At 45.1% G+C, this 53,505-nt stretch overlaps 1 protein-coding gene across 3 annotated transcripts; it reads left to right on the top strand.

The window, feature by feature from the left end:
- Positions 1–201: 201 nt before the first annotated feature.
- On the top strand, positions 202–52,378 carry LOC120944037 (protein SpAN-like). Of its 3 annotated transcripts, none has more exons than XM_040357795.1 (8): positions 203–306; positions 3,363–3,377; positions 6,332–6,485; positions 24,610–24,812; positions 27,888–27,989; positions 35,034–35,093; positions 41,503–41,557; positions 52,012–52,378. In XM_040357795.1, the coding sequence occupies exons 1-7, from the start codon at positions 243–245 to the stop codon at positions 41,532–41,534; spliced, it is 630 nt and encodes a 209-aa protein (XP_040213729.1). In that variant the 5' UTR covers positions 203–242; the 3' UTR covers positions 41,535–41,557; positions 52,012–52,378. The 3 variants fall into 3 exon arrangements, with proteins under 3 accessions (XP_040213731.1, XP_040213729.1, XP_040213730.1); XM_040357796.1 differs by having other exon boundaries at positions 52,006–52,378; XM_040357797.1 differs by lacking the exon at positions 3,363–3,377 and having other exon boundaries at positions 202–306.
- The last annotated feature ends 1,127 nt before the right edge of the window (positions 52,379–53,505 follow it).

Genomic DNA, 53,505 nt, shown 5'->3' with positions numbered 1-53,505 from the left:
GATATGTTGTTTTTGCTGGCTGATATTTTTTTTGTTTAGCCAGAATCATTTAATCTCAATTACATTTACTTCATCAACTAATTGAAGAACAGCCTGCGTAACCATAGACAAACCTTTATTATCTACCTCGGTACTGTTTCTGTGCCAGTTTCCTGGAACAATCTGCCAGGAAGCAGCATTGTGTATATATAAGATAATACATCAGACGAATATGCATTGTGCTCATATAGCCACCAGCCATTATGGAAACTCCAGCACTTGTACTCTGTTTGGTGCTCCTTACACTCAACCTTTCTACTGGCACAGGTGAGATTGTACATGGCATGTCTAGTTTTCTGTTTCTGATACTATTTGTATAGTAAATTATAATTGTGGACATTTCCTGATAATTTTGCATAATGTCTTATTCTGAAAATGCTACCAGATTATTGACTCTGGTACAAAGCATTTTTATTATTTGGTGCTATAAACATAAATAAAAGCAAACAGTTTTTTTGGTGATTCTTTTTTTAAGTAAGGCCCCTTCCACATGGGGACGGATCCTCTTGCAGCGGTCTGCCAGCTTAGCGGGAGATTTCTGAGCGGGGAGGGGCTTGTCCAGCGCGGCTGTCTCCTTTGGAGAGATTGGACGAAAACACACAGCATGTCCGTTTTCATCAAATCTCACCCAATCTGATATGCCATGGACGGATGGCGACGTATCGGCATCCGTCTGATTTTAGCAGATCGGATCAGGTCAGATGTTAGCAGACATGTCACCGCTGACGTCCGACACTCTATAGAGAAGAATGGAGCGGCCAATCAGGTCCGCCGAAAAACTGACAGGCGGACCTGAACGGGTCGACCGTGTGAAAGGGGCCTAGAAGGGAACGATATAGTTAGTAAAAACCTATTAGGGTTTGCTTAAAGGGTCACTAAAGGAAAAAAATGTTGCCTAAAATTAATGTCTGCAAGGTAGACAGACAGAATAGTGTAATGATTCTGTTAAAAAACGAGTAAATACCTATTAAATTCCTTCATCTATATCACCTCAGGCATTCTAGTTTATGTTCTCTCATTCACTTCCTGGTTTTGCGTTGTTCGTTCATGTAAGAACTACATTTCCCAGTATGAATTGCGGCACGCCCAGTAATTTACACCTCCTTGAAGTCTCTAACATGTAGAGAGCGTCCTGCCGCACAGATGTAGTTCCCAGGAGGGGGTGAGCACGTTACTGACCACCGCAGTAAAGCCTCCCATCACGGTGGTCCGTAAAATCAGACAAGCAGGAAATGAACAGAATAGAGAAGAAATAGAGCAACTTCTGAGCAAAAACGAACAATGGGGAAGTGAAAAGAGGAATGTCTGCAGGTAAAGGATGCTTATTATGAAAAAAAAAAATTTCCTTTACAACCCCTTTAAGGTTTATAAGGGGCTAAAATGTTATTAACTTTTTTTTTCCACACATAACATTAATTCATGGATGCAAGCTTACTTAAAGGCGAAGTACAGCCAACGCTCGTCTGACTGTACTTCTCCTGTGGATTACAGGAATGCAGTTCATTCTGTACTCCTGTGACTAATTTTCAGCCAATAGCGGGGTGCGGGCTAAAGCTCCCCCTGCTATCAATCAAATTCTATGAGGGGGAAGAGAGGGTCGAGCTAGGGTTGCTTGGCAATTTTTTTTTGTGGTATACACTATAGAATTGTGAAAGACCTGGGGCACCTTAGCGTGCCCCAAGGACAAGAACAGGAGCTATGACCAAATTATGTTAACAGTAGGAGGGGCTTAAAGGGGCATGGTTAAATAAAAGCAAAAGCATTCTTTTGCTCATAAAATATGCTCAGATTAATTAAAGAAATGTCCCTGTAAAAATATGAACTTAGCCTACCTTAGAAGTTGACGGTGTCAGTCAGTAGACCAGTGGACAGCGTCAATAGGGCAGTGGACAGTGTGTAGATAGAGTCAGTTGGGCAGTAGATGGTGTCAGTAGAGCAGTGGATGGTGTCAGTGAGGAAGTCAGGGCAGCCACCAGAAATTTTGGGGCCCCTTACACATCTTTATGCATAGGCCCCCTGGAGCAGAGAACTGTGGGGGGGGGGGGGTGTTTGCTGCCGAAAATTTGATAGTGTCATCACCCCTAATGTTCAGTACCCCAGATGAAAGGGCCATCAATGAGCAGGATCAAACATTCCTACACTACAGGGGGGCTGATGCACACAGAATTGTTATCTTATGCATAGAATGCATTATGATAAAAAAAAATTATGACTTTACAACCATTTTAATCTCACCACCACTCCACCGTTATCCACTCCCCGAATAACCAGGTCCCTTGATTTTTTGAGGTGGACCCATTTTGGGTAATTACAGGAGGTGTGTTGAGCAGTCGATCTGCTATAGATCAGTGTTGTCAGTGTAGATATAACCAGGCTAAGGTCTTTTTATTAACTGAAACACATTAGCGTGGATCGTGCTATGGAGGATTTACTATAACTGATCAGCTGTATTTTCCTCCTGCAGCTGCTGAATGCTGGCAGGAAGGAGAGGAGGAGAAGCAGGCTGTCAGCAGCTGCAGGAAAAAAATACAGTGGATTGGTTCTAGTAAATGCTGCCCCTACCAACCCCCCTGTCCAGGTGTCACAGGGAGGCCACACGGACCCCCTGGAGCATGGTCTGGTCTGAATAATGTGTACACATCTCAGACAGGCTGAAAACTGGACAAATTATTCAAAACCCAAACGGTCTGGGTAATCCCGGAGATGTAGCAACGCTACCTATGATATAATGCTAGTTGGGAGTGGAGAATGAAGATCCTGCAGGAGGATGCTACAATCATTAGAGATAGTCCCAAGGAACGAAGCCAAAAGTTGCTTTAGAATAAGTTACAAGATATGCTAGGGAGAAAAGACAGTTAAAAATAACACTTTTGATACTTAGTATCAGATAAACACTTTAAATTTAATAAAAATTGTGTATTCAGGATCCAGGAATGCAGAAATGCGCAAGGGCTTAGGCAGTTTAAACCAAGTCTTGTTTCAGTGTAGTTCTGATGATTTGAGAATGCTGATATTGGCCTTGAGAGAAGTTCTGAGAGTACAATGATCTTTGCCCAATAAGGAAAGGTATTGTACACACGATCATTTTTCGACATGAAAAAAAACAAAGTTTTTAAAAACATCATTTAAAATGATCGTGTGTGGGCTACACATCATTTTTCGGCTTCTCAAAAAAAATACATTTTTTTCCCTCCTTTGACATGATATTTTGCTAAGTAATTTTTACCACATTCACATTCTGTATGTCTTTTATGTTACTGTATGCATTTTATTGTAACCCTCTTTCACTATATCTCTTCTCTTTTCTTTGCCCTAACTTCTAGTATGGACCAGCAAGGGTAGGTGCAATATTCCATACTCCTTGTTATATTGTATTGGGAAGTAGGGTGCAACTGCACCTAGTATTTTTAAAGGGATTGGCCCAGATTCACAAAGCACTTACGCCGACGTATAACAAGTTACGCCGCCGTAAGTGCAAATGTGCGCCGTCGTATCTGTGCGCCAGACCCACAAACAGATATGCGCCTAAAACCAGGCTACACCCCGCCGACGTCTTGCTTACGCCGGCGTAGGGTGGGCGCACATTTAGGCTGGGTGCATGGTGCCGCTCCCATTGATTAGCCATTCAAACATACAAATGAGGGAAATACGGCGATTCACGAACCTGCGTGCGCTCGACGCAGGCTACGCGAGGTGTACGTAAGTTGTACGTCCGGCGTAAAGTTATTCCCCATAAAGGAGGTGCAACCCAGCAGCAGACATGCAAAGGTCTGCACCAGGGAACACAAGCCGGCGTATTTTACGTTGGACGTGTATCTGGCTGGGCGTAGGTTACGTTCACGCCGTACGCAGTGATCCGGCGTAGTTTAGGCATTTGTCCTGACTTGGTTGTGAGCAGGCGCAGGGGGATGCGTCCACGTCACGGCGCATGCGCAGTTCGTGATACGTATCTGTCTGGCGCTCGGCCCATCATTTGCATGGGGTCACGCCTCATTTGCATGGGTCACGCCCATTTCCACCTACGCTGGCGTACACCTTTGAATCCCACGCCACGCTGGCACAGCGTTGGGAGCACTGGCTTGCTGAATGCATTGCTTGCCTCTCTGCGCTGCGTTGGCGTAGCGTACATTGGTTACTCTACGGCGGCGTAATGTGCGCCTTGCTCTCTGTGAATCTGGGCCTAAGTGTTTTAAAAATACATATGAAAAATATGTTTAATTAAATCACTAATGGTTAACAGCATGGCCAGAGACTAGTGTTTTGCTCTTTAGACCCTGCTTGTAATAGGGAACACATTTGCATTCCAGTCAATCATAAAAACAGGTCAGTAGCAGTGCAGGAGAGCAGGCACTTGACGCAGGACCTGGAAGCCTGTGGAGATCACAGAAGTAGCATATGTCTACTACAGTGATTCCTAGCTTTCAGTGACCCCGGACTGGTATGTCATATACATTGAATACGTTGGTACAAGCTGGACCAATGGAATTATGTATAACATGCTGATGCCTGGAATAATTCTTTAACTGCTTGCCGACCAGCGCACGACTATATACGTCAACAGCATGGCACGGACAGGCAGAAGGATGTATATATACGTTCCCTTTAAGATTGCGGCATTGTAGACGCAAGCATCGTGAGCCCGCCTGCGGGTCCCGCGGACTCGATCGCCGCGGGGATACCCGCAATCGTCTCACGGTGAGGAAGAATGGGGAGATGCTGATGTAAACAAGCATCTCCCCGCTCCACCTAGTGACAATGATAGTGATCACCGCTTCCTGTAATCAGAAGCGGTGATCACTGTCTTGTCACACACAGCAATCCCCCTACAGTAAGAATCACTCACTAGGGCACACTTAACACCTACAGCGCCACCTAGTGGTTAACCCCTTCCCTGCCAGTGGCATTTTCATAGCACTGATCTCTGTAAAAATTACAATGGTCCCAAAAATGTGTCAAAAGTGGCCGATATGTCCGCCATAATGTCACGATAAAAATCGCTGATCGCCACCATTACTAGTAAAAAGAAATTATTAATAAAAATGCCATAAAACTATACCCTATTTTGCAGACGCTATAACTTTTTTTTTTTACCAAAAATATGTAGAAGAATACGTATCGGCCTAAACTGAGGAATTTTGTTTTATATATTTTTGGGGGATATTTATTTTAGCAAAAAGTAAAAAATATTTATTTATTTTTTTAATTTCGCTCTATTTTGTTTATAGTGCAAAAAATTCAAACCGCAGAGGTGATCAAATACCACCAAAAGAAAGCTCTATTTGTGGGGAAAAAAGGACGTCAATTTTGTTTGGGAGCCACGATGCACGACCACGCAATTGTCAGTTAAAACAACGCAGTGCCAAAACACAAAAAGTGGCCCGGTCTTTAACCAGACAAATGGTCCGGGGCTTAAAGGAGTTCTCTAAGCTAAAACTTTTAACCCCCGCTGTGCCCGGGCTGTAAAACTATACAAAATAAACTTTCACTTACCTGCCTAAGATCCCCCGTTGTTCCAATATCGCCGTCCCGTTCTCCGGTCCCGGTCTCTTCCACTTCCTGCGGGTCGGTGACTCACAGTGCGCTCAGCCTATCAGCGGCCGCGACGGGACATTGCTGCGGCCGCTGATAGGCTGAGCGCACTGTGAGTCACCGACCCGCAGGAAGTGGAACAGACCGGGACCGGAGAACGGGACGGCGATATCGGAACGGGATCGTAGGCAGGTAAGTGAAAGTTTATTTTGTATAGTTTTACAGCCCGGGCACAGCGGGGGTTAAAAGTTTTAGCTTGGAGAACTCCTTTAAGTGGTTAAACAGTCTGCCTAAATCATATCAGCATTTTACATAAAAGACTCTATGGGTTTGAAATGTGCTGTACACTTGGCAAATACATTTTCACTTTGTAAGGGAACATTCCTTTAGCTACCCCCTTCTAGCTTCCATGGTCCTATTCTTTCCTCTTCCCCCCCCCCCTGTGATTGGGAATTGTTTGCAAAATTGTCACCACATTGACTAAGCTAAGGAAAAATCCACTTTGGTTTGATGTAATTGGAATGTATAGTATATCGTTTATTTAAACTGAAAGTACAATTGTGCTTTGAACATAAAGAAAACAAACTCCTTTAATAAAAATATAAAATTGTACATCCTAAATAACTTATTTGAACTGAGAAATTATATATGTTTAGCTTGGAATAAAGCAGTCACACCTAAGAAAGCTGTACACAGATATTCTGTCCGCATTATCTACTTGAAGAATGTATCTCTGATTTTATTTAAATTAATCTGATTTCAGTGCCAAGCCGGGAATGCGGGGGTCAACTAACCAAGGCCACGGGCTGTATAACAAGTCCCTTCTACCCAAGCGAGTATGCTTCAAACACTTTGTGCATTTGGGAGATTGTGACACAGCAATATACCTACATACAGATCACCATTGAGATTAAAAGGTGGGCATTTTATATTTCTCTTTGCTTTTATAGGAACAAGTGGTGCAATAACTTTACAGAAATTATCATCTTCAACTGAAAGAACAATGCTTACACACAGGGCCGTTTGAAGATATTAGGGGGCCCCAAGCAAAAAAAAATAAAAAATTACTTTTCTAGTTGAGAAGCGGGGGGTGTTGTTTTTGTCGGCTTACTTCTATCCTGGTGTCCGCACAGGGGCCCCAGCAGGGAGGGCCCTTGCCGTATCGCTGCGTCCCTCTATCCTGGTGTCCGCACAGGGGTCCCAGCAGGGAGGGCCCTTGCCGCATCGCTGCGTCCTCCTGCAGTCCGGTCGGCCGTGTACCATAACCGCGCGGTACAGGGCATTCAGTTTGCTGTTCCTGGGGCCAGACTGAAAGGAAGTGAACACACAGTGTGCACTTCCTGTCAGTCTGGCCGGGAACAGGAACCTGATTCTCCTGTACCGTGCGGTTATGGTACACGGCCGACCGGACTGCAGGAGGAAGCAGCGGTGCGGCAAGGGCTCTCCCTGCTGGGGCCCCTTGGCTAGCTCGGGGCCCCTGACCAGCTCGGGGGCCCCAGGCAATTGCTTGGTTTGCCTGTCGGGTTCCGACGGGCCTGCTTACACACAGCTCTATAGAGACTCAGGAGTTGTCTCAAGTGTGCGAAAATGGCTGTAACTCCCAGAAGAGCACTGAGGCTGAGAGCGGGAGTGGTTTGCAGAATTAGGCTGGCCATACATGGATCAAAACTTAGCCGGTTCAGCAGGGCCCAGCCAAATTTCAATACATGTATGGGCAGGCTGGTTGCACACAAGTTGATCTAGTGATTGAATTGTGTACATCCAGCTTGTTGGAAAAATTTTGCTCAATCAGCATTGCCAGTTATGGCCAGTGGAGCTGATCAGTGTATTCTGATGGCAGTAAGTCTCTCCACTGTCAGAACCAGTGGTGGCCACTCATGCAGGGCACAGGGGCACCCCCCCTAATCCATTGACCTGGCCGTAAACATTTTTGCAGGGTGCCAGATGCAGGGATTTCAATTTTTTTATTTATTTTTTAAGCACATGATCAGAGCCTGAGGCTCTAATTGGCTTAAAAAAGGATAGGCTCAGGGCGCAGAGCGCTGGCTGCGAAGGGGGGGGGGCATGGGGGCTGGCTGTCTGGCTGGGGAGGCCGCAGTCACCCCCTCTCCAAGGAAAATTGAGGACCAGCCGCCACTGATCAGAACACAATATCTCAGCAGGAGGAATTCCTGCATCAACATCAAATATATGGATGGGGGAATTGAGTCATTTTCTTTCATTAACCCCCCTGGCGGAATTCCCGAGTCTGGCTCGGGGTGGAATTTCAGCACCAAAAGCGGTAACCCCGAGCCAGACTTGGGATCGCCTCGCAGCATCCACAGGCAGAGAGTTACTTACCTTGTCCCTGGATCCTGCGATGCCTCCCCGCTGTGTGATGGAGCTGTGACCTCGCTCGATTCACACAGTGCCTGTGTGCCGCCAAACTCCGTTCAATGCGACGTTACGACGCACGGGGGCGGAGATCAGCGCCAAATTCAAAACAGTAAATAAACACAATACATACAGTATACTGTAATGTAATAGATTACAGTACTGTATGAAAAAAATACACACCCCCCTTGTCCCTAGTGGTCTGTCCAGTGTCCTACATGTACTTTTAAACTGTAGATTGTCCATAGCAACCAAAAAGTGTCCCTTTATGTCAAAAGTGGTTTTAGACCAGCTAGAAAACAGCGATAATAAATTATAATCACTTGCAGAATTGAGCGATAGTGATTTGTGGGGAAATTCGTCATAAAAAAAATAAAAGTAATGACAGCGACAATTCTGCAACTGAGCAAATTTCAGTGTTTTTGATTTGATTACATTATTGAATAATTTTTATTATAAATATATTATTATTTGTTATAATTATTTATAGTTATTTATTATATTATAATTTATGATTTTGTTTTTCAAACTTTATCATACCCGAGATGTCTACTAGACTCTTGTTTGGACAGATTTAAGTGAGTTATTCCTAATGCCGCGTACTCACGATCATTTTTCGGGCTTTTCAACAACGTTTTTTTCAACTTGATCATTAAAACGGTCTTGCCTACACACGCTCTAGCAAAGCGTGGTGACGTACAACACGTAGGACGGCACTATGAAGGGGAAGTTCCATTCGGATGACGCCACCCTTTGGGCTGCTTTAGCTGATTTTGTGTTAGTAAAAGACGATTTGCGCTTTTCTGTCTGTTACAACATGATGAATGTGCTTACTCCATTACGAACGGTAGCTTTACCAGAACGAGCGCTCCAGTCTCATAACTTGCTTCTGAGCGTGCGCGGATTTTTCACGTCGTTAAAGCCCACACTCGACCATTTTTTACAACCCTAAAAACGAAAACGTTAAAAACGTTGTGAAAAAATAGAGCATGTTCGAGAAAAAAAATTGCCCGTTTTTTCAGAACCCGAAAAATGCTCTGAAGCCCACACACGGTCGTTTTTAATTACAACCCGACATATGCGGCATAAGAATTACAGGCCTACAATGTAAAACGCCAAATTTCCATGCAAAATAATGGTACCGCTTTCAGCACCTAAAATCTGAAAGAATCACACCGCCAGGGAGGTTAAACCCACTGGTTGAACAAAAAAAAAGACTCATGTATGGCCAGCCTTTGCCATAAAGATTTGTTTTCGTGCAGTCCTGTCAGCTCTGGAGAGAGTCTCTTTGGAGCTGTCATGGCCACATTGTGACAGTACTTAGATTACATCTAGGTGTCTGCAAGCACCTCCCATTGTCAATACCAGCAGAAGGCATTGCAGAGAGCTGTGAATAAAAGGCGGGGTGCAGATTGTAGGGTCCAACACTCCCAAAAGTATCAGATTTGTTTGTTGTAATCCCTGCCACCTGTGTTCTATGTACCTATTATCGACACACTTGTACCTGCATTTTATTCATGATCACCGGACATGTACTGTACCTGAATGCTGCATGTATGCCCTGTATGTTATTGTTTTGCTCGAATAAAAGCTCTTTGATTTAAAAAAAAAAAGTATCAGATTTGTACTAACTTTTGCAAGAATTGTAATTAAAATTGGAGGAAGCTAATTAAAAAAAATTATTTTTGATCTATTGAAAAAAAAAAGCATTTAATCACTTCCATACTGGGCCAATTCTGGCATTCCTGTCCTACATGTAAAAATCATAATTATTTTGCTCAAAAAAATTCTCAGAACTCCCAAATATTATAAAGGAAAATTTATTATCATACTTACCGTAATTTTCCTTTCCTGATGGACTCCATGGCAGCCTACGTGTGGGTTAATCCCGCCTCCTCTCCAATCTGATAGGACCCCATACCCATAAAAGTTAACTCACCAATAGCATCAGTGTTCCGTAACTATCCCGACTCCATAAATTTCAGGGTGGGAACTCCGTCTGCCATGGAGTCCATCAGGAAAGGAAAATTACGGTAAGTATGATAATAAATTTTCCTTTTTCCTGACTGACTCCATGGCAGCCTACGTGTGGGAAATAACTAGCCAGACCACACGGGTGGGTATGCTGAACAAGCTGAACTGACAAAACTGATAAACCAAAATTCACAGAAGACAGTGCTGCAGGTTCAACACAATAATGGGACATAAAGGTATTTATAGAAGACCAAGAGGCCGCTCTGCAAATGACGTCTGGAGCCACATGACGGGCTGCTGCCCAGGAAGCTGCCATCCCTCTGGTGGAGTGAGCTGTTACCGCCTGTGGAGGAGCCAAGCCCTTTGCACTATAAGCCTGTTGTATCGTCTGGACAATCCAAGTTGCGATTGTTCTCGAGGAAGCCTTTTTCCCTTTGTTCTTGCCTGAGTGTAGGACAAATGATCAGAGCGTCTAAAGGTAGATGTAATTTGAAGGTATTCAGTGAGTATCTTGCCCATGTCCAGAGGATGAGTCTCGTCAGAATCTGGGGACCTAAAAGTAGGGAGGACCACTTCCTGATTCTCATGGAAGACCGACGAGACTTTCGGGTTAGAGCCCAGCATAGGTATCAGAACCACTCGATCTGGGAAGAAAGTGAGAAACGGCTCTTTGTGACCAAGAGATCCGATCTCAGACACTCTCTTGGCCGAGGTGATAGCGACCAAGAAGGCAACTTTGGCTGAAAAGTCCTTTAACGAGGACGGGGAGGGCCCCGACATACTAAGTCCGTTCAAGAAATCGAGTACTAACGGAAGATCCCATTTGGGGAATCTTGGCTTCCTTTGAGGTCTCAGCCTTGAGGCTCCTCGAAAAAATTGCCTAACTAGCGGGTGAGCTGCCCAAGAAATTCCGGAGAAGGCTGACAGTGCCGAAACCTGAACTCTTAGTGAGCTTACAGACAGGGGAAGATCTAACCCCGATTGAAGAAAGCTTAGGATGTCTTGAATTTCCAGGTTCCTGAAGGATCTGGCCGAAGTTAAAGAAAATTCCACAAACTTGGCCCAAATTCTTCCGTACACTTTGTTTGTGCTTACCCTCCTTGAGCTCATAAGTGTAGAGATCACCTTAGAGGCGCAGCCAAGGGATTCCTGCCTTTCCCTTTCAAGAACCAGACCATTAGTTTCATCTGAGCCGGACAGGGATGTAGGAGTGACCCCTGGGAGAGAAGGTCTGGTCTGACCGGTATTGGAATTGGGTCCCGGAAACTCAGCTGGACCAGGAGAGGGAACCAGGGCCTGTTCGGCCAGTATGGAGCTATCATCGTAACTTCTACCTCTTCCGCTTGAAGCCTCTTCAAGAATTTCAAGAATTTCAAGATTACTGGGATCGGGGGAAAGGCATATGCCCTCTGGAATCTCCAGCGATCCGTCAGGGCATCCGTCCCGATTGCCTGACTGCAGTAACCCCTCGTGTAGAATTTCTTCATCTTGGTATTGTTCGGGGAAGCAAAGAGATCCACTTGGGGATTGATTCTCAGAGACAGGATCCAACAAAACGACTGACCGTGGAGAGACCACTCGTTGATATCCACTTGAGTGTGCAACAGAAAATCCGCCTGGGAGTTCTGAATTCCGGGGATAAAGACTGCTGTCAGGTTGACCAGATTTTCCTGGGCCCACTTCATAATGGGTTCGACTTCCCGTAGGAGAGGTGAACTCCGAGTCCCCCCTTGTCTCTTGACATAGGATACTGCCGTGGTGTTGTCCATCCTCAGCATCACTGATTCTCCCTTCAGGAGTTGGGAGAAGGACTGCAGGGCACACCAAGCCGCTCGAAGCTCTAGGATGTTTGAGCCTGGTTTGTGGAGGCGAGCATCCCACCTGCCTTGTGCCATGCTCGTGCCGCACAGGGCCCCCCAGCCGGAGCCACTGGCATCGGTCGTCACTGTGACCCAAGAGACTGGAGCGATAGAATGGCAATTCCGCAGATTTTTCGGTTGAAGCCACCAGAAGAGGCTGCCCCTCATAGTTGTCGAAACGTGAATCCGTTGATTCTTGCTCCCTGACTTCCACTGCCTGAGAAAGCCGGATTGGAAAGGACGTAGTCTCCATAATGCCCATTTCACCATTGGTGTTGTGGAGACCAACGTTCCAATGATCTTCAGACATTGGTGTGCTTTTAGATGGTGAGTATCTAGGGCCCGAGAAATCCTCTCCTGAATCACAGGAATCTTCTCTAATGGCAGAGAGATGGTCTTTTTTACCGTGTTGAATTGAGCCCCTAGATATACTAGACACTGAGTTAGTTCCAGGTGGCTTTTTGCTAGATTCAGGAGCCATCCGAACTCGGACAGGATCGAGATAACCTGATCTCTCTGTGCCAAGAGATGAGTTCTGTCTTGGGACAAGACAAGGAGGTCGTCTAGATAATGATAAAGGCGAATCTTCTTCAGTCTGATGAGAGCTACCACTGCCAGAAGGGTTTTGGTGAAGACCCGTGGGGAAGTTGTTAGGCCGAAGGGTAGGCAAACAAATTGAAGGTGTTCCTGGTTGATGTGAAACCTGAGATACTTGTGCAGCTCTGCCGCTACCGGGACATGAAAATAGGCGTCTTTTAGGTCCACGGAAATCATCCAGTCGCCCGGCTGTATGGCTTGTTGGATTGTTGATAGAGTTTCCATTTTGAACTTTCTGCGTGTTATAAATTTGTTCAAGTATGTCAGATCTATGACTGGACGCCAGGTACCGTTTTTCTTCTGTACCAAGAAGAGAGGGGCGTATACCCCAAGAAACTGTTCGTCTTTTGGGACGTGTACTACTGCTCCTTGGTTCTTCAGGAGGTCTATGTAGTCTAGGAGAACTTGTCTCTGTTCCGCTGACCCTGGAAGAAGGGTGGAAATGAACTTGGGACGAGGAAGACTGGAAAAGGTCCATGCGTGTCCTGAAGTCACAGTCTTGATAACCCAAAAGTCCTTGATTGAGGCCGCCCAGACGTGCCGATAGAGGAGTAGACGTGCTCCCACACGATCCGCTTGGGCGGGCGTAGTTTCAAAAAGACTTCCCCTGATCGCGTCCGCTTGACGCCTGGGTAGTTGATGTAGGTTTGCGATAGGAGACTCTACCCCTGCTCCAGTTCCTTCTGAAGTTCCCGCCAGGTCTGTAAGCGCGAGCTTCCCTAGCGCGGTCTGGGCTGTGTCTCCGAAATTGAGGCTTCTTTTTCCCGGTCTGGCACCTGTCCTGGGGGAGAAAACCTGACTTGCCACCAGTAACTTTTGAGATGGCGTCGTCTAGCTTGTTGCCGAACAGGGTTGACCCTTCGAAGGGGATTTTACACCAGTTCTGTTTTGACGATGGGTCAGCAACCCATGGGCGTAGCCAGAGAGCCCGTTTTGCCGTGACAGATGATAGCATGATCCTTGCCAATAGGCGGATTAAGTCAACGGAAGCTTCTCCTAGAAATGCAACTGCCAGCTTCAGTTCTGCAGTAGCTGAGCTCTTGGCCAGGTCTTCAGAGACGCCTTTGAGGAAGGAGTCCACATTTTCCATCCAGGCCTCCATAGCTTTAGATAATGCCGCTAGAGCTAGAGCCGGTTTGCATGCTGTGCCTGCTAGGCCATAGATTCTTCTAAGGTCTTGGTCCATTCTCCTATCAAGACCGTCTTTGAAAGAGACAGAGTCAGCAAGTGGTAGTGTGACGTGTTTAGCCAGTCTCGTTACTGCAGCATCTACCAGGGGAACATTCTCCAGATGCTTGACATCCTCCGGTTTGAAGGGATATAGTCTTGAGGCTTTGTTAGCCATGGATGACTTTTTGTCTACCTTGCTCCATTCCTCTTCAAAGATACCCTTTAGTTCAGTCAGGAACGGAAACGTAGGGCGTTCTTTCCCCAAGCGTTTAAAGTATTTTCTTTGCTTGGCTGGGGAAGTGGATTGTTCTTCCCACAAGAGAGCCTCTTTAACTGCTTTGATGAGTGGTGTTACTTGAGCAAAATCAAACTCCAAACCTTCCTCGTCACTTTCTAGATCACCCTCGAGGAAAGCCGGTGCATCGGCTTGAGGCTGGGAAGGACCTGGACCCTCAGGGACCTCGATGGCCTGAAAAACAGACCTGATGGTATCGGTCTGACTCTGTGTGTGGGGAATATTCTCTCTTAGAGTTTGATGTACCACACGTTCCACCAGAGACTCGATGCGATGACCTTCAGCCTCTTTTTCCCCAACCGCATGGGCGTAGCATCAGTCGCATAATGACTTGCCCTCTGGGACACGAGTGTCCCATCCCCAGCAGGCTCTGCGATCAGAGCGGCTATCATGGCGGTGGGAGCGGTGTCGTGAGGAGGAATGTGAACTTCTCCACCGGTGGGAAGATGTAGATGGAGGCCTTCGTTTGGATCTCGACTTGGAAGAAGAAGTATGTTGCGGTCTGGCAAGGTCTTCGGCGTTCGGCTCTGGATTGGAAGGGCTAGAAAGACATTTAGGGGAAAAAACTGTCAACACACATGAATTGTGACTACCAGCCCCTAGCCCGATCCATCTCCGGCACATACCTTGTGTGTGAGGGCTGGCCGCATGTAGACGGTGACTGGTCCATGATTCCCGGACCTGCGTGTAACAGATGACACTATTTCGGAAACCTATAAGGAACCTATGGTGCCGAACAACATAAGAGGATATAAGGATACTGCCCCTTTAAGAAAAAGTTTTTTTTTTTTTTTTTTTAAATAGATAAATAAATAATTAATTTAAATAAATAAAATAAATTAAAATAATTTAATGAAATAACTAATTTATTAATTAAATATAAATACCAGCATATAATTAATGTTTATAAAATAATATGCATGGCCCAGGGAATTGAACATGGTAAAATCAATGCAGCCAGAAGTAAAGCTCATTCACTGACCTGGCAACCTGAAGTAAGTAACAACACACTGTCAGCTGCTCGCCTGTAGGGGAAACCCAATACACACAGGCGAGCAGCTGTTTTTAAATCACCTGCCGGTGACGTCACGCGTCCTCCACGTACGCGCCTGCGCAGTGGAACGCGAACCCACGGCGCCTGCGCGGCCGCCGCGGGGACCAACAGACTGCGCGTGCATGACCAAGCCTCGCTTTGAGAGCGGGTACAGCGCATGCGCGGGGCTCTAGCGATGGCTAACAGGAAGCCACAGGCGTGCTGGAACGCAGAGGCGCTCCAGCCGCCATACAAACATGAAAACAGACAACATATAGGTATATATATACGACTGCCATGGAGAATATGTAGAGATAGACCTTGCCAGCCGTTTGATGTCTTCAGCACACGCCACAGCAACAACCAAGTGTGCTGGGAAAGCTCTCCACCCGCCCATGGCTGTGATCCGAGCTGCACCGCTTAAAGTGTGCCCTTTTCCATTCCTTGAAGAATATCATCTTGATCCATGGAGGAGGAAAAAAAAGGAACACTGATGCTATTGGTGAGTTAACTTTTATGGGTATGGGGTCCTATCAGATTGGAGAGGAGGCGGGATTAACCCACACGTAGGCTGCCATGGAGTCAGTCAGGAAATATATTTTTTAGCAGAGGCCCTAGGGAATAAAATGAGGGTTGCTGCAATTTTTTATTTTATTTTTTCAAATATAAATTTTTATTAAAGCTCAAGGAGGGCAAAACCCAGAAATGACATTGATACCATACAATCATGGACAATAATAGATCTTCAATCAGTTAACGCCCATACACACGATCAGATTTTCAGACGGGAATTGTGTGATGGCAGGCTGTTGTCAGAAAATCTGACCGTTTGTACGTTCCATCGGACAATTGTTGTTGGATTTTCAGACAACAAATGTGGGATTTCATTTTCATGACGTCACTCCGGCAGATGTAAACACTGCTAGTTTTTTTTTTTTGCTGGAAAGCCTGAGATCTTTTTTTTTTTTTTATCTCAGGCTTTCCAGCCTAGAGGAGAGATCTGGGGAATTTTAGACCCCTGATCTTGTTTTAAGAAGGACATGTTATGCCCCATTCCAATTACAAGGGATGTTTACATTCCCTGTAAAAGGAATAAAAGTGATTACGGAAAGGCGGCAGAAGGGGTGAGACGTCCCCTCCCGTCACCTGTAAAAGCAATCAAGTGGTTAAACAGCCACTATAAGGCCGGGTTCACACTTGTCCGACAAACGCTCCGACACTGGGAGCTCATGTCGCATGATGTGTGAAAATCAATGTTTCCCTATGGGAGTCGTCTTAACTGGTCCAACACAAGTCGGTCCGACTTTGAAAATGCTCCGACATTGATCCTACTTCAACCCATTGAATATCATTGAAGTCGGACCAAAGTAGGAGCCTTGTCCTAACCATCCGACTTTTGACATCTGACTTGTGATTACAGCAGCAGTAAAAGGAATTTATCTCGCTCTGGGATTGTTTTGATTGGTCAAGTCAGACTATCACAAAGTCAGATCAAAGCAGTATCCTGTTCATGAAAGTCAGATGGATGTAGTAGGACCAATGTAGGAGATGTAGGACCAATGTAGGACCAATGTAGGACCAATGTAGGAGATGTAGGACCAATGTAGGATCAATGTAAGACTGATGTTGCAGAGCAAAGTATGATGAAAGTCTAATGCCGCATACACACCATCACTTTATGTGATGAAAAAAAACGACATTTTCTGTGAAGTAAAAAACGACGTTTTTGAAACTTCAATTTTCAAAGACGAAGTTGCCTACACACCATCGTTTTTCTCACAATGTTCTAGCAAAGCGAGGTTACGTTCCACCACGTTTTTCCATTGAAGCTCGTTTCATAAGTAGCTTCTGGGCATGCGCGGATGAAAAAACGTTGTTTTAAACGACGTTTTTGCTACACACGGTCAATTTCTGTGAAGTAAAAGTTGACGTTTTGAAAAACGACACATAAAATTGAAGCATGTTTCAATTTTTTTTGGTCGTTTTTTAGAAGACATAAAACGATGTTTTCCCCCACACACGGTCAATTAAAGTGACGTTTTTAAAAACGTCATTTTTTTTCATCACATAAAACGACCGTGTGTACGCGGCATAAGGCTAGGTTCACATCACGATTTTTACATCCGATAATCGGACCGTTAAATCGGATGGAATCGTATATGACAAAATCGTATGTAAATTTTCCATCCGATTTTCACTAAAAAATCGGATCCTGATTTTAAATAATGTCTGGCAATGGCCATAAAGTTTTGGCTATTTGAATGTTTTTTTTTTTCTTTTGTACAATTCTTGAAGTTTCTAGCTCGTTCCATTGTCTAGTGCGCATGCGTAATAAAAAATCGGGTACGATTTATCGGATAAAAACGCACAGTCATCCGATTTATTACGATTTAGATTGACCACAATATAAAAAAAATCGGACACGATTTTAATACGATTTCAAATCAGGACCAAAAATCGTGGTCAAACATGATTTTTGATGCGATTTTAAATCGTATCAAATCTGATGCGGATCAAATCGGATGCACTTGGGGACCTACATTAATGAATGGAAGTGAATGGATACTTTTTGCCATACAGATTTGTACGATTTCAAACCTAAAAATCGTGAGAACAAGTAGGATGATAAAATTGTGGTGTGAATGCACCCTTACTGCTGTCGTGTAGTATAGTGTGAACCCAGCCTCAGGGATTTTACTTTGCAGGGAATCGTTGCAGCTGCAGGCATCTTTCAGACATCTCCACTCAAAGTCCAATGTAAAAGATGGAAGTGGTGGGTGGGTCAATTTACTAAAGTTTATTGCATAGTTACATAGTAAAAAAAAAGACACAAGTCCATCAAGTTTAACCAAAAAAAAAATTAAAAATACAATCCCATATACACAATTCTATACCCACAATTGATCCAGAGGAAGGCAAAAAAAAAAACAGCAAAGCATGTTCCAATTTGCTACAGCAAGGGAAACAATTCCTTCCTGATCCCCCGAGAGGCAATCGGATTTTCCCTGGATCAGCTTTACCTATAAATGTTAGTACCCAGTTACTGTATATTGTGCATGCAACATTATTTTTTTTTTTTTTTAAAGCGTAAAAAGGAAAATTTATATGAAATACTTACCGTAATTTTCCTTTCCTGATGGACTCCATGGCAGCCTACGTGTGGGTTAATCCCGCCTCTCATACCTCATAGGACCCTACTCCCATAAAGCTTTGCTTCTCCCAATAGACTGTGTTCCGTAATATAGCCTACTCCAGCAAAGGGGAGGGAACTCCGGCTGCCATGGAGTCCATCAGGAAAGGAAAATTACGGTAAGTATTTCATATAAATTTTCCTTTTTCCTGACAGACTCCATGGCAGCCTACGTGTGGGAAATAACTAGCCATACACACCCGGGTGGGCAAATTGCTGGTTAAAGAAAAAGTTTTAATTGACATTGTCAACAGATAAAACATGTAAACCAAAATTAACCGACGATAAGGAAGCCGGTTCCACGCAGTAGTGCGTCATAAATGTATTCAGTGATGACCAAGAGGCCGCTCTGCAGATTACTTCCGGAGAGACGTGTCGGGCAGCCGCCCACGACGTAGCCATGCCCCGAGTAGAATGGGCGGTTACCGCTTCCGGTGGAGCCAAACCCTTCGCTTTATAAGCCCCTTGGATTGCCTGTACAATCCATGCTGCAATAGATCTAGGGGAAGCACGCATTCCCTTGTTTTTTTCGTGAAAGGAAATAAATAGATGATCGGATTGCCGAAAAGATGCCGTAGCTTCCAGATATTGTTTTAATACATTCCCAACATCCAAAGGATGAATTTCAGAGTCCTCAGAAGAACGAAAGATGGGAAGGACGATCTCTTGGTTCTCATGGAAGACTGATGTAACTTTAGGTTTGTGACCTAGCATAGGAATCAGGACTACCCGGACCGGGAAGAACGTAAGAAAAGGTTCCTTACATCCCAATGAGCCAATTTCCGAAACCCTTTTCGCTGAAGTCATGGCCACTAGAAAGACCGTCTTGAGAGAAAGATCTTTGATTGGTTGTTGGTCTGAATTCTGTATGTTTGAGAAAAAATCCAGAACTAGCGGAAGGTCCCATTTGGAGAATCTTGGTTTTCTTAGAGGTCTCAGTCGGATAGCTCCTCTGAAAAACTGTCTGACGAGAGTGTGAGTGGCCCAGGATATCCCGGTGAATGCGGAGATAGCCGAGACTTGGACTCTTAGTGAGCTTACAGATAGAGGTAGCTCAAGACCCGTCTGAAGAAAACCCAGAATGTCCTGAATTCTGGGATTATTAGGAGAACCGTCCATCGAAGTGGTATAGTCAGAGAATTTTGACCATATCCTTTGGTAGATTCTGTTAGTACTTGGTCTCCTAGCGTTCAATAGGGTGGAGATGGCTCCGCTTGGACAACCTAATGCTTCCAACCTTCCCCTTTCAAGAACCAGGCCATTAGATGTAGATGGGTTGGACATGGATGAGGAGTTGATCCTTGTAGCAGGAGATCTGATCTGGATGGAAGAGGAACTGGATCCCGGAAGCTCAGCTGAAACAGTAATGGGAACCACGGCCTGTTGGGCCAGTATGGGACTATTGCCACTATCTCGACTTCCTCCCACCTGAGTCTCGATAGAAACTTGAGGATGACTGGAATTGGAGGGAAGGCATAGGCTCTGCGAAACCTCCACTGATCCGTTAGAGCATCCACCCCGAAGGCCTGGGGACAGCGACATCTGGTGTAGTACTTTTCCAGCTTGAAATTGCATGGGGATGCAAACAGATCCACTTCTGGTGAAAAATCCAGTGACAGGATCCAACTGAAAATCTCGTTGTGGAGAGACCACTCGTTGTTGTCGAGGGATGTCCTTGACAGAAAATCCGCCTGTAGATTCTGAGATCCGGGGAGATAAACCGCTGTCAAATCCTTCAAGTGTGTCTGCGCCCAAGACATAATTGGATTCACCTCCTTCAGTAGAGACAGACTGCGAGTACCACCCTGTCTCTTGATGTACGAGACTGCTGATGTATTGTCCATCCTTAGGAGGACTGAAGACCCCTTTATCAGGTGAAGAAAAGCTTGTAGGGAACAGAAGGCTGCGCGAAGTTCCAGCACATTGGACACGATTTTCTGGGACGGAAAGTCCCACCTCCCTTGGGCTACTTCCTTCAGGCAGAGAGCCCCCCAACCTGTGTTGCTGGCATCTGACGTGATCGTGATCCAAGATACAGGAGCTAGGGAATGGCAATTGAGGAGATTTTTCCTTAGTAGCCACCAGGAAAGACTTTCCCGCATGTGTGACGTTATCCGGATCAATTGGTTTTGTGATCTCGGGTCCCACTGTTGAAGAAACCCCTTCTGGAAGGGCCGCATCTTCCACTGTGCCCATCTCACCATCGGAGTTGTGGAGACCATGGTGCCTATAATGTTGAGGCATTGTGAGGCTTTCAGGAAAGGAGACTCTAGAGCGCAACGGATCCTGTCGCGAACAACTGGGATTTTCTCCAGGGGCAAAGAGATGGTACTTAGAGATGTATTGAATTGGGCCCCCGAGAAATATCAGTGATTGTGTTGGTACTAGGTGACTCTTCTCCTTGTTCAGTAGCCAGCCAAACTCGGTCAGAATCGATATGACCAGATCCCGGTGCGTCAATATTTGCTCCTTGTTTTGCGATAGCAGTAGTAGGTCGTCTAGGTAGTGGTGTTGACGAACGCCTCTGGTTCTGATCAGGGCTACAACAGCTAGTAAGAGTTTTGAGAATACCCGTGGGGATGTTGTGAGTCCAAACGGGAGACAAACGAATTGGAGGTGAATATTGCCTACTGCGAACCGCAGATACTTCTGAAATTCCATTGCTATGGGCACATGAAAGTAAGCATCTTTCAGATCTATGGCCACAAGCCAGTCGCCTGGTTGAACTGCTTTCCGGATCGTGAGCAGCGATTCCATTTTGAACTTCTCTTTTTTGATAAAGGTGTTCAGATGTGTCAGGTCTATCACTGGTCTCCAGGAACCTGACTTTTTTTGGACCAGGAAAAGGGGTGAATACATCCCCTGGAACCTCTCGGCCGTTGGGACATGTATAGCGGCACCTTGAGCCACAAGAGAGCTCGTGTAGGACAGGAGGACTTGTCTTTTTTCTTCTGAGCATGGAATTGTTGTGTGAATGACTTGAAGAATAGGGGGTTCTGTAAAAATCCAGGAATGGCCTGTAGATATTGTTTTTACTGTCCAGAAATCTTTTATTGAGGCTGCCCAGACATGCTTGAACTGGAAGAGACGAGCCCCGACTCTTTCCGTCTGGGCCGGCTCTATATCAAAAGGACTTAGGAGCCTCACGTCCACTAGAAGAAGGGCTTTTTGCCGGCTTCTGACCAGAGGGTTGGTTTCTTCTCCAATTCCTCCTAAAATCATGTCCAGGTCTGTACCGACGGGCCTCCCTTGCCCGATCTTGATCTTGCCTGGGAAAGAATTTTTTCTGTCCATACGGACGACGATCCTGGGGAAGGAACCCTGACTTACCCCCTGTGGCTCGGGTGATGGCATCATCTAGTTTGTTCCCAAACAGGGAAGAACCCAAAAAGGGTATCTTGCACCATGCCTGTTTAGAGGCAGGGTCAGCCACCCAAGGGCGTAGCCACAGGGCACGCTTGGCTGTGACAGAGGAAAGCATGACCCGAGACACTAGACGTATAAGGTCAAGGGAAGCCTCCCCTAAGAAGACTGAAGCCATCTTTAGTTCTTGGACTGGGATGCTTCCAGATATGTCTTCAGAGACACAAGATAACACAGTGTCCATTTCACCTGTCCAGGCCTCCATTGCTTTTGACAGGGCTGCCAGCGCTAAGGCTGGTTTACAGGCCATGCCCGCTGTAATATAAATTTGTTTTAAGTCAGTGTCTATTTTCCTCTCCAGACCATCTTTAAAGGAAACGGTGTCTTCCAAAGGGAGAGTAACGTGTTTCACCAGTCTCATCAAGGCCGCATCGACTAGAGGAGCTGACTCTAAATGTCTCACCTCTTCACTTTTGAATGGGTATAACTTCGCTATCTTGGATAGTAAAGAATTTTTCTTGTCTGAACCAGACCATTCTTCCATAATTACATCTCCTAGTTCACCAAGGAGGGGAAAGTTTGGGCGGTTTTTCTTAAGCTGACTAAAGAACTTCCTTTGCTTGGAAGGTGCTTCTACTGGATCCTCCCATTTTAAAGCGTCCTTGACTGCTTTCACCAATGTTGGGACCAGGGAAAAATCAAAACCAGCAGCATAATGGACATTTTCCATTTCACTTTCTGAGGAAACACTTGGAGAGCGGTTGACTCTAGAGGGCCCCGCAACTTCAGGATCATCCTGTACCAGGACTGGGGATGGTTCAACAGGAGGAACAACCGCTTGGGTGGAAGTAGAGATGTTCAAGGATTCTTGGACCACTCTTCTGACCAGGGCTTCAACCTGCTGGTCCTCACCCCCTCTTTCCCTTACAGCACGGGAATAACATGGCTCACAGAGGGATTTTCCTTCTGGGACCTGAGCTCTACATCCCCAACAGGAATTCCTTTCAGAATGACTGGAGTGACGGTGAGAGTGGTGACCAGACGAGGATCTAGAACCTTCTCTATAATGCTTAGATGAAGATCTAGAGCTTCTAGAACTTGAATGATGTTTTTGTGGTTGAACTTCAATAACATCTTCACGTGCTATTATTTGAGGAATAGACCTGGAGGGACTGGAAACAAAAGAGACAAAATACAATTTTTTTTTTTTTTTTTTTACCAAAACCCATAGAAAAACAGGCAGAGGGAATAAATTCCATCCTACCTGCAGCGTAAGGTTTGGCCACAGGGGGGCGGTGACACATCCATAGCGGTGAGGAAACAGTACTAAAAAAGAAATCAACAGGAACCGTGCATCAGGCAAAGGGACCCATAATCACAGTGCTTACATAAGGCATAAAAGAGCAGTCTCCTACCTTGATCCACAGCCAAGAGAGATACACCTAGACCGTCAGGGATGTGCCACCATATAGCTGTGTTTGACAGCTATTTAAACTTGCCGCCCTGTCGATGACGTCACCGCGCACCGGCGTGCGCATGCGCGGTGAACCTGCGTCACCTCGTCGGCCTCGCGCGCATGCGCGATCGCGGCTAGCTAGACCAAGGAGCTCACACACAGCCAAGCCTCGTTCCCAGAACGAGGCGTGCGCGTGCGCAGACCACTAGCAAGCGGCGAAGCTGGAACGCACTGCGCTCCAGCGGCCATACCTGGAAGGGAAAAGACAGACTACACACAAAAACTGGCTGCCATGATAGGTAAGAGCATACGTTTATACATTACCACCTTAGGAAACCCATGATCCGGCCTGGATAAGGAAGCCACCGCTGCTTACTCTGCAAGGTCTGGTAATTTAGGGACCCCCTGCTAATAGCCAGGGTATGTGGTCACATAATCGCTTACCTGCCAGTGGCAGGCTAGTAAGCATAAAAAGGGGTACCGCAGACAAAAAATGTCCATCCAGCTAATAGCTGAGATCTGTAGGACTTCAGAGCCACCAGGCATGGGAATCAGGGACTAAAAAAGGTTTTTCTTTAAACAAACGATTACTTCGGTCCTAGGAGGAGGACAAAAAAGGAACACAGTCTATTGGGAGAAGCAAAGCTTTATGGGAGTAGGGTCCTATGAGGTATGAGAGGCGGGATTAACCCACACGTAGGCTGCCATGGAGTCTGTCAGGAAATTATATTAACAGTTTTCACAAAGACAGGTACAATTGTTACAACATTAGAAATAAAATTCCATATACAGGGTACAGACCCATAATCTGTATGTATTACAAGTTAGACAGTGCCAAAAAGACAGCACCAATAGTAAGGGCACGGCGCCACTCAATGCATGGGACATAGAATAATCGAATAGCAAATAAAAGAAAGAATAGACAAAGCATATACAATACAAAAGAAAGAAAAAAGGGGGTAAGGAATCATATGCAATATTAGTGTCAAGTGACCGATTTGCATACATTTATTGAATGCAATTATTTAAAAAGGCATTTCATTATTTAACTCATTGAATGTAAGAGGCGGGCAGCCTGTAGTGGGTAAACCTGCTGGATCCTCTCTACAGCACTGCTTTTACAAGGCAATAACTGGGTTTCTAGGGCATTTTTTGCACTCCAGGTCGATTTTTATTCCTATAGTCTGAAGGCCCATGTACACAATCGGACTTTCTGACAACAACGGTCCGACAGACATGTTTTATCGGACAATCCGACCGTCTGTATGCTCCATCGGACAATTGTTGTCGTTTTTTCAACGGACAAATGTTCGCTGTGCATGCTCTCATGTCAGATGGAGGATAAAGTCCAAAGTACAAACACGCATGCTCCGAACCAATGCTAAACATCAGACAACAATAGCAGAAGTTGCCCAAAGGGTGGCGGTAAAGAGCTGAAAAAACAAGTGATTTGGTGACTGTTGGCTGAAAAAGTTCTGCCGTGTGTATGCATACCAACTTCATGGCCAACGTCCCTTCGGACAAAAATCTACGGAAAAGTCAGATCGTGTGTATGAGGCTTAACACACACACATACACATGCTTGGAAAGCAATGAAAGCGGATATTGGTAAGCAACTGAAACTCTCAGGCAATTAGTATTTTGTTATCTTTATTCTGGAGATATATTTGTAAGGATCCTATTTAAAAAAAAAAAAAAACGAATGAATTGTTCTTATTTTTGTTTCAACAGTCTAGAAAGTAATCCAACTTGCGCCTATGATTATGTGGAAATAATAAGGGATGGCTGTGTAGGAAGCAGCGTTCTTGGGAAGGTTTGCAAACCCGGATTGTACAATTTCTATTCATCATCCAATAAAATAACCGTTGTATTTAGAAGTGACATTTCCATTGAAGGAAAGGGCTTTGAGGCTCATTATCAAACTACTTATGAAGGTACAATGCTATTGCACTTTTCTTTCTAACATTTTTCAACACTAAACTTGCTTTAGATCATTAGAAAAGTTCCTTGGCTAAAGCCCAATTTGATATATCAGTCCCTGATTTAACCATTGAGCACCAGAAGGATTAACGCCCCCCCCCCCCCCATGACCAGGCCATTTTTTGCTATGCAGCACTGCACTCCTTTAACCACCTCAGCCCCGGAAGGATTTCTCCCCAAATGACCAGGCCATTTTTTGCGATACGGCACTGCGTCGTTTTAACTGACAATTGCGCGGTGGTGAGATGTTGTATCCAAACAAAATTGATGTCCTTTTTTCCCCACAAATAGAGCTTTCTTTTGGTGGTATGTAATCACCTCTGCAGTTTTTATTTTTTGCGCTATAGATAAAAAAAGACTGTCAATTTTGAAAAAAAATGAATATTTTTTACTTTCTGCTATAATACATGTCCAAAAAAATATATAAAAAAACAAATGTATTCATCAGTTTAGGCCAATATGTATTCTGCTACATATTTTTGTAAAAAAAAAAAATCACAATAAGCATATATTGATTGCTTTGTGCAAAAAGTTATAGGGCCAGATCCACATACAATTGCATCGGCGTAGCGTATCAGAGATACACTATGCCGCCGTACCTTACCTGGCGTATATTCGAATCCTCGGCGAGTTCGCGCCTTAAGTTACGGCGGCGTAGTGTATTTCTGGCGGCGGATTTGAAATTGGGCGGGTTGGGGCGGGTTTCATTTAAATGAAGCGCGTCCCCGCGCCGAATGAACTGCGCATGCATCGTCCCGAAAGTTCCTGCCATGCATTGCGCTAAATGACGTCGCTAGGACGTCATTTTTTTAACTTAGACGTGAGTTACGTCCATCCCTATTCACGGACGACTTACGCAAAAAAAAAATTTTAAAATTTAGACGCGGGAACGACAGCGATACTTAACATGGCAATTATATCTATACGCCGCAAAATACCAGCTTTAACTATACGCCGGAAAAAACCGACTACAGACGACGTTAGAAAATGCGATGGCCACGCGTACGTTCGTGGATCGAAGTAAATCGCTAATTTGCATACCCGACACGGAAAACGCCACCCAGCGGACGCCGAAGTATTGCATCTTAGATCCGAAGGCGTACGAAGACGTACACCTGTCGGATCTAACCCAGAAGCCGTCGTATCTTGTTTTGAGGATTCAAAACAAAGATACGACACGGGAAATTTGAAAGTACACCAGTGTATCAGTAGATACGCCGGCGTACTTTGTCTGTGAATCTGGCCCATAGATTCTACAAAATAAGGGAAAGATTTAGGGATTTTTTATATATTGTTTGTTTTTACTAGAAATGACGAGGATGAGCGATTTTTAGTGGGACTGTGACATTGCGGTGGACAAATCTGACCCCTAAGTGACACTTTTTGGTGACCACTGACACCAATACAGTGATCAGTGCTAAAAAAATGCACTGATCACTATGTAAATGGGACTGATTTTTTATTTTTTTTGAAAAGCCTATGGCGTGTGAACACACCCAAAAAACTCCACCCGGTGCAGAAAAAATGTGCACACACATAAAGAGTGTTCACAAAAACGTGCAGACGGGTGCAACGTCAAGTGGTCCTCCTGTGAAGAGGGACCCAAACCCTGATCCCCCGGGGCGTTAGGCTCCAGACGGGGACTGAGGTACTGTGGTCCGAGCAACCGAAGCCGACACGGACCCAACTTCCTCGGAGGGACTGCCGAAACAGAACCCTCCCAGTACTAGGTGGGGCTCCCCCGAAGGGAGACCCCATGAGAGCAGGCGAACTAAGCCAGAAGGCCATGTCCACCCACTCCCAAGACGTTCAGGGCTGGCCCGAGGACCCGCACCCTACTAATCACACAGTGACACAAAACGTGCACAACAAAAAAAGACAAAAAAGTGACAAACATAGGCTTAAATTAAATAAAGTGGGGGAAAGGGAAAGTGAAGAGGAGAGTGAAAGAAGTGGTCATTGTGTTCAACAATGACCAGGTCCTCCGGCCAGGAATAAAAAATTCCTCCGGTCCTAGCCAAAAGGCCCGGCCCAGGAGGCAGGTGCTAAAAAAAGCGTGTATCTGGTGCAGTGACCGTGGTATCTTAAATCAATGTGTCCCTCACACACAGTGATCTTCAGATACCCCTGGACTGCCACTCCAGGGGCACATGCACCATAGGCTTTTCGTTCCATATCCGACCCCCCGACCGGCCAGTGCAGCCCTCCACCCCTGCCAGCTAGAGAGCCCTTCAAGGTTTTCTTGGGGAGGACTGCCGCTCAGGTAGCAGCCTCCACCAATACTAGCCCCTCCAGACCCTCCGTCAACCCAGCGGATTTGCATGGTCCTGCCCCGTCTTACCACAGGGCATTACCAGCTCCTCCAACCGGATCGCTGACAGAGATAGCACTTACACCAGCCAGCCAGAAGGCCAGACTAGAACTCGGCAAAAAGACCAAGACCAAGCATAGCACCCATCCTCACCAGGAGCACCCTTCCAGATGGCTCAGACTCAACCATGGGCCGGCCCCCAGTATCTGTCGGGCAGCACAGCGTAGTCCCTGCTGAAACCATCCTTCCAGGTGCAATGACGTCATTGGATTGCATCCACCCTCCCCATGTAGGAGGTGCTTCAGCGCTCCGCTGACAACTGATAAGGACAGATACCACACCTAGTCCTAGCCATACCATCCCAATATATACCCCTGATGAAGGGACCACTTGTATGTCCCGAAACGCGTCGGGTGGATCAATGACTACAGTTATCGGCTCATCATCGTATTACTGTACATTGTTGTGTTAACCTTATTGTTGGTGTTTTCTACACCATTTACACATTTTTATATTCCTATTTTTTCATTGTCATTAAATTATACTTTTAACTATATTATTTAGAATTTCTTCATTTGGTTTGCCCCCAAAATCCCACAATTCCTGTTTTGGGGATACTTGTTTTTTCTTCTTGTTCTAAAATACAGCATTTTGTGTCTATGCATATAATGACCTAACCCTAATAATGACCTAACCCTCGGTTTCTCATTTCTTCTAGCTAAACTACCCACCACCGCTACCACCACCGCTAGCACCACTGCTACCACCACCGCTAACACCACCGCTACCACCACCGCTATCACCACTACATCAACTGATGGTAACTATACTGTATGATGTTTCCAACTAATATTATGTACATGTCCCATGTATCTAAAGGCTTGTTCACACATGATTTGGTCTCTAAAGGGCGGTCTGCATTCAGAGAGCTTTTCAGAGGGCATATGACAGAAGTGGTATCACCTCCCACTGCCTGCTTCAACCCTGTGAAGCTTTTACTAGCGAATCTCAACCGCTGGCTTTTGCATGTGGTTTTGGGTCTCTCGCAGAGAACAGGTGCTATGGCTGCTGAAAGAGACAGGGGGTATGATCGAAAGAAAAAAGAGAAGCAGCTGGATTTACCAGACTGCAAAAGTAGGCAAAAATATGACCAAGCAGTGTAATCAATACAAATTTTCATGAAAATTGAATTAAAATGGTACGGAAAACATCCGTGTGGATATATCAATACCTTCCAAAAGAAATAAACATAAATCACACATACATAAATATTAAAAACAATCCAGGCAGTGATCCAGTATGCAGGAGATTTCGTGGGATCATTGAATGGTGGATATGACTCAAAAACTGGTATCTAGATACAATAGATAACCAATAATAGAGAAAACTGTAACATAACACAGTGTGATTCAGATGCAGTTGCTAAGTGTAGTAGAATCCCAGTAAAATCTATGGATTTTTAACAAATTATGTCAAAGGCAGGATGTATGTGGGACAAATAGTCCCTATAGACAATGGTGATTGGATATAATAATCCTGTAGGTGGCCACCAAAGGACTTGCATCAAGTGTAATCAATAATCATTGAAAAATGTCACTCCAAATGTAAAAGCTGAGCGATGGTAGAATTAGAAGATAAAACTCTAATCTCATAATGCTTACAATCGTTTATCAGGGCGTTTTTAAGGCAGGGCTAAAGTGGTAGCTGCCCTGGGCCCTTTCATTGTTGTGGGGCCCAAAGCAGCTGCCTCATACTTGCCAACTATCCCAGTTTAAATTCCCTTGTCCCTTGAAGTTTTCGTCATGTGCTGTGTCCTGATATCTCAGTGTGAAGTGCTGCTACTAATGCTGCCCAGCTCTGCCCTATTGTTGTGTACATATGACTCAATTGCAGACCCTGGGGTAGATCCTTGTACAACGGCGCATTATTGCGCCAGGCGTAGCGTATCTAAGATACACTACGCCGCTGTAACTTACTTTGTTTTGTTTTGAATCCTCAACGAATTTGTGCCATAAGTTACGGCGGCGTAGTGTATCTCCTGCGGCGGTAGGGGCGCGGAATTCAAATGGATGTAATGGGGGCGTGTTTTATGTTAATACGTCGTGACCCGACGTAAACAGCGTTTTTTTTTTCAATAACATGTTTATTTAGAAATTTTTGTTCAATACAAATATGCATGTAAGGCAGTCAACTTGCATAGTAAGCCATAAAGTCATAGCATTTTTTTCCAGCAATAACAGTGTCATTGTCATGTCTTTCCTCATGGTAACTTGTAGTGCCATAGCTGCGAACTCTAAGCCTATGCCTTTCTTTTTATTTCTTTGTTTTTAAAACGTAATAAGTGCATTGAGAAAAATAACCGTTTGGCTGTAAACTCGAACTTGCTAAATAGGTGTGAGCCACCAGGGGACTCACGAAGGGAGAAAAAAAAGAAATAGAAAAGGGGGAAGAAAGAGGGGGGAGAGAAAGGGTAAAAAGGGTCATCTATCCGCTGCATTTACCGCTTCAGGGTGGGTCCTCCCGGCGATGCCACAACTCCAACAACGTTTTTTTTTAACTGCGCATGCGCCGTCCCTGGGGGTATCCCAGTGCGCATGCTCGAAATTTAACCGAAACAAGCCAATGCTTACGACGGTGACGTCATTCGACGCAAATTCCTATTCGCGAACGTCTTACGCAAACAACGTAAAAAATTCTAAATTGTACGCGGAAACGACGGCCATACTTAACATTGAGTACGCCTCATAACAACAGCTTTAACTATACGCCGGAAAAAGCCGAATGCAAACGAAGGAAAAAAATGCGCCGGGCCGACGTACGTTCGTGGATCGCCGTAACTAGCTAATTTGCATACTCAACGTGGATTTCGACGGGAACGCCACCTAGCGGCCGCCGAAAAATTGCAGCTTAGATCCGACGGCGTACTAAGACGTACGCCTGTCGGATCGATCCCAGATGCCGCCGTATCTTGTGGATACAAAACAAAGATACGACGTGGGAAATTTAAAATTACGCCGGAGTAGCAGTAAATACGCCGGCGTAATCCTTTTGTGGATCTGCCCCCCTGTGTTTACATGTAAATAACCGTCATTTGTATGTAAATAATGGGACCATTCATATTTAAATAGTGGCGGCATTCAAATGTAAATAGCTGAGGTTGGCAGCATTCATATGTAGCACTACCCCCGAAAGAGCTGCTGGTTTAGATTTGGGTTTTGCACGTTACCTCTAAATTCGTTGTCCAGGGGAGAAAATCTGTAGAAAATTGCAATGTCCACACAAGATGTAAAACCTTCAACTATTAGGTTTTATTTTTGCTGAATAAAACTTGTGAAGGAAGTAGAAAATATAGAGAGAAGGGGAAGGTTCAGGTACGCGGTACAGAATGCATAAAAAATATTCATAGTTCGAGTATTCGCCACTCACTCCTGAGTGGGTATTGCTCACCCGAATAGACCCCTCTCACATGGCCTAGCAGCCGGAATGATGCACAAACCAGTATGAGAACAGTCTCTGCCACAGACCGTCAGAGAGTGAAAGATGGATAGCCAGGAATCCTCTGCCACAGGATTTAAGTCCCGAACTTCCTGTCTGAGGCCTCGTACACACATGAAACATTGTTTTCCTCGACGAGTTCCTTGTTAGGCTTGTCGAGAATCTTGACAAGCTTTCTTTGCGTACACACAGTCAAGACAAAATCACGTGACGTAAAACACGTACGATGGCACTATAAAGGGGAAGTTTGATTCCACTGGCGCCACCCTTTTGAGCATGTGCGGGTTTCTAAGCATACACACGAACGTGTTTCTCGTCGAAAACCAGCCCGACAAGGTTCTCTTTTTTTCTCATCGAGTTCCATGACAGTTTTCTCGATGAAAAACATACACATGACCGTTTTCCTCGGCAAAAAAGCTCTGCCACCAAGTTTCTTGATGGATTCTTTTGAGGAAAACGGTTGTGTGTACGAGGCCTTACAGCAAAAGAGTCTTTAAGCCAATCCGGCGGACCGTAAGACAGATTGTGTATTGGATCCCCTTAGTTAACGAGGTCACCAGGCCCCTCCCAAGACATGAGCTAGCCTTGCTTGGTCTCCTCCAGGGCAGGTCCTCCCCTGGTTTCCTTCCTTACCCGCTTAAGGACCGCCTCCTGCACATTTACGTCAGCAGAATGGCATGGCTGGGCACATGCACGTACAGGTACGTCCTGTGCTAGTGCCCAGCCGTGGGTCGCGGGCACGCGCCTGCGACCCGGTCCGAAGCTCCGTGACCGCGGGACCCGCGGAAACGATCGCCGCTGGAGTCCCGCGATCGGTCCCCGGAGCTGAAGAACGGGGAGAGCTGTGTGTAAACACAGCTTCCCCATTCTTCACTGTGGCGGCGTCATCGATCATGTGATCCCTTTTATAGGGATACACAATCGATGACGTCACACCTACAGCCACACCCCACTACATTTAAAAACACATATTAGGACATACATAACCCATTCAGCGCCCCCTTGTGGTTAACTCCCAAACTGCAATTGTCATTTTCACAGTAAACAATGCTTGGTGTGATGACGTCACTCCGTTGATGCTGGCATTTCGTCCGCCAATCTGCAGACTTCCTCAGTGGGTAGGGTTCCTGTCACCATCATGAAACAAAGCATCACAACTGGCATGTGTATACCCCCAAGTGCTGCAACTAAAGGAGGTGTCAGTTGGGGGTAATACGAGCATGTCTCAATAGTGGGGTTTTAGTGCCCCTCCCCCTAACTGCTACTGTGAATGAACCCTTATGCCGCATACACACGATAATTTTTCAGCATGAAAAAAAACGACGTTTTTCCAACTTCATCATTAAAGCGACGTTGCCTACACACCATCGTTTTTAAAAAATGATCTAGCAAAGCGCGGTGACGTACAACACGTACGACGACGCTATAAAGGGGAAGTTCCATTCGCCTTTGGGCTGCTTTAGCTGATTCCGTGTTAGTAAAAGACGATTTGCGCTTTTCTGTTATTCTGTTATGTGAAGCCCACACACAATCATTTTAAATGACATTTTTTAAAAACTATGGGCCGGATTTAGATACATTGGAGTATCTGTCGGCGCGGTGTAACGTATCTCATATATACGGTACGCCGCCGTAACTTAGGGCGCAAGTTCCGTATGCAGAAAGAACTTGCGCCCCTAGTTACGGCGGCGTAACGTATGTGTGTCGGCGTAAGCCCGCCTAATTCAAATGGGGATGATGTGGGCGTGTTTTATGTAAATTCACTGTGACCCCACGTATTTGATGTATTTTACGAACGGCGCATTCGCCATTCGTGAAAAAATCCCAGTGCGCATGCTCGAAATTACGCCGCAAGTCGTCATTGCTTTAGACGTGAACGTAACTTACGTACAGCCCTATTCGCGAACGACTTACGCAAACGACGTAAAATTTTAAAAACTCGACGCGGGAACGACGTCCATACTTAACATTAGCTACGCCTCATATAGCAGGGGTAACTTTACGCCAGAAAAAGCCTAACCTAAACAACGTAAAAAAATGCGCCGGCCGGACGTACGTTTCTGAATCAGCGTATCTAGCTCATTTGCATATTCCTTGCGTAAATATACGGAAGCGCCACCTAGCGGCCAGTGTAAATATGCAGCCTAAGATACGACGGTGTAAGACACTTACGCCGGTCGGATCTTAGGAAAATCTATGCGTAACTGATTCTCTGTATCAGTCGCATAGTTACGACCACGCACACTCTGAGATACGACGGCGTATCCGGAGATACGCCGTCGTATCTCCTTTCTGAATCCGGGCCTATGTTTTTTTCATGCCGAAAAATGATCGTGTGTACGCTGCATTAGGCTCCATGCACACTGAAGATGATAAACTGCAGTTTATTGGAGTTTTGGGCTTTTTTTAAAGCCCATAAACTGAAGCCTATGTGCCCATGCCTTAGTATTTTAGATCAAGACACTGATTATCAGGTTATGCAGAGACAGTGGCAATAACTGAATGTAGTTCCTGATCTTTGACAGAGTTTAGGAAGTTTAACCACTTCCCGCCCGGCCTATGGCCGATTTACGTCCGGGAAGTGGTTATTAAATCCTGACAGGACGTTCTAGAACGTCCTGCAGGATTTCATGCCGCGCGCGCCCGTGGGGGCGCGCATCGCGGCGATCGGTCATGCGGGGTGTCAGTCTGACACCGGCGCAGACTCTTTACCACGTGATCAGCCGTGTCCAACCACGGCTGATCACGATGTAAACAGGAAGAGCCGTCGATGGCTCTTCCTCACTCGCGTCTGACAGACGCGAGTAGAGGATAGCCGATCGGCGGCTCTCCTGTCAGGGGGGGTTAGCGCTGATTGTTTATCAGCGCAGCCCCCCCTCGGATCGCCACACTGGACCACCAGGGATGCCCACCCTGGAGCACCAGGGTGGGCAAAAAAAAAAAAAAATGCCAGAAAAAAAAAAAAAAAAAAAGTCTAAAAAAATAAATAAAAAAAAAAGCATAAAGAAAAAAGATGCCAGTCAGTGCCCACAAATGGGCACTGACTGGCAACCTGGCAAAAATCAGTGCTGCCACCCCAGTGTCCATCAGCGCCACCCCAGTGTCCATCAGTGCCACCCCAGTGTCCATCAGTGCCACCCCACAGTGCCCATCCATGCCCAGTGCCCACCTATCAGTGCCCATCTGTGCCACCCATAAGTATCCATCAGTGCCGCCCATGAGTGCCCATCTGTGCCGCCTATGAGTGCCCAGTGCCGCCCATGAGTGCCCATCAGTGCCGCCTATGTGTGCCCATCAGTGCCGCCTATGTGTGCCCATCAGTGCCGCCTATGTGTGCCCATCAGTGCCGCCTATGTGTGCCCATCAGTGCCGCCTATGTGTGCCCATCAGTGTCGCATACCAGCGCCGCCAATCAGTGCCACCTCATCTGTGCCCGTCAGTACTACCTCATCGATGTCCATCAGTGCCATCTCATCGGTGCCCATTAGTGCCGCCATATCAGTGCCCGTAATTGAAAGAGAAAACTTATTTACAAAAAAATTAACAGAAAAAAATAAAAACGTAATTTTTTTTCCAAATTTTCAGCCTTTTTTTAGTTGTTGCGCAAAAAAAAAATCGCAGAGGTGATCGAATACCACCAAAAGAAAGCTCTATTTGTGGGGAAAAAAGGACGCCAATTTTGTTTGGGTACAGTGTAGCATGACCGCGCAATTGCCATTCAAAGTGCGACAGTGCTGAAAGCTGAAAATTGGCTTGGGCGGGAAGCTGCGTAAGTACCTGGTATGGAAGTGGTTAAGGCTCCATGCACACTGAAGCTTTTTTTAAAAAGCCAATAAACTGAACTCTATGTTAGCCTATGTGCCCATGCACACATGGGCGTTTATTAGTGTTAATGAGCTTTGGAGTTTATTGGCTTTTTTCTGAACGCCCGAAATTTGTGTTCAAAGTGACGTTTTTTGGCGGGAAAAAAAACAAAAAAATGCTCAGAAACGCTCAAACGCTGAAAAAAAACGTTGAAAGGCTCCCTGCAAAGCTACTGGCGTTTTTTTATTGCTTTTTTTAGCTTCAGTGTGCATGGAGCCTTAGGTTCACTTAGTTTCTTATTTGATTTGTATTACAATCAGTATTTTACTACAAAAGTACTCTACTACTACGTTCAACAGTTTAGTAGTTGGACAAGCAGATACATTTGTTTATATGTACTTGTACCTACACCTAAAATTCTAAATGAAATATAACCTGCAAAATTTTAAATAAAAATATATGTGAAAAAAAAACCTGTTCCTAATTGTTTACCCTGACACTGCCAAAATACATTATTTTGTGTTGCTGTATATAATGACCTCACTCTGTTTCCCATCTGTTCTAGCTACAAAACTCAACACCACCACCGAACCCATAGTCAGTGAAATCACCGTAAAGATTGATGGTAAGTAACTATACTGCATGATGTTTCCAACCTAGGGCGATTTCACACTGCCGTGCTGCGATTTTGGCCACAGCATTGGGGCAGTGCAGTGTTCCCGCAGTTTTTGCATGATTTACATAGACTTCTATGTTTTGCTGCATTTTCTAAAGCACGCCAAAATTCCTGCCTGTTGCATCTTTGGTGTGCTTTTAGAAATTGTACCACAAACATGCGTTCTAATAGAACGTTATATTTGTAGCACTTCCCCCTGAAGGAGCTGCTGGTTTGTTTTGGGTGGCATGTTACCTCGTGGCTCCTCCGTTGTCTAGGGGTGTATGGTACATATAGCAGTAATGGAATGTCCACGACAGGTGTCTTTTTCTGTGCTCTTTATTACCCAGCCAGGTAAAAACAATAAAACTCGTGGTGATAGAAGAGATGAAGCAAAAGGAGAAATAGCAGATTCAGGCGTAATAGTAAGGAAACAGTCCTGCTTCCAACGACACTTAGTCTTCTTCGCCACTCCAACCGGAGTGGGTATAGTGTACCTGGACAGGCCTCTCTCACTGACCTGGCAGCCAGAGTATCACTCGGAACTTAGAGGAAAAGTCTCTGCCACCGACCCTCCTTAGGATTGAAATAGCGGAGATAACTCTCCTCAAAAGACTTTGGCCTGGATCTCCTTCAGGTAGCTTGCAGGTTACCAACTGATAGGTGACCAACGTCCAACCTCTCAGTACCCGGTTACCTTGATCCCCGGTGGATTGTCGAGACCCTATTGAATCGCCAGCCTCTCTTGGCTCTCCTCAGATGGACTCCCCACCGAACAGCTTCCTCTCACTGGGAACACGCTTGGGATCTTCTCAGGATTGGGGACCCAGTCGATTACTGGGGCCCAGCCACAGCTTTAAATGTTCCGGACCAACGTGGTCCCGGAACTAAGAACACCGCGTGGAAGGCCATTTGCGCCGTGATGCAGTCACCCTGAAGGTGGGTGCCGCACTCGAAGAAGAAACCAGACCAATGGCGTCTGTCTCATAAATACCCTCCCCCAGCATGCACAGCGAGGAAAACCCCTCCTGATAGGCTGCTGGGGAAAAGCACCCAGACCTCGACTCCACTGCTGCCACCTGTCGTCCTGGGGTGGGAAGAGCACCCCAGAAGCGACAGAATGAGCCCACAGTCAGCCAAGCTGAGACAGAGACCCACATTTGAACAAATCAGCTGAACCAGAGCTAATTAACTCTCTGACCCCCTCTAAACTTAAGGCCCCATTCACACGAGGCGGACTCCGTCGATACGGAGTCCGCCTGCTCCCGCCAGTTCAGCTATCTGTCCGCAGATCTCTGCTGAGCCGACGGATGACAAGCTCCTCTCTGCTCACTGAGCGGGGAGGGGCTTGTCGGACACTGATATCTCCTATGGATCGATCTGATGAAAACAGACAGCATGTCCGTTTTCATCAGATCTTACCCGATCCGATCTGCCATGGACGGATGGGGACGTGTCCTCATACGTCTGTTTTTAGCGGATCGGGTCGGATGTCAGCGGACATGTCTCCGCTGACATCCGACGCTCCATAGGGATGCATGGAGCGGCCGTTCAGGTCCACCGTCAAAACTGACAGGCGGACCTGAACGCTCCGTCCGTGTGAATGAGGCCTAACTTAGCACCGGTACTTAGAAGTAACCAGGCGCTACATAGTTATAAAAATTACACTCACCGGTCTTTATTAGATACACATATACAATTGCTTGGTAACACTAATTGCTAATCAGCCAATCATATGGCAGCAACTCAATGCATTTAGAATACTAGGCGTGGTAAAGATGACTTGCTGAAGTTCAAACCGAGCATCAGAATGTGGATGAAAATTAGATTTAACCACTTCCTTACTGGGCACTTAAACCCCTTCCTGACCAGAGGACTTTTTGCGATTCGGCACTGCGTCGCTTTAACTGACAATTGCGCGGTCGTGCGACGTGGCTCCCAAACAAAATTAACGTCCTTTTTTCCCCACAAATAGAGCTTTCTTTTGGTGGTATTTGATCACCTCTGCGGTTTTTATTTTTTGCGCTATAAACAAAAATAGAGCGACAATTTTGAAAAAAAATAAAATATTTTTACTTTGTTGCTTTAATAAATAGCTCAATTTTTTTTTTACGTTTTTTTTTTATCCTCAGTCTAGGCCGATACGTATTCTACATATTTTTAGTAAAAAAAAAAAAAAAATCGCAATAAGCGACTGGTTTGCGCAAAAGTTATAGCGCCTACAAAATAAGGGACAGAATTATTATTATTATTTTTTTTTTTTTTTACTAAAAATGGCGGTGATCTGCGATTTTTATTGGGACTGCGACGTTATGGCGGACACATCGGACACTTTTGACAAATTTTTGGCGCCATTCACATTTATACTGCAATCAGTGCTATAAATATGCACTAATTACTGTATAAATTTTTTTTTTACTAGAAATGGCGGCGATCTGCGATTTTTATTGGGACTGCGACGTTATGGCGGACACATCGGACACTTTTGACACATTTTTGGCGCCATTCACATTTATACTGCAATCAGTGCTATAAATATGCACTAATTACTGTATAAATGCTTTTTTTTTACTAGAAATGGCGGCGATCTGCGATTTTTATTGGGACTGCGACGTTATGGCGGACACATCGGACACTTTTGACACATTTTTGGCGCCATTCACATTTATACTGCAATCAGTGCTATAAATATGCACTAATTACTGTATAAATGTGACTGGCAGGGAAGGGGTTAACACTAGGGGGTGAGGAAGGGGTTAAACGTGTACCCTAATATTAGTGTTCTAACTGTGGGGGAGGGGGGTGACTGGGGGGGTGACCGATCTGTGTCTCTATGTACAAGAGACACAGATCCGTCTCCTCTCTCCCCTGACAGCACCGCTGTCTGCGAGAGCCGGGAATGAGAGATGATCTCATATGTAAACATATGAGATCATCTCTCATTGGCCGCACAGATCGCCTAGGAAACAGCCGCTCCGATTGGCCGTTCACGGCGATCTGTGATTGGCTGTGTCCAAGGGACACGGCCAGCACAGCAGTTCCCCGCTGCGCGCTCGGGAGCGCGCGCGGGGAACGTGTAAAGGAGAGGCCGTAAAAACACGGCCTGTTAGAGATTGGGAGCCGCGCTGAGGCCGTACAAAGTCGTACGGCCGTCAGCAAGTGGTTAAGTGACTTTGAAGGTGGCATAGTTGTTGAAGGTGCCAGACAGGCTGGTCCAAGCTTTTCTAAGCTGGTTTACAGAGAATGGTCCAAAAAAATAAAAATATCCAGTGAGTGGCAGTTGTGTGGATGAAAATGCCTTGTTGATGTCAGAGGTCAGAGTAGAATGGGCAGACTGGTTCAAGATGATAGAAATTCAACAGTAACTCGAATAACCACTCGTTACAACCAAGGTATGCAGAATACTATCTCTGCACTCGCAACACATCGAACCTTAAAACAGATGGGCTACAGCAGCAGAAGACCACACCGGGTGCTACTGTTGTCAGATAAGAACAAAAAAAAATAGGCTACAATTCGCACAGACTCACCAAAATTGGATAATAGAAGATTGGAAAAACGTTGCCCTGTCTGATGAGTCTCGATTTCAGCTGCGACATTCATAAGGGAGGGTTAGAATTAGGTGTAAAGAAGCATGGATCCATCCTGCCTTGTATCTACAGTTCAGGCTGGTGGTGTAATGGTGTAGGGGGTATTTTCTTTGGGCCCCTTAGACAGGGACAGAGCGTTGTCACTCTATAACAGGAATTGTGAGTGCAAGAACCTTCTTGGCAGGATTATAGGTATTCTTTTAATGAAAACTGCAAAGCTGAAAAATGTAAAGCACATGTTTTTAGTTTATGTACAGTAGGGAAGGATTAAAACCACATTCGGCTTTACGTGTGTTCAAACCAGGTAGAGTCACCCCTTCTACTGCATTTATCATGGTGACTGCTGCAACAGACAGAAAATGATGGGAAACCCAATGCAGTTGTCACCAGAACAAAAGATAATAGTAAATACACCAATACCAGAGATATCTGTCGATTCCCACTTCCTATTTCCCTGTGGCAGGGAGTGAAGGGACATCTCCCCAATGCCAAATAGAAAGCAAAAATAATCTGACAAGAGTTTTAGGGGCAGCTCCACAGACATCTGTGCCGGGTGCAGCGTATCTAAGATACGCTACGCCGCCGTAACTTATCTTTTTTAGTTTGAATCTTCAACAAATCCGCGCCATAAGTTACGGCGGTTAGCGTATCTCTCGCGGCGTAAGGGCACGGAATTCAAATGGATCTAATGGGGGCGTGCTTTATGTTAATACGTCGTGACCCGACGTAAACAACGTTTTTTTGGAACTGCGCATGCGCCGTCCCTGGGGGTATCCCAGTGCGCATGCTCGAAATTAAACCGGAACCCGCCAATACTTACGACGGTGACGTCATTCTACGCAAATTCCTATTCGCGAACGACTTGCGCAAACGACGTAAAAAATTCAAAATTGTATGCGGGAAGGCCTCAGAATAGCAGCTTTAACTATACACCGGAAAAAGCCGAACGCAAACAACGGAAAAATAAGCGACGGCCCGACGTACGTTCATGGATCGCCGTAAATAGCTCATTTGCAAACTCGACGCGGATTTCGACGGGAACGCCATCTAGCGGCCGCCGAAAAATTGCATCTTAGATACGACGGCGTACGAAGACGTACGCCTGTCGGATCTAGCCGAGATGCCGTCGTATCTTGTTTTGAGGATTCAAAACAAAGATACGACGCGGGAATTTTGAAATTAAGCCGGCGTATCAATAGATACGCCGGCGTAATTTCTTTGTGGATCTGCCCCTTAATCCGTCCCTACTCTAATCTAAAACAAATAAAAAAAAATTTGGCTAGGCATACATTTTTAAAATACTGCAAATTGTGTTATTACTGAAAATTATTTAAACATATTAATGTATTTATTAGCCACTTAAGACCCGGACCACTATGCAGGGTAATGACCTTGCCCCTTTTTGCCATTCCGCACTGTTGCTTTAACTGACAATTGCGTGGTCGTGCGACGTGGCTCCCAAACAAAATTGGTGTCCTTTTTTTCCCGCACAAATAGAGATTTCTTTTGGTGGTATTTGATCACCTCTGCGGTTTTTATTTTTTGCACTATAAACAAAAATTTTGAAAAAACAATTTTGAAAAAAAATCAATATTTTTTACTTTTTGCTATAATAAATATCCCCCAAAAATATATAAAAAGCATTTTTTTCCTCAGTTTAGGCCGATATGTATTCTTCTACTTATGTTTGGTAAAATAAATCGTAATAAGCGTTTATTAATTGGTTTGCGCAAAAGTTATAGCGTTTACAAAATAGGGGATAGTTTTTACCAGTAATGGCGGCGATCAGCGATTTTTTTTTTTCGTGACTGCGACATTATGGCGGACACATCGGACACTTTTGACACATTTTTGGGACCATTGGCCTTTTTATAGCGATCAGTGCTATTAAAAAAAAAAAACTGATTACTGTGAAAATAACAATGGCAGTGAAGGGGTTAACCACTAGGGGGCGCTAAGGGGTTAAGTGTGCCCTAAGGGAGTGATTCTTACTGGTGCTTTGGGAGAACCAAAACCAGGGGTAAAATAGTATGTAAATGTCCCTTCACTTCATTGTTGGTCGGCATCCTTTCGAAGGTGGCCTTATCGACCAAGAGTGAAGTGTAGAAAGCAGCAGGTTTTTCAACAGGAGCTTTCCAAGATGCATAATAAAGGACACCTTGTTTGAGGATGTCTAAATATGCATATGTTTGTGCAAGTACAGCTTGAGGTCTTTCATGTCTGGTGACAATTTTGAAGCATACTCAGGGGAGGGCTGGCAGGGGGGGCAGGGTGGAAATCTCCCCCCGAGCTGGTGACACTATGCACAGCCACCGGCCGCCACTACCAAATGCTGTTTTTGGAGAGCAGGAATATGCCTGCTGGAGCTCTGTTAACACAGGTCACGGCCGCTGCTCACCTCCCACTGTGCAGCCGTGCCTGCGTCGGCTCCGAGGTAGATGGCTGCAGAGCTGAGAGAAGCTCGATCCATCACTTTTCCACGCTCTATGGGCCACTTGACTGGACTTGCCCCCCAGGCCTAAGGCTGCCAGCCCTCCCCTGAGCATACTGTAGGGGACAGCGGCGCTGCACAAGCCCCTCCCTGCTCAGTGAGAAGAGAGGGAACTGTAAGCCGCCGGCTCAGCGGGGCTCAGCGGAGATCAGCAGAGAGATCTCCCGCTGAAAGCGGATCCGTCCCTGTGTGGAAGGGGCCATAGATCCTATTCTATAGTTAGAAAATTTGTAAAAAACATGTGTCTTCTGAATCTAAAATGTTTATCTAACTTTTTTTCTATTTGATTTCTTCATAGATGATGGATATAATTATTTTTCTGATTATTGATTTATTCCTGGAAATACATAAGTGTAAGTATGTTATAGATTATAAATCGAATTCTTTGAACTGCAAAGATTTTGGTGGGGTATTTTGGTTCTTCTTGCTATCTCATTTAATATGACCTGCACATAGAGGTTTTTGTAAAGCTGTTTCTTTCTACCTTTCCCATGTCACAGCTCTTTAGCTCCTGTATAGCAGTTGTAAAACTGTGTGTAAAAATCCACTTAACCAGGGGCTTACTGACCACTTTTGGCAAGAGGGCAAGTACAGTGCAGAGGCTCATGTTGCAGAGAATCGAGGGGGGGGGGGCTCCCCACTCTCCCTTTTCTCTGCCTCCTTCTGAACCCCATCCCAAGCTGAAGCTCTGCTCCAGATACTCTTTGCTCGCCAGGCCGGTTGGGCTGGACAGCGCCTAATGCACCAAGTCTGGGTTCCCAAACTGGCCGGCAGGGGGAGCTGGGGTGGTTCGGTTGGAGCCGACCTCTGCTTGGACACGGTGACACCATCCATGCTGGGGTAGTGGCCTGCGCTCTGTCCTCATCCTGCACTCAATAGGACACTGGTGGGGACTTTTTACTCCTCTTAACAAGGAAGCCTTTAGTCATGTCTGTGGTGGAAGCAGTGTGCATAACTCCCAACTCCAGAATGAGGGACACTGGGAGGAGGAAATGACCTGCAGAGCACATATTGTGCCACAGCAAAATGTGGGTGTGGCCAAACGCCTAACAGGAGGAGAGGGCTAAAGGGACATGGTGAAAAAAAACTGTGCTTCCTTGTACCTATAAAATATGCTTTGATTGTTTTGTCTGAACCTACCTTAAAGGAAAACTTCAATAAATTAGCCAGGGACTGCATAGCAACCAGCAACTGACAAGGAACACTTTTGTGAGAAGTATGTAACGTACAGTATAAAGTGCAGGAGTATGTATATCAGAGCACAGGGGCTGGGGATGTCAAATGCACATCAATGCATGTTCTGTTTCAACTACAAAGTCATAAACTTTATCTCTAGCTTCATGTAGGGCTTACATGACCTGGTGTTCTATTTATCAATTCAGTCAATTCAGTCAGACAGCTTAACTCATTGAATAACTCACTGTTAGAGAGACAGACGATGAATCCTTTTGAATGTTCCATTTAATGATGGATATTCATAGGTAGAAAAACTTTGCAGTTGTAAGCCACATGGAAAGATGTTTAGCATGGAAGGTATACTGAGCTAATGAGAGAGAGAGAAAGATAGGAAGTGAAGGGGAATATAAGGAACTACGGTGAAAGAGAGAGTTCAGCTAGACAGAAGGTAGCAGAGCTTAAAGATACAGAGCAATAATAAATCACAGTGTAACACAACACTCCCCGTCTGAAATCTTTAGATTTCATAACCATAAACTAATATATATATATATATATATATATATATATATATATATATATATATATATATATATATATATATATATATATATATATATATATATATATTCAATAAGTCCAATACTGATAAATGTCCTGGAACCTGTAATGAAAAACATGCAACAAAACAAGCATAAACATAAGTTCAACAGGATTGAAGAACATGAAGTCCAAGGTATGACATCTTCAAAGAATTCCAAAGTTCAGAGTAGAACCTGTAGATAGCAGAAATGTACTCCCGCCATGCCAACAGCATGGCTAGTCCTTGCACAAGTCATTCACCTGGCAAAAGGAGTACTAACTCTGTAATTAGTCGACTAAAGGTTTGTGTCGATACTCCCTTGGTTACCTTGACTTCTACCTTCCAGACTTTGTTATCATCACTGGGCATAACTTTAGTAATAAGACCCATAGGCCACTTATTCTGACAAACTTCCTTGTCTTTTAGAAGGATGAGGTATCCAACCTTAAGATTCGGCTTAGATGTTTGCCATTTGTTACGACCTTGAAGGTGATGAAGATACTCCTTCCTCCAGCGATGCCAAAACAGATTGGCAAGATACTGCACCTGCTTCCATTGACACCTGTAGATATCCTTGGGTTTGATCCCACTTGAAGATATTACAGCAGTCTCAATGGCCCGGATTCACATACATTGGCGCATATTTATGCCGGCGTAGCGTATCTTTTTTACGCTACGCCGAACCATCGCAGAGAGGCAAGCACAGTATTCACAAAGCACTCGCTCCCAAATCTACACTGGGTTCCCTCGGCGTAAGCCGGCGTAGGTGGAAGTGGGCGTGAGCGTCATAAAGTTACGAATAACGTACGGCGCATGCGCCGTCCCGTGGACGTATCCCGGTGCGCATGCTCAGAATCACGTCGAAACTACTCCCTAAGATACGACGGATCACTGCCTACGACGTGAACGTAACCTACGCCCAGCCCTATTCACATACTACTACGTAAACGACGTAAAATACGACGGCTGTTCCCTGGTCCATACCTTTGCTTGAGTTGCGCCTCATAGATAGGGAATAACTATACGCCGGACGTAAGCCTTACGCAAACCGCGTATATTATGCGCCGGGCGCAACTACGTTCGTGAATCGACGTATCTCCCTCATTTGTAATGAGGCGGCCAGTGTAAAAATGCGCCCACGATACGCCGGCGTAGGAAAGTTACGTTGGTCGGATGAAGCCTATTTTCAGGCGTATCTAGTTCTGTGGGCACGGCGCACAGATACGACAGCGTATAGTTACACTTACGCGGCGTATATCGAGATACGTCGGCGTAAGTGCTTTGTGAATCCGGACCAATGTTTTTAGTAAGAAGTGAAGCTGGAGTAAGGATCACTGGAGCATCAGGATCTGAAGATACTGGCACTAAAGGTCTTGCGTTCAGTATGGCAGACACTTCAGCAAAAAAGGTAGACAAAGTATCATGGGTGAGTGGTAAAGACTTGTGAGTCTGCAACATGGAGTCAAGAATTCTTCGTGCTACTCCAATTATTTATTCATAGGATCTTCCCATGTGTGAAGAATGTGGAGGAGTAAACAGCCAAGTACATCCATCGTTGGCCAGGAAATTGTCCAATTGTAGCTCTTTACATGCTCCAACAAAGTTGGTACCAGTCAGATGGGTTGAGTTCAGTGGGAACGTGATGCCATTGACTTGGTAGAGAGAATCTCTTAGTACGTTCAACCCTGTTGCTGATGTACACATAAAATTGTTTTGTTTGGTTGTATATGTATCCAAGTACTACTTTACTGTCTATATAGAAGGTAAAAAAATTAATTCTAGTGTCCATTTCACTTCGTATGACTTCGGCAATTTCTATTGCTAGCACAGCTGCACAAAGTTCAAGTCTTGGTATGGTATGTGCAGGTTTGGGAGTCAGTTTTGTCTTGCCTAGGACAAAACTACAGTGTTATTCTCCATTCATTTCAGAGGTCTTTAAATAGGCTACTGCAGCAATAGCTTCAACTGATAGAAGAAAATAAGAATCTTTCTTCGGTTTGCAGTTGAAGTGGAACCTGTAACATAGCAATGGGAGATCTGAAGTTTTTCTAGTGACTTCAAAGAATGTCTCCACCTTTCCCACTTGTGTTGATTCTCACTAGGCAAAGGAGTATCCCAGGCTATGTTCTCAGTAGATAACTGTCTTAGCAAAATCTTACCTTGAATGGTAACTGGAGCAAGGAAACCCAGTGGGTCATAGATGCTATTCACTACCGACAGGACTCCTCTCTTAGGCCCCGTACACACGATAGAATCCATCCGCTGAAAAATCCCAGCAAATGGGTTTCAGCGAATAGATCCTATGGTGTGTACACTCCAGCGGATCTGTTTCCGCAGATATTTATCCCCTGGGATGGATTCCAGCAGATCGAATATTTGCTGACATGCCAAACAAATCCATCTGCTGGAATCCATCCCAACGGATGGATCCGCTGGTCTGTATAGACTCACCGGATCCATCCGTCCGAAGGGATCCCCCGCATGCGTCGTAATGATAAGACGCATGCGTGGAATTCCTTATATGACAGCGTCGCGCACGTCGCCGCGTCATAATCGCGGCGACGGCGCGACACGTCATCGCCAGAGGATTTCGGCGCGGATTTCAATGCGATGGTGTGTACACTCCATCGCATGAAAATCCGCCGAAATCCTCGAGAGGATTTATCCGCGGAAACGGTCCGCTGGACCGTATTCGCGGATAAATTCTCTCGTGTGTATGGGGCCTTAGTGAAGGGTTTGTCACAAGTTGACACTTGGAAGGTGAATGTGTCTTTTTTGATGTTCCACAACAAACCCAGACTTCGATGTACAGGAGGCACATCTGTACCTAAATCAAGGTTTTTTAGACTAGTGGCATAGTCCTCAGAGTGAAAGGCATTTATAAGTTCCTGGCTGTTGTATATAATCTTGTGCAGTCTAAGGTTGGCTACAGACAGCATCTCCTTTGTTCTGGTGAGAAGATCAATTGCTTTTTTAGCAGTGGGAAAAGACTTGAGTGCATTGTCAACGTAGAAGTTTCTTTCAACAAATTGACGGGCATCAGATCCATATTCTTCTTCTCCAGTCTGAGCTGTTCTCCTTAGCCCATAAGTTGCTACTGCTGGGGAAGGACTGTTACCGAAGACATGTACCTTCATTCGATAATCTATAACTTCCTTGTTGATGTCATTGTCTTTGTGCCATAGAAACCTGAGGTGGTTTCTGTTGTCTTCTCTGACGATGAAGCAGTGAAACGTTTGTTAAATGTCGGTCATTACTGCTACAGGCTCATGTCTTAAGCGAATCAAGCTCCTATTAGACTGTTGTTCAAGTTGGGCTCTGTAAGGAGCATGTTGTTAAGAGAAACACCTTCATGCTGAGCACTGGAATCAAAGACGACTTTGATTTGGTCTGGTTTGCGCGGGTGATACATGCCAAAGGATGGAAGGCACTAGTATTCTTCTCCTTCCTTTAGTGGGGATGCAGGCTCTGCATGATCCTAAATATATTTTGTATAAAGTCCACAAAGTGCTTTTGCATCTCTGGTTTCCTGCTTGGGTTTCGCTTTAAGGAGGAGAATCTACTGATGGCCTGCTGCAAGTTGTCGGGCAATCTCTCTCTAGGGAGATGAAAAGGTAGTGGTGCTACCCAGTTATTAGAGTTGTCTTGGAAAAACTCATTGTCAATCACCTTGATGAATTCTTTGTCTTCCATTGGAGGAGCCAGTATGTCAGCTTCACTGGTTGCATTAAACACTGTAGAGCCAAAGTCGTCATCGTGGCAGGAGAAAGGGCTTGTGTTACCTGAGATACCATGTTGCCATTCATGGCTGGCTATCTTCTCTTTCACCCAGTAGTGATGTGGGCATGGATCAAAGTAAGTGTTTTGGCCATTTGGCAGAACATTTGTCTTGAATGATGAAATGTTGGTAGGTTTCTTCATTTTGCCTATACAGACATTGCCTATGATGACCCAACCTAGATCCATGCGCTGGGCAAATGGGGCATCTGGGGGTCCACTGACTTCTCTGTGTACCTTGTGAAATCTTGGAATGTCTCTTCCTAACAGAAGAAGGATCTGAGCATGTTTGTCAAGAGGCGGCATCTCATTCGCTATTACCTTCTGATGAGGGTGATGGAAAGCAGCAGCTGGAGTAGGGATTGCTTCCCTGTTAGCAGGTATCTGATTGCACTAAACAAGTGTAGGTAGGGGTAATTGCAAGTGACCTTTGAGAGAAGATACCATGAGTCCATGAGCCCTTCTTCCAGAAACCTCTATAGTTCCACTATACGCCTTATGCTCTTCAAGAGGCTTTTTCCTAAAGCCGATAAATTTTTTGATGGGGTGTGGCTTCTTGTGAATGGGACACTCTCTGTTAGGGTTTTCAGTCTTCCTACTCTGTTTGTTCTTGGCCACAACTGTGGTAGGAGTGGGAAGGATGTCAGTCTTTTTCACGGATACTGGGCCTTTATGGTTTCTATAACTGCCCTGAAGACTGGTACTCTTAGGAAAGGGTGAGAAGAGACTGTGCAAATATATAAAGTGTCACCAGCGCAAGAATTTTTTTTTTTAATTAAATCCTAAGGATCTGCTGCAATACTGTGTACACTTCTAAGAAGTATAAAAGAATATATAAGCAAAAATGTGTTACTGTGCCAATCCTATCATAATAAAAAAAAGTAAATTATAATAAAGTGCTGTAAACTCAAACCAGTGAAAAAAATCCCCCCCCGGTAGATATACAATGTATACAAAATATATATAAATTTAAAGTATAAAACGTCTCTGGAAAATGTGCCAAAAAATTCTAAATTTAAATGAATAAGGAAAACCAAATGATTTCCAATTTAAATAAAGATGAAAAAGTCCAATACTCTTGGGGCTCCTTGTAGTGAATACATGAATAAACATGCGATTATTCTTCCACCAATCAAATCGTGCCACCGTCACCAACTGCTAGAATGCACACTCACCAGACCCAGATTTTTTAAACGCCTCAAATTACTCCTTTCCTTACAGCCACTAGCTCAATCCTCCTCCTCCCTTGTATTCACAAGGTTCCTGATAGTGCCTTAGTATCTCAAAAACAAGGGACTCATCATCGTGCAGTAAAGCCGAAACCGATTTATTAATAACATTTTTAAAAGACAAAGGCTCACTCACAATTGTAGTGCCTCCAGACCGGCACCCAGTCCTTCTAGCAGTACCGAGAGCAGAAGCTGCTCGCCAGTGTGTAAATCCTCCTCAGTCGGCGTGCGTTCCACGCCTCCGTTTCCTTGTGGTTCAGCGGCACGTGTGACATACTTCTGCCCAACGTGCTACCCAGAAGCCTCTACGCGTTTCGCAATCAACCTTGCATCGTCAGGTAGCGACTGTACTCGCCGTAGGTAAAAATTGGATCGTTCTTGGTCTTTGCAGAAGAGAATGGAGGGAAGGAAACCTTGTTCTATGACCCTAGTGCAGACCAATTCTCCTGCAAACCATGCGGAAGCTAGGAGACAATTGGGTGTACCCCTCTTGCAGTGTCAAGGTAACTGAGTCCAGGTAGTTTTGGGTCTGCCTTGGCTAGCTGAAGCTCAAGGAGAAGGTCACTCAGTCTCTGGAACTCTAAGGCCCCGTACACACGAGAGGATCGATCCGCTGGAATTGATCCGCGGACCGGCTCCAGCGGATAGATCCCCTGGTGTGTACGATCCAGCGGATCTGTTTCCGCGGATTTTTGTCCCCGGGGATGGATTTCCAGCGGATCAAAATTTCTTGACATGCTAAGAAATCGATCCGCTGGAATCCAGTCCAACGGATTGATCTGCTGGTCTGTACAGACTCACCGGATCAATCCGTCCGAATCCATCCCCCGCATGCGTCGTAATGATTCGACGCATGCGTGGAATTCCTTATATGACAGCGTCGCACACGTCGCTGCGTCATCATCGCGGTGACGGCGCGACACGTCACCGCGGACGGAATTCCGTGGGGATTTTGATCTCATGGTTAGTACAACCATGAGATCAAAATCCGCCAGAGGATTTATCCACGGAAAACGGTCCCCCGGACCGTTTCCGCGGATAAATCCTCTCGTGTGTACCCGGCCTAACTGATTTGCACTCTAACCCCCTCAGTACAAATCCTCTCTCCTTCTCACATAACAAATCCTCCCACACAAATCCCCCCCCCCACCCCCTCCTAACACAAATCTTCTTTCCCCTTCCTCAGTACATCCTCCTCTCCCCAAATCCATAGTCTCAGCACAATCCCCCTTCTTCCCCATCCTAGCACTTATCCCCACACCCCTCACCCTCACAGCAAAAATTCCCCTCCCCCAGTACACCTCTCAGGATAAATCCTCTTCCACCCCCCCCCCCCAAATCCTTCCTCCGGGAACTCCCATTTCAATACAGATCCCCCCCCCCTTCCATATCTCCCAGCACAAATCTCTCCCTAGCCCACCCTTCCTAACTCAATTCCCCCACAGATCCATCTCCTAGCATAAATCCTTTTCCCTCTTCCCAGTACAAATCGTCTTCTCCCACCCCCCCAAATCCCCCTTAGCACAACCGCTCATACCCCACCCACAAATCCAAAGTCCCAGCACAAATTGTCTTCCTACTTTTCAGCACAAAGCCACCCAACCCTTCTTCCCCTCCAGGACAAATCTCCCCCATGCCCCCCCCCAATCCCCCCGCCAGCAAAACTTCTCTCCCCACATCTAGAACAGATCCTTTCCACCAAGTCCTCCCTTCCAGCAGAATCCCCCCCCCCCCCCACCCCATCCTGGTCAAGTCCTCTCCCCAGTTCTATCACAAATCCTTCCATCCAAATCCGTCCTCCCCAGTACAAACCCTAAAAGAACCAATACTTTCTCCTTTCATAAATCTATACTTACCAACTGTCCCAGGTTTTGTGGGACCTCCCTGAGATATGAACAAAACCTGGCATATCTGGACTAAGGGACAGTTCACACCAGAATGGTGCATGCTTGTTTCCTGCACCACATTCAAGTTTCTATATGCACCGGGTATCAATGTTAACTTAGCGACACCCCAAATGCCGGTCGCAAACACAGTGCATTTGCCTGCACCGGATCGCATGGTACAATAATACCATGCAATCTGGTTGCTGTGTGTTTTTTAAAGTAGTGCATGCACTGCTTTTTGGCGCTGTCTGGCATGATTTCAGCCCATTCAAATGAACCTGGGTCACATGTGAATCGCACAAACGCACAGCACGTTCATGTGCAATTCATGGTTTGAACCAGTCCTGTGTCCTGGAACCCAGTGCTGAAACAAGTTGTCTTGGCAGGGGTGAACTAACTTGTCTTGGCAGGGGTGCACTAGCTTGGGCACCTGGGGCTAGCACTTCTTTGATTGGGAAGTTAGGAGGGAAGACGACTTTCATATCCAACCCCCTTTTAAGACAAGTCCTCTCCCCACCCAAGGTGTCCCTAGCACACCTCCTCCCCACCTTAAGAAAAACATTACAGCTGAGGAGAAGGAGGGGACACTTTTCACTGTGTATGTGTTAGAGGCAGCTGGTGGGGAGAGATGCCACCTGCCATGCTGAGATGTGCTTGTGGCGTGCAGGACCCCAGACACCCCACACAAGCCGCGAGCAGATTGGTGCGGCCTTTCTACAAGGCATCAGAGTGCAATGGCAGCTGGTGTTTTTTTTGGTTCTGTATCCTCTATTCCATTGGCGGCTTCCAGCGTGTGCACCTCCCCTCCTCCTAGGTGTCCAATAGGATCCCCTGTCCTTTCAGCCGATCGGGTGACGGCTATCAAAACCCACTTCCTGATTGGCCAGGAGGAGGATCAGTGTTACAATAGAATATATTTATTCGCTGTTGAAACACACCTGTGAGCGCATTCTCTGTGCCCCGAGCCCACCCTATTTTGAAGCCTATTAAAGCCTCTGGCTCTAATCAGTGCTTAAATAAAACACCCACCCCGCATTGGAATCCATACATCTGGCATCCTGAAAGGTTGCCGAACGCATGGATAGGGGAGGCGGCGATGGATGGAGGGGCGGCGCCCGTTCACCCTTAATGGACCCGGGGCAATTGCTCCCTGCCCCTGGCCCAGTCTAATCCTGCACATAACCTTTAAATGTCTGAACAGTCTGCCTATGTTTAGTCTGTAAAATGACATTATCTCTCCTTTCTCAGCTGGCCAATAGATAGAATGACACCATCTGACTCCTTTACTTGTATTTCTAGATTTTTAGCTATTAAATTCTTCAGACAGACTTTTTTCAATGAAGGGAATAAAGAGGTAGAATGGAGCATGGGAAAAAAAAGCCTAATGCCGTGTACACACGATCATTTTTCAGCATTAAAAAAAAAAACGTTGTTTTTCAGCATGTCGAAAAAACAAAGTTTTCCCAACGCGGTGACGTACAACACATACGACGTGTAAAGGGGAAGTTCTATTCGCTTTTGGGCTGCTTTAGCTGATTCCGTGTTAGTAAAAGACGATTTGTGCTTTTTTGTCTGTTACAGCGTGATGAATGTGCTAGCTCCATTATGAACGGTAGTTTTACCAGAACGAGCGCTCCCGTCTCATAACTTGCTTCTGAGCATGCGCAGGTTTTTTTACGTCGTTTTAGCCAACATACGACCATTTTTTACAACCCGAAAAAAAAAATGTTGTCGTTTTTCAGAACCTGAAAAATGATGTGAAGCCCACACACGATCATTTTAAATGACTTTTTTGAAAAACAACGTTTTTTTCATGCCGAAAAATTATCGTGTGTACGCGGCATGATACTTCAAGTTCTAATTACATGGAAACATCATAATATTTTTTCATTATTTCATATTTGCCTGACAACTAAATTGCACATACAATTATATAGACAGCCACTATACTATTAATTCAATGTGTTCATAGCCACATGAAATTTAAATAAAAGTCAAAAATAAAATGACAATTAATATTCCATGCTTTTTACCCAAACCCTAGTGGCCAAAGAAGTTTTTTTTAAAGAATAGTTGTTTTAATTAAGATATCGTTAATAACCTAAACTTCTGGTTCAGTTTACTTACAATTCATTCTTTCTTGATTCCACATACAGCTAGAAACTGGAAACTATGCAGTTCTGAAGAAAGAAGATTCTTTATATTCTATTATGGATGATAATCATGATTGTGTTTTTTTTTCCTGATTTAAATGATGGTCCATATTACATCAGCAGACTAAAAACACGTTTTCCGTTTGGGTGATTGCTATCAATGTATAAGGACTGCTTAGTAAATCTTGATTGTACTTGGTGCTTTATAACATGCACAGGGTAATTTTACAGGTTTAAATTCTCTTCTGTTGCCTTTTATCCTACAGGTAATCACTGTGAATATAAATCATTCAATCAATATATGAGTTACATAAAATAATAAATCAATAAATAAATTAATAATTCTCCATATTCTTTTTGGAGTAAACAACCTCTTTGTTCTGTGTTTTCTGATCATCTGAAAGGTGGGAGCCTATTAGGCGCCGAGTTGTATATTATAGGCCTTTAAGAATACACATTTTTACAAATAAATTAATAAGCCCTAATCAAATGTAGTAATCTTTGTTTTATATGATTTTGTATGTTTTGATATTATGTGCACAGGAGTTTGTACCTTTCTGGTCCTAGCTTTTGTACTTTATTCGCCGCAAAACTTAAAGCGGGGGTTCACCCTAAAAAAAAAAAAAAATTTCTAACATGCCATCTAGCATACTAGCGCGAGCTACAGTATGCCTTTATTTTATTTTTTTGCGCCGTACTCACTGTTTAATCCCGGAGATAAGTTTCAGTCTAGTAGGCGTTCCTATGCAGAGGGAACATGATTGACGGCTGGCTATGGCGCGTCACACTTCACGGAAATAGCCGAAATAGGACTTGGCTCTTCACGGCGCCTGCGCAGTCAGCTCCCAGTCTGTGTGCAGGCGCCATAAAGCGCCGTGAAGAGACGAGTCCTACTCAGGAAGCGTGACGCTGGCCGTCAATCATTGTCCCCTCTGACTAGGAACGCCCATTCCCCGCGGGGAGTCTAAAACTTATCTCCGGGATTAAACAGTGAGTACGGCGCAAAAATAAATAAATAAAGGCATACTGTAGCTCACGCTACTATGCTGTATTTCTTGGAAGAAACTTGCATTCTAGGGTGAACCACCGCTTTAAAAAAAAACAAAAAAAAACGAGAGTAAACATAAAAACCTCTCCAGGTATAAATACCTATACACATGGCCTGTAGTTTCAAGGAATAAATACTTATTTTTTTCAGTTTAGCCAGTTTATCTCAGATCTGTGTTTATATACAGTTGTCACATGCTGTCACGTATCAGATAAGACCAGAACTGTGTGGACTGCAACAGAGGACACCCAGACGTGTTTAAGTGAAATATGATCATTTATTAAAGATATGTGAAATAATATAAATACAACCACCTCAAATACTACACAGTGCACAAAAACCAATACCAACAGAGCCCACAAATAATTAACAGTAGCAGACCAATACGTACAAGTAATGGGGAAAACCAGAATCATAAACAGGGCCAGGCCAGGATCGTCAATGGGAGG

This window comes from Rana temporaria, chromosome 6, assembly GCF_905171775.1.
Source record: "Rana temporaria chromosome 6, aRanTem1.1, whole genome shotgun sequence".
NCBI classification, from domain to species: domain Eukaryota; kingdom Metazoa; phylum Chordata; class Amphibia; order Anura; family Ranidae; genus Rana; species Rana temporaria.
Note: the sequence above shows the minus strand (reverse complement) of the source record. Positions and strands in the feature narration are given on the sequence as shown.

What these genes read in the sequence shown, in the direction of transcription:
- LOC120944037 (XM_040357795.1), top strand. Translation starts at nt 243, where the DNA reads ATGGAAACTCCAGCACTTGTACTCTGTTTGGTGCTCCTTACACTCAAC. An exon ending in TTATCAAACTACTTATGAAG is followed by an intron (nt 24,813 to 27,887) that starts GTACAATGCTAT and finishes CATTTCTTCTAG; the next exon opens with CTAAACTACCCACCACCGCT. An exon ending in AATCACCGTAAAGATTGATG is followed by an intron (nt 35,094 to 41,502) that starts GTAAGTAACTAT and finishes ATTTCTTCATAG; the next exon opens with ATGATGGATATAATTATTTT.